This window comes from Somniosus microcephalus, unplaced genomic scaffold (assembly GCF_052327205.1).
Source record: "Somniosus microcephalus isolate GS21.2 unplaced genomic scaffold, FLI_Smic_1.0 unresolved_chr1, whole genome shotgun sequence".
NCBI lineage: Eukaryota > Metazoa > Chordata > Chondrichthyes > Squaliformes > Somniosidae > Somniosus > Somniosus microcephalus.
Window position 1 is genome coordinate 41563050 of NW_028225179.1, and position 72089 is coordinate 41635138.

General features: G+C 45.2%; 7 non-coding genes across 7 annotated transcripts; 5 read left to right on the forward strand and 2 right to left on the reverse strand.

Moving 5' to 3' along the window:
• The first annotated feature begins 19490 nt into the window (after positions 1-19490).
• trnas-uga (transfer RNA serine (anticodon UGA)) lies at positions 19491-19573 on the forward strand. Its single transcript has one exon. It is a non-coding gene; the product is annotated as a tRNA-Ser (tRNA).
• Positions 19574-20780: 1207 nt separating this feature from the next.
• Positions 20781-20854, reverse strand: trnat-agu (transfer RNA threonine (anticodon AGU)). The gene has a single exon. It is a non-coding gene; the product is annotated as a tRNA-Thr (tRNA).
• A 1934-nt stretch (positions 20855-22788) lies between these two features.
• Positions 22789-22870, forward strand: trnas-uga (transfer RNA serine (anticodon UGA)). Its single transcript has one exon. It is a non-coding gene; the product is annotated as a tRNA-Ser (tRNA).
• Positions 22871-25263: 2393 nt separating this feature from the next.
• trnas-uga (transfer RNA serine (anticodon UGA)) lies at positions 25264-25345 on the forward strand. Its single transcript has one exon. It is a non-coding gene; the product is annotated as a tRNA-Ser (tRNA).
• A 1208-nt stretch (positions 25346-26553) lies between these two features.
• On the reverse strand, positions 26554-26627 carry trnat-agu (transfer RNA threonine (anticodon AGU)). The gene has a single exon. It is a non-coding gene; the product is annotated as a tRNA-Thr (tRNA).
• Positions 26628-27739: 1112 nt separating this feature from the next.
• On the forward strand, positions 27740-27822 carry trnas-uga (transfer RNA serine (anticodon UGA)). Its single transcript has one exon. It is a non-coding gene; the product is annotated as a tRNA-Ser (tRNA).
• A 30920-nt stretch (positions 27823-58742) lies between these two features.
• On the forward strand, positions 58743-58838 carry trnai-uau (transfer RNA isoleucine (anticodon UAU)). The gene is made up of 2 exons: positions 58743-58780; positions 58803-58838. It is a non-coding gene; the product is annotated as a tRNA-Ile (tRNA).
• The last annotated feature ends 13251 nt before the right edge of the window (positions 58839-72089 follow it).

Consider the following 72089-nt stretch of genomic DNA (forward strand, 5'->3'; position numbering starts at 1 on the left):
TATATTAGCATAAATATGACCATAATAAAGTGCCTCGGCAGATGTGCAGGCTTTAGTGTTTATTTGTGGAGTTCAGTAGGATGACAGCCCTGGGAAAGAAGCTGTTCCTAAATCTGGTCGTACGGGTGCGAATGCATCTGTAGCGTCTTCCAGATGGTAGGAGGGCGAACAGACTGTGGCTGGAGTCCTTACAGGAAGCGGGGTGGGAGGAAGTGTAGTCCAGGTAGCTGTGGGAGTCAGTGAGCTTGTAGTGAATGTTTGTCAATAACCTATCCCCAGAGATGGAGACGGAGAAGTCGAGGAAGGGAAGGGAAGAGTCGGAGATGGACCATGTGAAGGTGAGGGAAGGGTGGAAATTGGAAGCAAAGTGAATAACATTTTCTAGTTCAGGGCGAGGTCAGGAAACAGCACCAATACAGTCATCAATGTACTGGAAAAAGAGGTGAGGGAGGGTACCTGAGTAGGATTGGAACAGGAAGTTAGAATGGCCGAGCTGTTTCAGACGTTTAACATAGAAACGTAGAAACATAGAAGATAGGAGCAGGAGTAGGCCATTCGGCCCTTCGAGCCTGCTCCGCCATTCAATGAGATCATGGCTGATCATCCAAATTCCGTTCCCTGTCCCTGCCTTCTCCCCATATCCCTTGATCCCTTTAGCCTTAAGAAATATATCCAACTCTCTCTTGAATATATTTAATTAACTGGCCTCCACCGCCCTCTGTGGCAGAGAATTCCATAGGTTCACCACTCTCTGGGTGAAGGAATTCCTCCTCATTTCAGTCCTAAATGGCTTACCCCTTATCCTTAGACTACGACCACTGTTTCTGGACTCCCCAGCCACCATAAACATCCTTCCTGCATCTCGTCTGTCCAGGCCTGACAGAATTGTATAGGGTTCCATGAGATCCCCTCTCAATCTTCTAAGCTCCAGTGAGTATAAGCCCAATCGACACAATCTCTCCTCATACGTCATTCCTGCCATCCCAGGTATCAGCCTGGTGAATCTTCGCTGCACTCCTTCCATGGCAAGAACGTCCTTCCTCAGGTAAGGCGACCAAAACTGCACACAATACTCAAGGTGCGGTTTCACCAAGGCCCTGTACAACTGTAGCAAGACATCCTTGTTCCTGTACTCGAACCCTCTTGCTACGAAGGCCAACACATCATTTGCCTTCTTAACTGCCTGCGGACAACCGTTGCAGTCCGTGTGGTGAAGGCACTCCCACAGTGTTGTTAGGGAGGATGTTCCAGGATTTTGACCCAGCGACAATGAAGGATTGGTGCTACATTTCCAACTGAGGATGGTGTGTGTCTTGGAGGGGAACTTGAAAGTGATGGTGTTCCCATGCTGTTGCTGTCCTTGTCCTTCTAGGTGGGAGAGTTCACGGGTTTGAGGGGTGCTGCCGAAAAAGCCTTGGTGAGTTGCTGCAGTGAATCTTGCAGATGGTACACACTGCAGCCACGGTACACCGGTGGTGGAGGGAGTGAATGTATAAGGTGGTAAATGGGGTGCCAATCAACCGGGCTGCTTTGTACTGTTGTCGAGCTTCTTCATTGTTGTTGGAGCTGCACTCATCCAGGCAAGTGGAGAGTATACCCTCACACACATGACTTGTGCCTTGTAGATGGTGGAAAGGCTTTAGGGAGTGAGGATGTGCGACACTCGCCACAGAATACCCAGACTCTGACCTGCTCTTGTAGCCACAATGTTCAGCGGTTCCCAGACACGGCTCAGGCCGTGGACAGCAGCGGCTGGATTAGAGAGCGGGGATCCTGCGCTGTTGTTGAGGTGGTCCGGCTGCTGCTGCCTCCGCCTCTCGCACTCCGAGAGGCCGAGCGGCGGTCCACACCGATCTCCCTTCTCTGGACCCGGTGTCTCTTGCAAACTGTGGACCTAGTGGCGGAACGACCGCGTATCTGCATTTGCAGTAAAATGCTGTTTGTTTGAATCACTGCGGGATCACTGAGCTTTCACAATGTTTGGTCCTCAGTTTATATCAGAGAAGCGTTTGAATTATTTAATGTCCAGTTTTGGGGCAATCATTATTTTCAGAATTAAATGCGCTTTTTCTGTTACTTTTGATTAAACTCTCAGTTTTTCTGTTCGGGAGTATTTTTTAAATGTTATATCGGAACAATGTTTAAAGGATGTGATGCGCTCACTTATTGTATAATAACACTCTTTCCCACTTGATGGAGTTTACTGATGCGGTAACAGAGAGGGTTGATGAGGGCAATGCGGTTGACGTGGTGTACATGAACTTCCAAAAGGCGTTTGACTATGTGTCACATAATAGGCTTGCCAACAAAGTTAAAGCCCATGGAATAATGGGACAGTGGCAGCTTGAATACGAAATTGGCTAAGTGCAGGAAACAGAGAGTTGAGGTGAACTGTTGTTTATCGGACTTGAGGAAGGTATACAGTGGTGTTCCCCTGGGGTCGGTTCTAGGACCACTGCTTTTCTTGATATATATTAATGACTTGGGCGTGGGTGTTCAGGTCACAATTTCAAAGGTTGCAGCTGATGCAAAACATGGAAGTATAGTGAACAGTGAGGAGGGTAGTGATAGAGTTCAAGAGGTCATAGACAGGCTGAGGGAATAGGCGGACACGTGGCAGGTGAAATTTAACATTGAAAATTGCGATTGATACATTTTGGTAGAAATAATGAGGAGAGGAAATGTAAACTAAAGGGTACAATCCTAAAGGGAGTGCATGAACAGAGAGACCAGTGGGTGTATGTGCACAAATCGTTGAAGGTGGCAGGGCAGGTGGAGAAAGCAGTTGAAAAAAACTTACAGGATCCCGGGCTTCCTAAATAGAGGTATAGTGTACAAAAGCGTGGAAATTATGAGGCTTGATGGATAAAACACTGGTTCTGCGCCAACTGGAGTATTGTGTCCAATTGTGGGCACCACAATTTAGGAAGGATGTGAAGGCCTTAGTAATGGTACAGAAAAAGATTTACAAGAATGATTCCAGGGATGGAGGGACATCAGTTACGTGGATAGTCTGGCGAAGCAAAGGTTGCTCTCTTTGGAGCAGAGAAGATTGAGTGGAGATTTGATAAAGGTGTTCAACATCATGAAGATCTGGGCAGAGTAGATAGAGAGAAACTGTTCCCATTGCCAGAAATGTCGAGAACCAGAGGGCACATAAGATTGGCAAAAGAACCAAGGGCGACATAAGAACAAACTTTTTTTAGGCAGCGAGTAGTTAGGATGTGGAATGCACTGCCTGAAAAGGTGGTGGAGGCAGATTCCATCACAGCTTTCAAAAGGGATTGGATAAGTAACTGAAGGAAAAAAATGCAGGGCTACCAGGAAAGGGCGGGAGCGTGGGAGTAGCTGAAGTGCTCCTGCTGAGAGCCGGCACGGGCTCGATGTGCCGAATGGCCTTCTTCCACGCTGTAACCATTCCAGTCTATGATTCTGTGAAAGGCGCTATACATATTCAAGTTGTTGTTGTATTACGGTTTGTTATAATATTCGTAACATGCAAAATCCAAACTTTACAAAATTAAATCCACACAAAATGCCACGGGGAATTTATTTTGAATAACATCCATTGCACCTTGCAACACATCTTTACATTTATGTGTCTTTCCTCCGTTTGCTGATAAACGTTTATCTTGCGGCCTGTTCTCGTTAATGGTCACAAACAGGAACAGATAGACACAGCGTGTCTGACCGCCCCGAGATGTGCCAAAGGCATCACAGAGTCATAACGGCACAGCAGGAGGCCAATCGGCTCATAGATTTGGTGCCGGCTCTCTGTAGAGCAATCCAGTCCATCCCATTCTCCCACTCTATCCCCGTAGCCTGCAAGTTAATTTCCCTCAAGTGCCTATCCAGTCTCCCCTTGAAAACATTGAGCATCTCTGCTTCCACCACTTGTGCCGGCAGCGAATTCCAGGTCATCACCACTCGCTGCATAAAAAAGTTTTCCGCTTCTACTGATATTTTGTCAGCTTCCACCTGCTTAGTAAACACCAATACAAAGTACTCATTGAGTATTCCAGCCTTGCCCTGCGCCTCTAAGCATACATCACCTTCTATTTCCCTAACAGGCCCCACCCCTCCTCTTACTACCGGCATACTGTGTACATGCCGGTAGAAGATTTTTGAGTTCCCTTTTATGTTAACCGCCATTCTACTCTCATGTTCTCTTTGCCAATCTTATTTCCATCTTCAGTTCCCCTCTCAACTTATTGTATTTGTTCTGGCTCTCCGTTGCAGAATTCACCTGTCATACATCATAAACCCTCTTTTCTGTTTCATCATCTTCTCTATCTCCCTCTTCATCCAAGGGGCCCTTGCTTCGGTTCCCTTACCCTTCCCTCTTGTTGGAATGTATCTAGCTTGTACTTGGAAAATTTCCTCCTTAAAGATCACCCATTGTTCCATTACAGATTTTCCTGTCTGTCTTTGGTTCCATTTTATCCTGGCTGGATCCTTTCGCATCCCATTGAAGTTAACCCAATTCCACTTTAGAAAATCCACTCTAGATTGTTCCTTGCTCCTCTCCATTGCTAATCTAGATCTTATGATCCGATGATCACTCATACCCAAGTGTTCTCCCACAGACACTTGGTCGACCTGCTCCATTTCATTCCCCAGCACCAGATCCAGAAATACTTCCCTCCTAATTGAGCCAAGAATATATTGGTCAAGGAAATTCTCCTGAACACGTTTCAAAAATTCCTCCCCCTCCTTTCCCTTTACCCTAGCATTATCCCAATCGGTATTTGGGTAATTAAAGCCCCCCAATATCACCACTTTATAGCTCTATAGCATCAGTTTAGGACAAATGCATCAAATCAAATGTTCACCCGTCACAGAGACAAATAAAAACAGAGGAAAGGGTAGAAGGAGATAGGGAAACAAATCTAAATACAGAAAATATAAATATTTCCTATCCTTGATTTCTCTCTATTACAAACCAATACTCCAGTGGCGGATAAATAACTTCAGTGTACATTGCTCAGTTCGAGAATCGGAACAAAGAAAAAGACACAAAATAACTAAAAGTGGCCGAAACCAGGGACCTTAGGGTCTTCAGTCGAACGCTCTCCCAATTGAGCTATTCTGGCCCCTCGTTAATAAAGCTTTGTGTCAATCTTTCAGAAGAAAATCTAACCCCGGGTGGACGCCGCTCATTCCTCACTCCGGGGGAATGGGACCCGGCCAGATCTCGGAGCTCAGGTAATGTTAATGATCTGCTGAAGCATTTATAAACACAGAAAGCTGACACACCAGGGGAGACCTCACCGTGTTGGACACGGAGTGGAATACACTGAAGATTCTTTTGTAACATTTACAGAGCACACTAACCCCGAGCTGCCGGGGAAATTATATGAAGTTCAATGTTCAGCAGCGAGATGCTGGAGAGATAAGAGTCCCGAATCGGGGAGAAATTTTCTGATACCGCTGCTGAATTTCATTTATGTCAAACACTCCCTGAAATCACTGCAGGAATTCAGAGCTGGGGACCGCCTGTGAAACCAGCCTAATAAATAAAATAATACACTCGCCCAACGTGGGGCTCGGACCCACGACCCTGAGATTAAGACTCTCATGCACTACCGACTGAGCAAGCCGGGCCCACACACTATTTCACACTCTCTGCCTGTTATTGCAGAGCGGCAGCTGTTGGCTCCGCCCCAGGGGCCCGTCTTGATCTACCAACCATGAACCAGCTTCCTCTCAATTCCCAGGTTTATCAGTAAACTGACCCACACAAGCCCGAGAGAGCGATGGATTCCTCTCACTGATCGACAATAAAACTCAGATTTTCTGCTCTTTTCACCTTCCAAACATTCACATCCATTTTGCTCAGTGTTTATTTCGCTTTCCTTTTTATTCTGTTTCTGCTTTTCTTTGTAAACATTTACATTGTAATTATTTATGAGATGGAAGAAATGAACAGAAGAGATTTACTGGAATGGTTCCAGGAATGAGGGACTTCAGTTATGTGGAGAGACTGGAGAAGCTGGGGTTGTTTCGAGCAGAGACGGCTACGAGGAGATTTGACAGAGGTGTTCAAAATCATGAACGATTTTGAAATCGTAAATAAGGAGAAACTGTTTCCAGTGGCAGAAGGGTCGGTAACCAGAAACCACAAATTGAATCTAATTGGTAATAGAACCAGAGGCGACATAACGGACCATTGCTTCATACGGCGAGTTGTTGTGGTCTGGAATGCACTGCCTGAAAGGATGGTGGAAGCAGGTTCAATAATAACTTTCAAAAGGAAATTGGATTAATACTGGAAGGGAAATATTTACATGGCAATAGAAAAATATCAGGGTATTGGAACTAATGGAGAGTTCCAACAAAGTGGCAGCACAGGCGCGATGGAAAGTCCCAGGCTTCATTTCTGCCTGCACTGAAATCGATTATCTCACCCAGTGTGCTGCCGAGCTCCACAGAATGTAGAAAGGGCCGATGTTCCTACACTGGCCTGTGCTTCATCAGCTGATCTCACCCGGCATCATATTGAGCCGCACAAAGCAGGGTGGGCCCAGGATTCATCACCGGCCTGTGGTGTGTTAGATCATCTCATGATGTGTGCTACTGAGCCATCCAATTCAGTAAACTCTCTGTATACATCCCCGGTTTGTGCTGAGTTAGCATATATCACCCGCTGTGGTACCGAGCCCCATACAGACCAGGATAGGCCCAGGATCATTCCACGGCTTGTGGTGTGTTCGCTGATCTTATTTGGTGAGTTACTGAGCCTAAAGAACAGGAAAGATCCAGGCTTCATCTCTGGTCTAAGCTGAATTATCTGACCTCATCTGCTGTCTGGGCCTGTGTTGGGCATATCTGGGTCCTTGTAGCAACTGTCCGAGTAGTAGGTCATGGTCTGCGCAGGAGTTGTTCAGGTCTTTGTAGAAGCTACCTGGGCCTGTGTAAGATATTACTGGGTTTGTGCTGGAGCTACCTGGGTCTGTGTAACAGCTGTATGTGTCAGGGTAGGAGCTGTCTGGGCCTGTATGTTATATTTGAGTCTGTGTAAGAGCGGTTTGTTTCAGGGTGGGAGCTGTCTGGGTCTCTACGTTATATCTGGGTCAGTGTAAGTGCTGTCTGTGCCGGAGTAGGAGCTGTCAGGTTCTGTATATTATATCTGGGTCTGTGTAAGAGCTGTCTGTGTCAGGGCAGGAGCTGTCTGGTCTGTATGTTATATCTGGGCCTCTGTAAGTGATGTCTGTGTCAGGGTAGGAGCTGTCTGGGTCTGTATGTTATATCTGGGTCTATGTAAGAGCTGTCTGTGTCAGGGAAGGAGCTGTCTGGTCTGTATGTTATATCTAGGTCTGTGTAAGCGCTGTCTGTGTCAGGGTAGGAGCTGTCTGTGACTGTGCGTTATATCTGAGTCTGTGTACGAGCTGTCTCTGTCAGGGGAGGAGCTGTCTGGCTCTGTATCTTTTATCTGAATCAGTGTAATTTCGTCCTAGGTTTGTGTAGAAACAACCAGGGCATATGAAGAAGCTGGTGAAAGGCAGTCAACCAGCAACATTAACTGTTTCTCTCTCCACAGATGCTGCAAGACCTGCTCAGTATATCCAGCATTTACTGCTTTTATTTCAGATTTCCAGCATCAGCAGCATTTTGCTTTGGTTTCTATGAAGAAGATGTCTGGGTCTGTGTAGGAATGTCTGGGTCTGTGCAGGAGCTGTCTGGATTTTTGTATGAATGTCTGGGTCTGTGTAGAAGCTGTCTGCGTCTGTGTAGGAATATCTGGGCCCGTGTAGGAACATTCTGTGCCTTTCTTGGAACTGTCCGTTCCCTGTAGGAAATGTCCATGGCTGTATATGGGGCTCATGTATAGATGCTGGCTGTGTTATTGTAGGAATTGTCTGGGTCTATGTAGGAGCGAATGGATCAGTGCAGGATTTCTTGGATCTGTACAGATGCTCCCTGGATCGGGGTAGGAGCTATCTGTGTCTGCGTAGGAACGTCTGTGCCATTGATGGTGCGCCCTCACGGGCACAGGCTTTCCTAGACGGACCCAGACAGCTCCTACCCTGACACAGGGAGCACCAGCAAAGGCACAGACTTTCCTAGACGGACACAGGCAGCTCCTACCCTGACACATGAAGCACCACCACAGGCACAGACTTTCCTACACGGACCCAGGCAGCGACTACCCTGACACATGAAGCACCACCACAGGCACAGACTTTCCTACACGGACCCAGGCAGCTCCTACCCTGACACATGAAGCACCACCACAGGCACAGACTTTCCTAAATGGAAAGATAGGAGCTGACTGGGTCTACATAGGAAAGTCTGTGCTTGTGATGGTGCTCTCTGTGTCAGGGTAGGAGCTGCCTGGGTCCGTCTAGGAAGAGGGTTAGTACAAATATTCCGGATCAAAGGCAATCTCTACCGCCTACACTTTCTATCAACGAGTTTTTTTCTGGAAGTTGAATGCGATATTCAACCAGTTCTGGATTTTCATCTCACTGAAGCAGATAAATGAACGAAAGACTTGAATTTATTGGGCGCCTTTTCCCACCACCGGACGTCCCAAGAAGTTTACAGCCAATGAAGTACTGTTGTACATCACTATTGTAATTTAGGAAACATGGTAGCCCATTTGCGCACAGCGAGCTCCCACAAACAGCAATGTGATAATGACCAGATCATCTGCTATTTTTTGTTATGTTGATTGAGGTTTAAAAATGGCCAGAATGATTGATGTCCCAGGTTTATTCAGTATACAGACAGTCATTAAGATAAATAATGATTGAGCCTGGGAAGGACACCGTTTTCACACCTACCCACAATGATCACAAGCTCCTTGAGGAAGGGCATTCAGCCCATTCTAATACAGCCCTCCAGAGCAACTGTAGTCTTCACCTCATTGCTTAATCCAGTTTCCTCCTAAATCATTCAGTGGTTTTCACCACCACCGCTCTGCCTGGAGTCCATTCTAAGTGTTGATCATTCTCCTGATATCAGCCCTAAAAAAGTTCCCTTTCACTTTTGAGGCTGTTTCTTCTTGTTATTTCTCCCACAATGTAATCTGGTATTCCACACGAGTTACTTTCTTGTAGATCTCTGCAATACCAAATCGCAGATGGCTCCGTTCTAGGCTGAAAATTTCGATTATAACTCCCAGCGAGTAGGGTTAAAATCTTTCCACCCGTGTATGTTTGTTCTACAGTATCCAGGTGTGTCTGGTACTGCTGCTGCCTCCTCTGGCCGCTGTGCAGTATTTTACAACCTTGTACTGCTGCTCCCTCCACGGGCCGGTGTGCAGCATTGCACCATCTGCTCCCTCTGCTGGCTGCTGCGCAGTATTGCTGTGTACGGTTGAACCTGGTACAACTTCGACCTCCTCTGCTTCTAGCTGTGCCAGAACTGGGCGAGGAGAATGGAGGGTGGAGTTGCTTCCTGAGAAGCGACCCTACAGAATAGGAGTGAAAGACGATTTCTTGATCCAGTCTGCTGACAGCTAATGTAGGGTAATGTTATCTGAGAAGGAAGAGAACAGAATTCACGACCTTAGAGCGCGAGTAGTCCTTTCAACCTTCTACCTGCTCCGACATTACATTAGATCATGGCTGATCTGCACCACACCTACATATAACTAAATCCCCTTTCCTAACAACAACGCGTCGATCTCAGTCTTGGTAGCAACAATTGACCCTCAGCATCCACGGACTTATCGGGGAGAGAGTTCCCGATTCCTACAAACCTTTATGTGAAAAGGTGCTATCGGATTTGACTTTTGAATGGACTGGCTGTAGTTTTAAGTTTTTCCCCCTTGTACTTTTTTCCTCGTCAGAGGAAGTTGTTTAACTCTATCCACACTATTAAACCTTTTAATACTTAAAACACCATGATCTGATCACACATCAGTCTTCTAAATTCAAGAGGACAGAAGCCAAATTAATCATCATAATGGAATCCTGTACGCCTCGGTATTAATCTGGTAAATCTGCGCTGCACCATTCCAAGGCCAATATATCCTTCCTGCGTACGGTACCCAGAAGAGAACACAACCGACTTGACGGTTCCAATGGACGCCTGGCCGGCCTTCTACGTTCTTTCCTTCGGAAAACTCAAGTAATTCTGCCTGCCCGTGTCCTTACTCACACCAAATCCCGTCCAGCCATCACCCCTGTGCTTACTGACCTGGATTGGCAGGGCAACAATTTCTGTGTGAATAACTGGGAGAATCGGACATTATAGGCTCGTGGGAGGCTATTGAAACCCGGAGCGAACCAGGACTTCTTCATTTTGAGTCTAACTTTAGAAAAAAAACAGAATCGCTGAATGGCAGCTTATGATCAATTATGATTATGGAGCCTGACATTGCTGGGAAATAATGATGCATTAAAGGCGTGCGTCATTATTAATACATAAATGTGCCAGCAAGCACGAGGCGAGATGTGTTGCGCTGCACTATAAACTGATGGTTTTTCACTACAAATGGGAACATATTGCACGTGTCCGTGATTTGTACATCAGACCTCTCACATATCAATCAGTGAAACCCCATAGCGAGAATCACACCACCAGAACAACGAGCCGCTGGCACCGTAGTCGTTCAGCCATTATCGAATTTCTCTGCCACCAACACCCCATCAGCCGGCCTTTCAGACAGCTTGTGTCCATTTCATCTCGGTTTCTGTTCGGGTAAATTCCTCTCTGACCCATCTAGGTGAGCGGAATTAGCCCAGGAAATCACCCTGTCCCTGTATTCCTCGCAGTACCGAGCTGTTGTACGAGGTGAATCTGCCCCAGTCAGAAACAGGTCCAGCTCTCGCTTGAAGAAATTCAGCGAATCGGTGTCCACTGCCCGAGCCGGCAGATTGTTCCAGAGTTCCACTATTCCCTGGGAAAGGAGCCACCTCCAGACATCTGATCAAGATCTGGCCTTATACAACTTAAAATTGTCACCCCTGGTCTTCCCTCAAATATTTAATTGGAACGAATTGTGAACTGGAACTAAAGCTACTCTTCATCATCTTATAAACATCGATCAGATCAACCCTCAGTCTAGGCTTCTGTAAAGTGTCGACACGCAACTCGTTCAGCCGATCTTGACAACTAAACTGCTTTATACTGGGAATTAGTCTAGTGGTTTTCCTCTGCACACTTTCCAAAAGAGGTTGGCCTTTACCTCAAGAGGAATGAAATACTAAAGAGGAGGATGATATTCACCAGTTTACAAAGTTCTAGGTGGCCCACATCTGGAGTATTGTGTTCTGTTCTGGGCACGGCATGCAGGAAGGATACATTGGCCTTGGAGTTGTGCAGCGCAGATTTCCCAGATTAACACCGAGACTTACAGCGTTAAATTATGAGGATTGATTGTATAAAGCTGCCTTTTGTTCACGTGAGTTTAAAAGATTGAGGGGTGATCGGATTGTGGTGTTTAACATGTTAAATGGATTAATAGGGTACATGGAGATCAACTATTTCCTCTGGTTGTGGAATCAAAGACAAGGGTCATAACCTCAAATATAGAGCCGGGCCATTTAGACATTAAATCCGAAAGCAACTTCTCTCTCAAAGGTTTTAGAAATCCAGAACTCCCTATCCGAAAAGGCTTTGGATGCTGGGGGTCAATTGTTGCTTCCAAGACTGAGATCTACACGGTGTTGCTGGGAAGGGTATCAAGTTATATGGAGGAAAAGAAGAAAAATGGAAGAGAACTGCAGATAGCCAATTTCTTATCCAAGCTGTCACCGACCCACCTATTCCACGGGCCTCAATTTTGTCAACTAGCCTTCTATATGGTACTTTGTCAATTGCCTTCTGTAAATCAATGTAGACAACATCCATTGCATTCCCTTCACCAATCCTCCCTGTTACCTCATCAAAAAATTCAATTAGATTACGCAAACACGATCTGCCCTTTACAAATCAGTGTTGGCTCTCCTTAATTAGCTTAAACCTCTCCATGTGCCCGTTAATTTTAGACTGGATTATTGTTTCTAAAGCTTTACCCGCCACTGATGTTAGAGTGACCGGCCTGTAGTTGTTAAGCTTGTCCTTAGACTTTTTCTTGAACAATGCTGCCACATTTGCCAATATCCAATCCTCTGGCACCTCCACCGCATCTAGGGAAGATTGTAAAATTATGGCAAGCACTTCCGCTATCTCCTCCCCCAATTCCCTTAGCAACCTGGCATGCAGGCCATCTGGACCAGGCGACTTATCCACTGTAAGAAGACCCAGCCTATCTAGTACATCCTGTTTATCAATTTTCACCCCTTCCATTGCTTGTACCTTTTCCACTTCTACTGATATTTTGTCAGCATCCACCTCCTTAGCAAACACAGATACAAATGACTCATTGAGTATTCTAGCCTTGCCCTGCGCCTCTAAGCATATATCACCTTCATTGTCCCTAATAGGCCCCACCCTGCCTCTTACTACCCGCTTACTATTCACATTCTGGTAGAAGAATTTTGGGTTTCGCTTTTATGTTAACCGCCATTCTACTCTCATACTCTCTCTTTGCCAACCTTATTTTCATCTTCATTTCCCCTCTCAACTTATTGTATTTGGTCTGGTTCACCGTTGAAGAATTCACCTGACATTCATCATACACACTCTTTTTTTGTTTCATCATCTTCTCTATCTCTTTCGTCATCCAAGGAGCCCTTGCTTTGGTTCCCTTACCCTTCCCTCTTGTTGGAATGTATCTAGCCTGTATTTGGAACATCTCCTCCTTAAAGTTCACCCATTGTTCCGTTACAGCTTTACTGTTATCCTTTGGTTCAATTTTAATCTGGCTGGATCCTTTCGCTTGCCATTGAAGTTAGCCCTATTCCAATTTAGAAGTTCCACTCTAGATTGTTCCTTGCTCCTCTCCATTGCTAATCTTAATCTTATGATACAATGATCATTCCTACACAATTGTTCTCCCACAGACACTTGGTCGACCTGGCATACCTCATTCTCCAGCATCAGATCCAACAAAGCCTCCTTCCTACTTGGGCCAAGAACATATTGGTCAAGGAAATTCTCCTGAACGCATTTCAGAACTTCCTCCTCCTCCTTTCCCTTTCCTCTGGCATTATTCCAATCGATATTTGGGTAATTAAAGTCCCCCAATATCACCACTCTATAGCTCTTGCATATCTCTGCGACTTCCCTGCAGATTTGCTCCTCTGCCTCCCTCTCACTATTTGGGGGCCTGTAGAATACCACCAATACCGTGATCACAACTATTTTGCTTTTCAACTCTAACCAAATGGATTCTGTCCCTGGTCCCTCAAGAACATCTTCCCTTTCCAACACTACAATGTCTTCCTTAATCAGCACTGTCACCCCATCTCCCATTTTTCCTTCCATATTATTTCTGAACACCTTGTCTCCTTGAATATTAAATGCCAAGTCCTTACCGTTTTTAAGCCACGTTTCGGTTGTTGCCGCAACATCATATTGCCACATGGCTAATTGTGCTTGTATTCACCAACCTTATTCACCACACTTTGTGCTTTTATGTACATGCATTCTAAACCAATTTTTAACTTTTTCGTAGTCTTGCTTAGTCTGCTCCTATCTAAAATTGTACTTCTTCCTCCTCTCGTACTACTTTCATCTCTAGGACTATCCAACACACTCAATTTTTATGCACCTTATTCCTCTTTCGTACTCCTATATTCTGGTGCCCATCCCCCTGCCAAGCTAGATTAAACACTCCCCAACAGCACTAGCAAACCACCCCACGTGAATATTGGTTCTGGCTCTCGAGGTGTAACCCGTTCAGCTTGTACAGATCCCACCTTCTCCAGAAATGGTCCCAATGCCTCAGGAATCTAATCCCCCTCCCTCCTGCACCATCTCTCCAGCCAGGCATATAGGACAAGAAATGGTGAAACTTCGTGGCCAATGTCTCTACTCAAATGCTTCTTCGCTGCCACAGTGAAATAACGCAACATTTTCAGTACAGTCGACTATTCTAGAGTGTATTATATCAGGATGCTGAGACAGACGACAATGCTGAGCTATTAATTCTGCAATATCTTATTTGATAACATAAGTCGTAGATTCAAAACTAGTTTTGTAAAGAGAGTCTAATATTGTTGACTTGAACTAGTCAGCAATGTCCGCACGGCAGTTGGATGCCTGTGTCCAGTTGGAAAGCTGTCTGAAAGAACATGCAGTCTGGCAGAGCTGGACGTCCAGCAGATTGACTTTTCTGCTGAGCAGACGATGAGCTTCCTTCTTGAAATATTTCTTCAGTCCATCTCAGAGGGGATTAAGCATCATTAATGTGGAATGTGACTGGGGCCGATTGTGTGACAGGAAGTGTAGGGGCAGTTTCCCATCCTTCAAGAACATTAATGATTCAGTTGCAGAATTTGATTGCACCACTCGCCACTCAGTCCAAGGATGAACCAAACTGATCCCGTCGAGTTAAAGCGATTCTGCCAGTCAGTTAATTCAGGGGAATTTCAAGATCAATAAGAAATCAGATAATAATAATCGCATCACATAATGGATAAGGTGTTTAACTTTGATGTGTATTATAATGTTATCAGAAATTTGTAGTTTCCAGTCTTCCACGGTCGGTTTGCACATTGGGTTCCAACCTGGATCGGACCTGTTTTACATCTGACCATTTCTAACAATCACTGACATCATGTAACGGAAATATCTAAATTTATTTTGTGCACAGAAGCTGGCTGTACTTTTTCAACGTTGTGGATCCGGGTGTAATGGGCAGGACTTGCAGTGAAGAGGACTTACGTGCACATTGTTTCTGTTTGGATGTCATCTTTTTTTATCTCCGTTATTTCACTCCAGTCGAACGAACTGACGGAAGAAGGAAAAAGTGCTCTCTCTGATTCACGATCTCTGTCTTACCTTCATTCGAGAAGGTGAAGAATTCCAATGGTCCCTGTTAATTTAAACAAGATATGAACAATGAAGGGGCCAAGACCAGTGGTTTGGACGAGATTAGAATTGAAAGCTAATTTTATGTAAGATTCAGTCAAATGCTGGGAAGGTTTATCAGCATCAAACATTCAACACAATAAATAAGCACAATGGATTAGCATTCCATCGTCTTAACCTCTCGTCTCCCGTCTACATCAACTCAGCCATTCCATTTCCTGCTTTTTGCATCCAAACAGAAATACGCCACAGGGACGTCCCCTTTACTGCTTGTCCTGCCCGTGCACCTAGATCGACAATGCTGAAAATGTAGAATCATCTTCTGCATTCAAAATGCATTCCGATCTTCAGGAAGGCAGTAATGTCCCTGATCGAAAGATGAGGTGTGCACCCCTTTTAGTCAGACCAGGAAGGCTGGTCATGCCGGTTTGATTCCCGGCCAGTACAGAACCCTGTACGGTTTGAATTCAGCACCCATAGGACCAATTCACCAGCCAGCTTCTCACATCCTTTCAGCGCTAGAGAAAGCAGGACTGACTAATATTCAGGGAAGAGGGTGTTTCAAGAAGATTGACGCTGAATGTAAGTTTATCCCAATTCAGGCGAGCTCATGGGTGCAGAAAGCAAAATGTAAAGTTTCTGCATTGGCCGGAATCGAACACGGGTCCATGACGTCCAATGATACACCGAGCAGACTTTAACTTTTCTCAGTTGGTTGGTTTTCAGTTGCTTCTGTGAAGCTCTATGATTTCGAAAGATATGGGCAAAATGACAAGAAATCTCATGTTTTTAATGGAAAGTAATTTTGTTTTCTGCAATGTCGATTGGCTGTAAGAAGCTGAGTTTTGACTAAAATTTAGCGGGGCTCGTCCGGGATTTGAACCCGGGATTTCTCGCAACATCAAAGCAAGAATCTGAGCAAACCCGATTTAAACAGACATAGAATGATCCATGACTGGCAGCAATCCTGATTACGATTAGCAACAACGTCAGACGCCTTATCCATCAGGCCAAGAAAATGTCTCGTGCAATCAGGTTATTTTGCTTCCAAAGGCCAGCCCTGCTTTCGAAATACTTGTCTGTCGAGCGGTCCCGCAGGTCTAAATGTATCGACTGGTTTCAAAGCATCAATTCAGATTGCTGCGAATGGGACCTGTGCCGCCAGGGACAGCGGTGGTAGCAGAGCAACTTAACAGTGTAAATAGGTGAAAGTGAATGTTAGATTAAGGTAATGCCGCAGGAAAGTGACAAAGAAACGGAAGGAGGAAACTAAAGAAGGTCTATAGATTGTGGACGGAAGAAAAAGCTGGGAGAAGAGGCGGGTTTGAATTATGGAGCATCAAGCTCAGTCGTGTGAGAGCGCGGGGTTTGAAGGAGTAAATAGGTTCTCACCATCAATAAAAAAATGCAGTTTGATGTAGTGAAGATTGATTTTTCGCTGCGTTCTATCAGCAGGCGCCACAGAGAACAGTATATAAAAAGCGAGCTACACCCTGATTTGGATTATGAACCGAGTTTGCTATGACCACATTGCGGAGTACTAGACCATTATACGATCCTGGCGTCACACATCAACTGCTTCAGCGCTGCCCCAATCACAGCCAATTTACGAATGGTGCTGCTTAGAAAAGATAGATTTTTGGTGAAGATGCCAAAATCAGTACTGACAGAAATTTTGACAGCGGTGAAATTCGACCCACGTTCCACAGCGACTGGAGCCGTAATCCAGAATGGGAACTAGTGCAACCGCAGTTACATTTAAAAGGATTGTAGCCCTATCACAAGAGAAGAAACGACCCCCTGGAGATTCATTAGGACAAAAAAGCCTCATGGGAGTCAAACCCAGAATTTACTAGGTACCCAGCTAAGCCACGGAACCAAATCAAACCTCAACTAATCCACCTCCTCTCACTGATATCTATCAGCTACCTGTCACTGCCTCTTGGAGCCTGAGGCTGTTTTGTATTGATTAATCTCTCCTGTCTATTCCGCCAGGTATTCCGATGTTGTCTGTATCTCACTGTGTTTATCTCAGTTTCAATCTGCGGGTTGATTCTAAATGAATAGCTGTGTTTGTGTCTTACATGAAATAAATGAGTGGTCAGACAATTCTTCCTCTGACACTGGGGAACTAATGAGCCAACATTTATAACAAGATATTGTTTATTGTGATGCACCAATTACATTGTTCCATTTTGCATTATATAGGTTCAATTCTGAGCAAAAAAATTGTGATCCCAACGTCGCAGCTTTTTAATTTGACGTCACAGGCGCCACCATTTCACTCAAGGTGATTCATAACTAATAAACAGAGAAGTCAAGCACTGAAAGGGTATTTGTAGAAAGCGTTGTGAGACTGTGGAATGCACTGGCCCAGCAAGCAGCAGATTTAAAACAAGGTTTAATAACCGGCAGCCTGTGGGAGGAAGGGGGCAGAGAGGCAAGAGAGACACAGGAAAGATCAACTTGGAAACTATTGGCCCCGAATCTACTTTAAATCCCCCAATGTATTTAAACCCATTTAATGTCAGATTCACACATTGATGCATGTGAGCAACATAGGACATTTATCGCTGTCTCTGGTCTAAATAACTGCTTTATTATTTGATCCCACCCGCTGTGATTAGGCTCTACCCTGAATATTTATCTCCGCCCTAGAATCAGTTTGTAATCTGGAGACAAGGTTTCTGCAGCAGGCGGTCAGGGAGCAGAGGCTGAGGCTGATCTGTGTCATGTGGGAGCACAACACAATGTTTCTGCTGTTTATTTTCATTACCCTGCAGGATATTCCATACTGTTCTCAACATCTTACATACCGTTAAATATCGGAAGTTTTCTTTCATTGTAACGATCGCTGCGACTCTTCTTGACGTGCAGAATTTGCAGCAAATTTAATATCACGAAACCGTCATCCCCAACAATAAACAGGGTCAGCGATTTGAGAATTTAATTTCGTGCAGCCGTCATGTTTGAGGCTGCGATGGCCGAGTGGATAAGGCGTGTGACTTGAAATCCAGTGGAATTTCCCCCGCGCAGGTTCGAGCCCTGCTCGCAGCGGGTTTTTTCATTATTGTCATTAATACTTCAAATAATTTATTTTCTTCAATCTGTAAAGGAGGATTGTGGAAGCAAGAAAAGTCTGCGTTATGTTTCGGTTTGGAGCCGAAGTTGCTGCGGCCAGAACGCAGAGTATTAATCACTATACGAGCACGGCACCACACATCAACAACTGGAGATCTGCAAAGTATCGCATGCCACTGCTTAGGAAACATGGATTTTTGGTGAAGAGTCCAAAATCAGCACCGCCAGAAATACAGAAGCGGTGAAATTCGACGCAGGCCTCGCAGCGACTGGAGCCTTCAGGCACAGTTACATTTAAAAGAATTGTAGCCTTTTCACACGAGAAGAAGCTCACCCCTGGAGATTCTTTAAAAATAGGCCGCGCTGGAAATTGAACCCAGGAATTCCTGTTTACTAGACAGAAGTTTTGACCAGCTAAGCCACGGGACCGAACGCGAGCGCAACTCCTCGCCCCCACTCACTGATGTCTATCAGCTTCCGGTCACTGTCTTCTGGACTCTCAGGCCGTTTCTTATTTCTCCAGCTCTCTTGTCCATTCCGCCATATGTCCCATTGCTCTCTGAACCTCCCGCTTAATTTATCTCAGTGTCAATCTGTGAGGTGATTCTGAATGATTACCCTATGTTTGTGTCTTATATGAAATAAATGGGAGGATCAGACAAATCTTCCTCTGACAGTGGGGAACAACTAAGCCAACAGTTATAACACGATATTGTTTACTGTGATGCAGCAAATACAATATTCCATCTTAAAAGTTTCAGTTTCAATTCTGGGCAAAAGAAACTGTGACTCCAACGTGTTTCCAATAGCCTGCCTTTTAATCTGACGTCACAAACGCCACCATTGCACCTCAAGGTGATTCATAACTAATAAACAGAGAAGTCAAGCACTGAAAGGGTATTTATAGAAAGGGTTGTGAGACTGTGGAATGCACTGGCCCAGCAAGCAGCAGATTTAAAACAAGGTTTATAAACCGGCAGCCTGTGGGAGGAAGGGGGCAGAGAGGCAAGAGAGACACAGGAAAGATCAACTTGGAAACTATTGACCCCGAATCTACTTTAAATCCCCCCACTGCATTTCAACCCATTTAATGTCAGATTCACAAATTGATGCATGTGAGCAATATAGGACATTTATCGCTGTCTCTGGTCTAAAATAACTGCTTTATTATTTGCTCCCACCCGCTGTGTTTAGGCTCTACCCTGAATATTTATCTCCGACCTAGAATCAGTTTGTAATCTGGAGACAAGGTTTCTGCAGGCGGCGGGCAGGGAGCACAGGCTGTGACTGACCTGAGTCATGTGGGAGCAGAACACAATGTTTCTGCTGTTTATTTTCATTACCCTGCAGAATATTCCATACTGTTCTCAACATCTTACATACCGTTAAATATCGGAAGTTTTCTTTTATTGTAATGATCGCTGCGATTCTTCTGGACTTGCTGAATTTGCAGCAAATTAAATATCACGAAACCGTCATCGCCAACAATAAACAGGGTCAGCGATTTGAGAATTTAGTATCTTGGAGCCGATATTTTCGCGGTTGCGATGGCCGAGTGGTTAAGGCGTTGGATTTGAAATCCAATGGGTGTTTCCCCGCGCAGATTCGAGCCCTGCTCGCAGCGGGTTTTCTCATTATGATAATTAATTACTTCAAATAAATTATTTTCTTCAATCTGCTCCCTCTTGGAGGATTTTGGAATTTTCAATGCCGGTTTTAAGGAAACTAAAGGATTGCCGAGACAACTGGATCACTTACTTCAAGAAGGTTTGCTGACCGAATTCCAAAAGTTATCTGCAGATTGTCTGGAAGCTCCAGATAAGGAGGCCTCGACAGTCTCTGAGGTACCTTCCCATACACTCGCTGCTGTCCGGTAGCATCAGTCTGTGTAACCATGGGAGAGAGAGAATGGAAAGTCACTGCAAGGCATGATTCTGTCAGCAGCAATGTTACAAGAGCAGCCATTCTAAAGTGAAAAGCAGAACACATTCCAGGAGACAGGCCAGGAGACAGACAAACGGAGTGGAGATCTGGAAGATTGACCAGAAAAAAAACAAGGAGGACACCAACTCATAATTCATCTCTCCCTCTCCCGAAGCAGAAGAATTGAACATTCTGAGTTTTGAGTTGCACCACTGAGGTTGTACAAGTCTCTCTCTGTATAAACTTGTATTATTATGTCAATAAAACGATTTGTTTGAAAAGTTTGAAGCTTCATTTCCCAAGGAATTTTCTGAATCAGGCTGCATTGGTTCCGAAGGCCGGCTCTGCTTTCGCAGAGCTTGACTGTCGGGAGGTCCCGCAGGTCGAAATGTATCGACTGGTTTCAAAGCACCAACTCAGATTGGGGCGTATGGGACATGTGGCCCAGGAAGAGTGGTGGTAGCAGAGCACACTTAGCAGTTTAAGTGGCTGAAAGTGAATGTTAGATTAAGGAAATACCGCAGGAAAATTATAATGAAATTGAAGGGGGAAAGTAAAGGAGAGCTATTGATTGTGGAAGGAAGAAAAGTCTGCGTTATGGTTCGGTTTGGAGCCGAAGTTGCTGCGGCCAGAATGCAGATTATTAATCACGATACGAGCACGGCACCACACATCAACAACTGGAGCTCTGCAAAGTATCGCATGGCTCTCCTTAGGAAACATGGATTTTTGGTGAAGATTCCAAAATCAGCACCGCCAGAAATACAGAAGCGGTGAAATTCAACGCAGGCCTCGCAGCCACTGGAGCCTTCATCCAGAATGGGAACTGGTGCAGGCACAGTTACTTTTAAAAGAATTGTAGCCTTTTCACACGAGAAGAAACTCACCCCTGGAGATTCTATAAAAATAGGCCCCGCTGTGAATCGAACCCAGGATCACCTGTTTACTAGACAGACGCTTTGACCAGCTAAGCCACGGGACCGAATGCTGGCACAATTTCTCGCCCGCACTCACTGATGTCTATCAGCTTGCGGTCACTGTCTTCTGGACTCTCAGGCCGTTTCTTATTTCTCCAGCTCTCTTGTCCATTCCGCCATATGTCCCATTGCTCTCTGTATCTCCCGCTTAATTTATCTCAGTGTCAATCTGTGAGGTGATTCTGAATGATTACCCTATGTTTGTGTCTTATCTATATATATAAATCGGTACTTCTGCCTGTCATTCTGTCTGTCATTCTGTCTGTCATTCTGTCATCGCCTGTGCGTCTGTCGGGCTATGCGCTCGCAAGTGACAGGGCATACCTACGCGCGCGTTACCTGCAAAGAAAGCTTACGCTTCAGAGATGGTTTTAAGCGTATTTACTTTTCAGTCGGACGAAAAGTGTTCGCGCCTTATGCAAAAAACCTTCAGCAAAAAACCTTCAAAATTAAACTCATTATCTGCTAGCATTGATTGACTGACATCAAGGTTCCACCAATCCTGTTCCATCACGATTGACCAATCCTACAGTACGGTCCCCTGATGGTTGGCCGGTGTGTGTGTGGACGGGACTATTCGTTTTCATCTCGGGGATGTGGCAGCCATTCTTTCACTAAGCTTCCTGCTCAAATGACTTCAGCTTCCAGCTATAACGACTTTCAAAGTTAGTATCTCTTTTAAAAATAACATAAGATTTACCAAAAACGTTTTATAAGTACTTTCACTTTCATTTTTCAACCTTTTAAAAGGTAGACATACAGGGACACAGACAGGGCCCTAAGCCTGCCACTCGATTTAAAATGTTGCCCAGCACCAGATTCACAAAGGGACACAGACAGGGCCCCAAAGCCAGAAGTAGTTTCACTTTCATTTTGCAAGCTTTTAAAAGGTAGACAGACAGGGACACACACAGGGCCCTAAAGCCTGCCACTCGATTTAAAATGTTGCCCAGCACCAGATTCACAAAGGGACACAGACAGGGCCCCAAAGCCTGGCACTCGATTTAAACCGCCTGCCCCAAAACAGCCCCGGCAATGCCGGGCTCCCCAGCTAGTATGAAATAAATGGGGGGATCAGACAACTCTTCCTCTGACACTGGGGAACAAATAAGCCAACAGTTATACCACGATATTGTTTACTGTGATGCAGCAAATACAATATTCCAGCTTAAAAGTTTCAGTTTCAATTCTGTGCAAAAGAAACTGTGACTCCAACGTGTTTCCAATAGCCTGCCTTTTAATCTGACGTCACAATCGCCACCATTGCACCTCAAGGTGATTCATAACTAATAAGCAGAGAAGTCAAACACTGAAAGGGTATTTGTAGAAAGGGTTGTGAGACTGTGGAATGCACTGGTCCAGCAAGCAGCAGATTTAAAACAAGGTTTTAAAACCGGCAGCCTGTGGGAGGAAGGGGGCAGAGAGGCAAGAGAGACACAGGAAAGATCAACTTGGAAACTATTGACCCCGAATCTACTTTAAATCCCCCCACTGTATTCACAAATTGATGCATGTGAGCAATATAGGACATTTATCGCTGTCTCTGGTCTAAAATAACTGCTTTATTATTTGATCCCACCCGCTGCGTTTAGGCTCTACCCTGAATATTCATCTCCGACCTAGAATCAGTTTGTAATCTGGAGACAAGGTTTCTGCAGCCGGCGGGCAGGGAGCAGAGGCTGTGGCTGATCTGTGTCATGTGGGAGCAGAACACAATGTTTCTGCTGTTTATATTCATTACCCTGCAGAATATTCCATACTGTTCCCAACATCTTACATACCGTTAAATATCGGAAGTTTTCTTTTATTGTAATGATCGCTGCGATTCTTCTGGACTTGCTGAATTTGCAGCAAATTAAATATCACGAAACCGTCATCGCCAACAATAAACAGGGTCAGCGATTTGAGAATTTAGTATCTTGGAGCCGACATTTTTGCGGCTGCGATGGCCGAGTGGTTAAGGCGTTGGACTTGAAATTCAATGGGGTTTCCCCGCGCAGGTTCGAGCCCTGCTCGCAGCGGGCTCTCTCATTAAGATAATTAACTACTTCAAATAATTTATTTTCTTCAATCTGCTCCCTCTTGGAGGATTTTGGAATTTTCAATGCCGGTTTTAAGGAAACTAAAGGATTGCCGAGACAACTGGATCACTTACTTCAAGAAGGTTTGCTGACCGAATTCCAAAAGTTATCTGCAGATTGTCTGGAAGCTCCAGATAAGGAGGCCTCGACAGTCTCTGAGGTACCTTCCCATACACTCGCTGCTGTCCGGTAGCATCAGTCTGTGTAACCATGGGAGAGAGAGAATGGAAAGTCACTGCAAGGCATGTTTCTGTCAGCAGCAATGTTACAAGAGCAGCCATTCTAAAGTGAAAAGCAGAACACATTCCAGGAGACAGGCCAGGAGACAGACAAACGGAGTGGAGATCTGGAAGACTGACCAGAAAAAAACAAGGAGGACACCAACTCATAATTCATCTCTCCCTCTCCCGAAGCAGAAGAATTGAACATTCTGAGTTTTGAGTTGCACCACTGAGGTTGTACAAGTCTCTCTCTGTAGAATTTGTATTATTATGTCAATAAAACGATTTGTTTGAAAAGTTTGAAGCTTCATTTCCCAAGGAATTTTCTGAATCGGGCTGCATTGGTTCCGAAGGCCGGCTCTGCTTTCGCAGAGCTTGACTGTCGGGAGGTCCCGCAGGTCGAAATGTATCGACTGGTTTCAAAGCACCAACTCAGATTGGGGCGTATGGGACATGTGGCCCAGGAAGAGTGGTGGTAGCAGAGCACACTTAGCCGTTTAAGTGGCTGAAAGTGAATGTTAGATTAAGGAAATACCGCAGGAAAATTATAATGAAATTGAAGGGGGAAAGTAAAGGAGAGCTATTGATTGTGGAAGGAAGAAAAGTCTGCGTTATGGTTCGGTTTGGAGCCGAAGTTGCTGCGGCCAGAATGCAGATTATTAATCACGATACGAGCACGGCACCACACATCAACAACTGGAGCTCTGCAAAGTATCGCATGGCTCTCCTTAGGAAACATGGATTTTTGGTGAAGATTCCAAAATCAGCACCGCCAGAAATACAGAAGCGGTGAAATTCAACGCAGGCCTCGCAGCCACTGGAGCCTTCATCCAGAATGGGAACTGGTGCAGGCACAGTTACTTTTAAAAGAATTGTAGCCTTTTCACACGAGAAGAAACTCACCCCTGGAGATTCTATAAAAATAGGCCCCGCTGGGAATCGAACCCAGGATCTCCTGTTTACTAGACAGACGCTTATGACCAGCTAAGGCCACGGGACCCAATGCTGGCGTAATTGCTCGCCCCCACTCACTGATGTCTATCAGCTTCCGGTCGCAGTCTTCTGGACTCTGAGGCCGTTTCTTATTTCTCCAGCTCTCTTGTCTATTCCGCCATATGTCCCATTGCTCTCTGTATCTCCCGCTTAATTTATCTCAGTGTCAATCTGTGAGGTGATTCTGAATGATTACCCTATGTTTGTGTCTTATACGAAATAAATGGGGGGATCAGACAACTCTTCCTCTGACACTGGGGAACAAATAAGCCAACAGTTATAACACGATATTGTTTACTGTGATGCAGCAAATACAATATTCCATCTTAAAAGTTTCAGTTTCAATTCTGGGCAAAAGAAACTGTGACTCCAACGTGTTTCCAATAGCCTGCCTTTTAATCTGACGTCACAAACGCCACCATTGCACCTCAAGGTGATTCATAACTAATAAACAGAGAAGTCAAGCACTGAAAGGGTATTTATAGAAAGGGTTGTGAGACTGTGGAATGCACTGGCCCAGCAAGCAGCAGATTTAAAACAAGGTTTATAAACCGGCAGCCTGTGGGAGGAAGGGGGCAGAGAGGCAAGAGAGACACAGGAAAGATCAACTTGGAAACTATTGACCCCGAATCTACTTTAAATCCCCCCACTGCATTTCAACCCATTTAATGTCAGATTCACAAATTGATGCATGTGAGCAATATAGGACATTTATCGCTGTCTCTGGTCTAAAATAACTGCTTTATTATTTGCTCCCACCCGCTGTGTTTAGGCTCTACCCTGAATATTTATCTCCGACCTAGAATCAGTTTGTAATCTGGAGACAAGGTTTCTGCAGGCGGCGGGCAGGGAGCAGAGGCTGTGACTGATCTGAGTCATGTGGGAGCAGAACACAATGTTTCTGCTGTTTATTTTCATTACCCTGCAGAATATTCCATACTGTTCTCAACATCTTACATACCGTTAAATATCGGAAGTTTTCTTTTATTGTAATGATCGCTGCGATTCTTCTGGACTTGCTGAATTTGCAGCAAATTAAATATCACGAAACCGTCATCGCCAACAATAAACAGGGTCAGCGATTTGAGAATTTAGTATCTTGGAGCCGATATTTTCGCGGCTGCGATGGCCGAGTGGTTAAGGCGTTGGATTTGAAATCCAATGGGGTATCCCCGCGCAGGTTCGAGCCCTGCTCGCAGCGGGTTTTCTCATTATGATAATTAATTACTTCAAATAAATTATTTTCTTCAATCTGCTCCCTCTTGGAGGATTTTGGAATTTTCAATGCCGGTTTTAAGGAAATTAAAGGATTGCCGAGACAACTGGATCACTTACTTCAAGAAGGTTTGCTGACCGAATTCCAAAAGTTATCTGCAGATTGTCTGGAAGCTCCAGATAAGAAGGCCTCGACAGTCTCTGAGGTACCTTCCCATACACTCGCTGCTGTCCGGTAGCATCAGTCTGTGTAACCATGGGAGAGAGAGAATGGAAAGTCACTGCAAGGCATGTTTCTGTCAGCAGCAATGTTACAAGAGCAGCCATTCTAAAGTGAAAAGCAGAACACATTCCAGGAGACAGGCCAGGAGACAGACAAACGGAGTGGAGATCTGGAAGACTGACCAGAAAAAAAAACAAGGAGGACACCAACTCATAATTCATCTCTCCCTCTCCCGAAGCAGAAGAATTGAACATTCTGAGTTTTGAGTTGCACCACTGAGGTTGTACAAGTCTCTCTCTGTTTAAACTTGTATTATTATGTCAATAAAACGATTTGTTTGAAAAGTTTGAAGCTTCATTTCCCAAGGAATTTTCTGAATCGGGCTGCATTGGTTCCGAAGGCCGGCTCTGATTTCGCAGAGCTTGACTGTCGGGAGGTCCCGCAGGTCGAAATGTATCGACTGGTTTCAAAGCACCAACTCAGATTGGGGCGTATGGGACATGTGGCCCAGGAAGAGTGGTGGTAGCAGAGCACACTTAGCAGTTTAAGTGGCTGAAAGTGAATGTTAGATTAAGGAAATACCGCAGAAAAATTATAATGAAATTGAAGCGGGAAAGTAAAGGAGAGCTATTGATTGTGGAAAGAAGAAAAGTCTGCGTTATGGTTCGGTTTGGAGCCGAAGTTGCTGCGGCCAGAATGCAGATTATTAATCACGATACGAGCACGGCACCACACATCAACAACTGGAGCTCTGCAAAGTATCGCATGGCTCTCCTTAGGAAACATGGAGTTTTGGTGAAGATTCCAAAATCAGCACCGCCAGAAATACAGAAGCGGTGAAATTCAACGCAGGCCTCGCAGCCACTGGAGCCTTCATCCAGAATGGGAACTGGTGCAGGCACAGTTACTTTTAAAAGAATTGTAGCCTTTTCACACGAGAAGAAACTCACCCCTGGAGATTCTATAAAAATAGGCCCCGCTGGGAATCGAACCCAGGATCTCCTGTTTACTAGACAGACGCTTTGACCAGCTAAGCCACGGGACCCAATGCTGGCGCAATTGCTCGCCCCCACTCACTGATGTCTATCAGCTTCCGGTCGCAGTCTTCTGGACTCTCAGGCCGTTTCTTATTTCTCCAGCTCTCTTGTCTATTCCGCCATATGTCCCATTGCTCTCTGTATCTCCCGCTTAATTTATCTCAGTATCAATCTGTGAGGTTATTCTGAATGATTACCCTATGTTTGTGTCTTATACGAAATAAATGGGGGGATCAGACAACTCTTCCTCTGACACTGGGGAACAAATAAGCCAACAGTTATAACACGATATTGTTTACTGTGATGCAGCAAATACAATATTCCATCTTAAAAGTTTCAGTTTCAATTCTGGGCAAAAGAAACTGTGACTCCAACGTGTTTCCAATAGCCTGCCTTTTAATCTGACGTCACAAACGCCAGCATTGCACCTCAAGGTGATTCATAACTAATAAACAGAGAAGTCAAGCACTGAAAGGGTATTTATAGAAAGGGTTGTGAGACTGTGGAATGCACTGGCCCAGCAAGCAGCAGATTTAAAACAAGGTTTATAAACCGGCAGCCTGTGGGAGGAAGGGGGCAGGGAGGCAAGAGAGACACAGGAAAGATCAACTTGGAAACTATTGACCCCGAATCTACTTTAAATCCCCCCACTGCATTTCAACCCATTTAATGTCAGATTCACAAATTGATGCATGTGAGCAATATAGGACATTTATCGCTGTCTCTGGTCTAAAATAACTGCTTTATTATTTGCTCCCACCCGCTGTGTTTAGGCTCTACCCTGAATATTTATCTCCGACCTAGAATCAGTTTGTAATCTGGAGACAAGTTTTCTGCAGGCGGCGGGCAGGGAGCAGAGGCTGTGACTGATCTGAGTCATGTGGGAGCAGAACACAATGTTTCTGCTGTTTATTTTCATTACCCTGCAGAATATTCCATACTGTTCTCAACATCTTACATACCGTTAAATATCGGAAGTTTTCTTTTATTGTAATGATCGCTGCGATTCTTCTGGACTTGCTGAATTTGCAGCAAATTAAATATCACGAAACCGTCATCGCCAACAATAAACAGGGTCAGCGATTTGAGAATTTAGTATCTTGGAGCCGATATTTTCGCGGCTGCGATGGCCGAGTGGTTAAGGCGTTGGATTTGAAATCCAATGGGTGTTTCCCCACGCAGGTTCGAGCCCTGCTCGCAGCGGGTTTTCTCATTATGATAATTAATTACTTCAAATAAATTATTTTCTTCAATCTGCTCCCTCTGGGAGGATTTTGGAATTTTCAATGCCGGTTTTAAGGAAACTAAAGGATTGCCGAGACAACTGGATCACTTACTTCAAGAAGGTTTGCTGACCGAATTCCAAAAGTTATCTGCAGATTGTCTGGAAGCACCAGATAAGGAGGCCTCGACAGTCTCTGAGGTACCTTCCCATACACTCGCTGCTGTCCGGTAGCATCAGTCTGTGTAACCATGGGAGAGAGAGAATGGAAAGTCACTGGAAGGCATGTATCTGTCAGCAGCAATGTTACAAGAGCAGCCATTCTAAAGTGAAAAGCAGAACACATTCCAGGAGACAGTCCAGGAGACAGACAAACGGAGTGGAGATCTGGAAGACTGACCAGAAAAAAAACAAGGAGGACACCAACTCATAATTCATCGCTCCCTCTCCCGAAGCAGAAGAATTGAACATTCTGAGTTTTGAGTTGCACCACTGAGGTTCAACAAGTCTCTCTCTGTAAAATTTGTATTATTATGTCAATAAAAAGATTTGTTTGAAAAGTTTGAAGCTTCATTTCCCAAGCAATTTTCTGAATCGGGCTGCATTGGTTCCGAAGGCCGGCTCTGCTTTCGCAGAGCTTGACTGAGGGGAGGTCTCGCAGGTCTAAATGTATCGACTGGTTTCAAAGCACCAATTCAGATTGGGGCGTATGGGACATGTGGCCCAGGAAGAGTGGTGGTAGCAGAGCACACTTAGCAGTTTAAGTGGCTGAAAGTGAATGTTAGATTGAGGAAATACCGCAGGAAAATTATAATGAAATTGAAGGGGGAAAGTAAAGGAGAGCTATTGATTGTGGAAGGAAGAAAAGCCTGCGTTATGTTTCGGTTTTGAGCCGATGTTGCTGCGGCCAGAATGCAGATTATTAATCACTATACGTGCACGGCACCACACATCAACAACTGGAGCTCTGCAAAGTATCGCATGGCACTGCTAAAGAAACATGGATTTTTGGTGAAGAGTCCAAAATCAGCACCGCCAGAAATACAGAAGCGGTGAAATTCAACGCAGGCCTCGCAGCCACTGGAGCTTTCATCCAGAATGGGAACTGATGCAGGCACAGTTACATTTAAAGGAATTGTCGGTTTTTCACACGAGAAGAAACTCACCCGTGGAGATTCTTTAAATTTTGGCCTAGCTGGGAATCGAACCCAGAATCTCCTCGTTTACTAGACAGACGCTTTAGACCAGCTAAGCCACGGGACCGAATGCTGGCGCAATTTCTCGCCCCCACTCACTGATGTCTATCAGCTTCCGGTCACTGTCTTCTGGACTCTCAGGCCGTTTCTTATTTCTCCAGCTCTCTTGTCCATTTCGCCATATGTCCCATTGCTGTCTGTATCTCCCGCTTAATTTATCTCAGTGTCAATCTGTGAGGTGATTCTGAATGTTTGTGTCTTATATGAAATAAATGGGGGGATCAGACAACTCTTCCTCTGACACTGGGGAACAAATAAGCCAACAGTTAAAACACGATTTTGTTTATTGTGCTGCAGCAAATACAATATTCCATCTTAAAAGTTTCAGTTTCAATTCTGTGCTAAAGAAACTGTGACTCCAACGTGTTTCCAATAGGCTGCCTTTTAATCTGACGTCACAAATGCCACCATTGCACCTCAAGGTGATTCATAACTAATAAAGAGAGAAGTCAAGCACTGAAAGGGTATTTGTAGAAAGGGTTGTGAGACTGTGGAATGCATTGGCCGAGCAAGCAGCAGATTTGAAACAAGATTTAAAAACCGGCAGCCTGTGGGAGGAAGGCGGCAGAGAGGCAAGCGAGACACAGGAAAGATCAACTTGGAAACTATTGGCCTCGAATCTACTGTAAATACCCCCACTGTATTTAAACCCATTTAATGTCAGATTCACACATTGATGCATGTGAGCAATATAGGACATTTATCGCTGCCTCTGGTCTAAAATAAATGCTTTATTATTTGATCCCGCCCGCTGTGTTTAGGCTCTACGCTGAATATTGATCTCCGACCTAGAATCAGTTTGTAATCTGGAGACAATGTTTCTGCAGCCGGCGGGCAGGGAGCAGAGGCTGTGCCTGATCTGTGTCATGTGGGAGCAGAAGTACGACGCCAACGTTAAAAAGGGACTCACGAGGGACCTTTCGCAAATTTCAATCTACAATCCCTCAAGCGAGATTCATACCCATTCACTGAAGTGTCACTCTGTCTGGAATACAGACCGAATCAACTGATTATCAAATGTATATTCAAATAGATTTGTCATGTATTGTCCATTGCATTTTGACTGATTCAGGTAAGCAGAGTATTGGAGACAGCAGTTTTGCATTCCCTATACCAATGCTCTGTCACGCGTGCCCGCAGTTCCATTTCCATTCCAAACCGTCTTTTTACTGTCAATGATTTGCACGGAATGTGCTTGGAGAAGTGTTAGAATCGCAGTACAGCCCTTCTCAATGTCGCTTCCTCTAAATTTCCGCTGATGATTTTCACCAGTTTAAGATTCATCAGCTTGAGCTACTGTTTAATTTGTTCTCGGCATTAACTGTGCTGATCCTTTAACTTGTCCCACTGCACGTCATCTCCAAATTTGTCGATTGTACCTCGAGGGCACTTTTCATACGTAAATCTGCAACATCTGCCAGAGAACGATTCAGGTTCAGCTGTTCCAAAACAATGAGTCGGTCATATTACCTACACGCTGCAGGTGTAAACCTCTGCGCTCCTCTGCTTCAATGATATCTTGTTACGCAGCGATGGGCAGTTTACGCTCTCTGAGGTTGCAATTGCTGCTTTCCACCAGCAGAGGGCGCTTGGAGAGAGCGGGGCCGGACAGGCGGCCTGAATGTTGCTGCTGCCGCGGCCACACTCACTCTGGGAGCTGGGGAACAGCAAACAAACTCATGGGTTTGTTACCGCATCTGAAATGCAGCTCCTAACTGTTGCTATTGACCGAGGCATCGTTGCAGGATCCTGTAATGATCTCTCACACTGTCGGTATCTCTGTAGAGTTTAATTGTGTACAGAACTCTTGTCCATTTCGCCATGTGTCTCATTGCTATCTGTATCTACCGCTTTGTTTATATCTGTGTCAATCTGTGAGGTGATTCTGAATGATTACCCTGTGTTTGTGTCTTACATGAAATAAATGAGGAGATCAGACCATCCTTCCTCTGACACTGGGGAGCTAATGAGCCAGCCTTTATAACAAGATATGTTTTATTGTGATGCAGCAAATACAATAGTCCATCTTGAAAGATTCCGGTTCAATTCTGTGCAAAAGAAACTGTGACCCCAACGTGTTTCCAAATCGCCGCCTTTTAATTTGACGTCAGAAACGCCACCATTGCACCTTAAGGTGCTTCATAACTAATAAACAGAGAAGTCAAGCAGTGAAAGGGTATTTGTAAAAAGGCTTGTGGGACTGTGGAATGCTCTGGCCCAGAGAAGCAGAAATAAAACAAGGTTTAAAAACCGTCAGCGTGTGGGAGGAAGGGGAGAGTGAAATAACGAGCCACAGGTAAGATCACCTTAGAAACCATTGGCTCAGAATCTGCTTTAAATCCCCCTACTGTATTGAAACACATTTAATGTCATATTCACACATTGATGCATTTAGATTTAACGCTGTCTCTGATCTAAAATATCTGCTTTATGTATGTGAAATTCTCATTGCCGAGATTAAACAATCATTGCAAGGTTAGTGGTTCTTTGGTCTAGGGGTGTGGTTGTCATTTTGGGAATTCACATCAATTAAAATGCAAGAGGTACCGGGTCCAAATTCTGGACGCGCCCCAACATATTAATAGAACCACTTTCCTCGGCCTGGAGACATTCCACAAATCTTCAAATAATAACTGCCAGAAAAACAGCTTGTGTTAAGTACATCGCAATAAAACAGCAATTTTATTCTTTAAAGCAGGAATTCCGTCCCAGAAGTGCTGAAACTGTGAGGTCAATGTGTAAGTCCGTTTGTTTCCAGAAGCCTGCTCCATATTTTCCACATTGTCAATCTGGGAGCTCGGCAGGACATGCGGTAAAGGGGACTTTATTAAAGGTTGTTTCTACCATTTGGAAACAGAAATACTGAACTAACGAGCCACAGGTAAGATCACCTTAGAAACCATTGGCTCCGAATCTGCTTTAAATCCCCCTACTGTATTTTGTATCAGTCTTTACAGTAGAGGACACTAAAAATATCCCAACACTGGACAAACAGGGGGCAATGGGGGGGGGGAGGAGCTAAACACGATTAAAATCACTAAGGAGATGGTACTCAGTAAAATAATGGGACTTAAGGCGGATAAATCCCCCGGACCTGATGGCCTACATCCTAGGGTCTTGAGAGAAGTGGCGGTAGGGATTGTGGATGTATCGGTGATTATTTTCCAGATCTCCCTGGACTCAGGAAAGCTCCCAGCAGATTAGAAAACTGCTAAAGTAACACCCTTATTTAAGAAGGGAAGTAGACAAAAAGCTGGAAACTATAGACCAGTTAGCCTAACATCTGTGGTTGGCAAAATGTTGGAGTCCATTATTAAGGAAACAGTAACAGAGCATTTGCATAAACATAATTTAATAGGACAGAGTCAGCATGGTTTTACGAAGCGGAAGTCATGTTTGAGCAATTTGCTCGAATTCTTTGAGGATGTAACATACAGGGTGGATAAAGGGGAACCAGTGGATGTAGTGTATTTGGACTTCCAAAAGGCACTTGACAAGGTTCCACACAAAAGATTACTGATCAAGATAAAAAAAATCACGGGGTTGGGGGTAATATACTGGCATGGGTGGAAGATTTGCTATCTAACAGAAAACAAAGAGTTGGTATAAATGGTTCGTTCTCGGGCTCGCAATCAGTAACTAGTGGTGTTCCGCAGGGGTCAGTGCTGGGACCCCAACTCTTTACAATCTATATTAACGATTTGGAGGAAGGGACCGAGTGCAACATATCCAAGTTTGCCGACGATACAAAGATGGGAGGGAAAGCATTGAGTGAGGAGGGCATAAAAAACCTGCAAAAGGACGTAGACAGGCTAAGTGAGTTGGCAGAGATTTGGCAGATGCAACATAATGTTGGAAACTGTGAGGTTATGCACTCTGGCCGAAAAAATCAAAGAGCAAGTTATTATCTAAATGGAGAGAAACTGCAAAGTGCTACAGTACAAAGGGATCTGGGGGTCCTGGTGCATGAAACACAAAAAGTTAGTATGCAGGTGCAGCAGGTGATCAGGAAGGCCAATGAAATCTTGGCTTTTATTGCAAGGGGGATGGAGTATAAAAACAGGGAAGTCTTGCTGCAGTTACACAGGGTATTGGTGAGGCCACACCTGGAATACTGCGTGCAGTTTTGGTTTCCATATTTAAGAAAAGATATACTTGCTCTCGAGGCGGTTCAGAGAAGGTTCACTCGGTTGATTCCAGAGATGAGGAGGTTGATGTATGAGGGAAGGTTGAGTAGGTTGGGACTCTACTCATTGGAGTTCAGAAGAATGAGAGGCGATCTTATCGAAACATATAAGATTGTGAGGGGACTTGATCGGGTGGATGCGGTGAGGATGTTTCCACTGATGGGTGCGACTAGAACTAGGGGGCATAATCTTAGAATAAGTTGCTGCCCTTTCAAAACTGAGATGAGGAGAAACTTCTTCACTCAGAGGGTAGTAAATCTATGGAATTTGCTATCCCAGAGAGTTGTGGAAGCTGCAACATTAAATAAATTTAAAATGGAGATAGACATTTTCCTAGCAGATAAGGGAATTAGGGGTTACGGGGAGAGGGCAGGGAAGTGGACGTGAATCTACATTCAGATCAGCCATGACCCTATTGAATGGCAGAGCAGGCCCGAGGGGCCGTATGGCCTACTCCTGCTCCTATTTCTTATGTATTGAAACACATTTAATGTCATATTCACACACTGATCCATTAGAGCAATGAGATTTAACGCTGTATCTGATCTAAAATATCTGCTTTATGTATGTGAAATTCTCATTGCCGAGATTAAACAATCAGTGCCAGGCCTGCTTTTAACATGGTAAGTGGTGAATTAAATAAAATTAAAACTTTTTTCCACAGGTTTATTATTTTTAAATACTTAAATGAAAGGTAAGTTTATTTTAAGCCGCGTTAAAAACAGTAATTATTTTTATCAAAATTTAATTTTTTTTTTAAATAGTTATTTTATGTAATTTATAGTTATTTTAAAATTGTGATGTTTTCTAAAAAAATGTTGAAGTTTTAGTTAGGTTTTCGGGCAGATCTCTATTCATTGATTTGACAGGTCTTCCTGTCAAATCTGATAATAAAGATTCCGTGCTACGATTGGCTCTCCATTGCCCACGTGATCCCAGGGGACTCTTTGAACTAATGGCGCCACTGGGACATGCAAGCACTGCGCGCCAGCAGCTGGAGCAGGCCCAGGATCAGAATCCCACGCGGGCCCACAGCACAACGGCAGGCGCGCTAGGTAACTGCAGGTCGGGGGCTTCCACGCACGGGAAGCCTCCGACCCGAATTTCTGGCCCATAGTAGGCCCAGAGATTCGGGTCCCAACGCGTGAGTATGCACGGGGTACTCACGCGTAGATCCGATGGAAGGGCCGATATCTTGCATGCAGCGCGCATGCGCGGGAAACCGGCACTTCCGATCCTCTGAACGAAGTGGTTCAGAGGTGGAACGCGCGGGCAGGGGAGGCGGCGCGTGCGCTTTGAACATAGTTTTTTTTTACAGGTTTTCACGCAAGGGTAAGCCTGTAGGATTTACACATTTGAAAAGCAGGCGGAAGGCCTGCTTTTTAAAGGTAAGTGGTCAATTAATTGAAATGAAAACATTTTTTCCAGAGGTTTATTATTTTTAAATACTTTAAAGTAAGGTAAGTTTATTTTTAGCCCCGTTTTTTTATAAAATTATTTTTTTCAAAAATTTAAATTATTTTTAAAATAGTTATTTAATGTAATTTAAAGTTTATTTAAAAAGTGTGATGATTTGTTAAAATTTATTTGAAGGTTAACTACTGTTTTGGGGACCGGAGTATTCATAAGTTTGACAGGTCTTTCTGTCAATCTTATGAATGGGCTTTTCCCTCCTCGGATTGGCTGCCCATGGCTCACGTTATCCAAGGGGACGCATCGCACTAACTGTGCCGCTGGAACACGCAAGCACAGCGCGCCGGGAGCTGGACCGGGCCACAGAGAGGAAATCCACGGAGCCCTAAAGCTCAACTGCCGGCGCGCAAGGTAAGTGTAGGTCGGGGGCTTGCACCCACGGGAAGCCCCCGGCCCGAATTTCTGGGACACATAAAGACAAACAATTACAGTACTTTTAGCAATCAATCACCTGTGATGGATGTAAGTATATTTGTGTATGTCCATGTTAGATACAAATGTATTTGTGAGTTGCTATTGTGTTAGATGTAAATGCCTTTGCACCTCTGTTCATTACAAATATATTTAGACATATCTGTATTATTTATTAATGTATTGGGTGGGGGAATCAGTGTAAGTTATAAATCTATTTCTCAGCGCTACAATTGTCCAGGCCGGCCCCTTTCTACGGTCTTATTGCCCCCACGTGGGAGACGGCAGACCACCTGTTACATTCGGATTCAACTTTTGCTTTTATTGATAATTAGAAAATGTGAGGTTTAGAAAGTAATAACTCTGCATCCATCAGCCCCTCTGATACCTCTTTACCGTCCCTTATTCTGTCTGATAGGTCCTGAGTGCACCCTAACTGCTCTAGAACCCCCTGAGCATCTCTCACCCTGTCTGGTAATTCCGCAATGTCCTTTAGAATGTCTGGTACATCCGGAGCGTCCCTTGCCCTGTCTGGTACATCAAGAGCGTCCCTTGCCCTCTCTGGTACATCGGGAGCGTCCCTTAATCTGTATGATACATCCGGAGCGTCCTTTACCCTGGCTGGTACATCCGGAACGTCCCTTACCCTATCTGATACATCCGGAGCGTCCCTTACACTGTCTGTTACATCAGGAGCATGCCTTACACTGTCTGATCTATCCGGAGCGTCCTTACTCTGTGTGATACATTCGCAGAGTCCTTTACCCTGTTTGGTACATCCGGAGCGTCCCTTACACTGTCTGGTAAATCTGGAGAGTCCCTTAAACTGTCTGGCACATTTGGAGCGTCCCTTACCCTGTCTGTTACATCCGTAGCGTCCCTTACCCTGCCTGTTACATCTGGAGCGTCCCTTCCTCTCTTTGTTCCCTACTGAGCGTGCATTATGCATTTTGATAACCAGTTTGCAAAAATTGCATATTTCACATTTCACGCTTCATCCGCAGCCATGTACTGCTTCCCATCGCTCACGCTCCTCAACTGTCTAGGGAAAAGCGCCAACTACCAGCTAAAAAAAAAAACAGTTCTTCAGTTAATCTCCCCAGTTCACTTCATTCCCCAAGGAGTTTACTTGTAAAATCGGGCTGCTTTGGTTCCAAAGGCCGAACCTGCATTCCTACAGCTTGTCTGTCGAGCGGTCCCTCAGGTCTAAAGGTATCGACTTGAGTTCGGGGCGAATGGGGCATGTGCCCCAGGAATAGCGGTGGGTGCAAAGCACACTTAGCGGTACGAGTAGGTGAAAGTGAATGTTAGATTAAGGTAATACCACAGGAAAGTTACAACGAAATTGAAGGAGGAAAGTAAAGGAGGGCTATTGATTGTGGAAGGAAGAAAAACCTGTATTATGACTCGGATTCGAAGCGAAGTTGCTGCGGCCACAACGCAGAGAACGAACAACTATACGATCACGGTGCCACATATCAGCAACTGTTTGCGGTTTCCTGCCCCATTGCAAAATGAGCCTGAATTTGATGTTAACTCTGTGTATCGTCATCATACCAGTTCCAGTCCTAACCTCATCTTTCTGCAGATTTATTAAAATCTATTTGATGGAAACTCTCTAACATATAATAAAATCGCCCATTTAAACGCTGTGAGTTAAAACAGGCGTTTTAATGTTGAGGGAAATATTTACAGGAACAGAACAACTCCTGCAGCAATAGAAATCGAGTCAGTGCCCAGCTCTGCTGTTCGGGGCAATCCTCGCCACCTCGTGTTTCATTTTCACATCGATGGGAAAACTGAGAGCGAACTCCAATCTACACGGGCTTTACACTGGTTAAGAGACAGACAACAAAGAGTAGGGATAAACGGGTCTTTTTCAGGATGGCAGGCTGTAACTAGTGTGGTCACTCAATGATCGTGCTTGGGCCCCAGCTATTCACAATCTATATCAATGATTTAGATGAGGGGACTAAATGTAACATTTCCAAATTTGCTCAAGATACAATGCTAGGTGGCAGTGTCAGTTGTGAAGAGGATGTGAAGAGGCTTCAAGGGAATCTGGACAGGCTCAGTGACTGGGCGAGAACATGGCAGATGGAATATGATGTGGATAAATGTGAAGTTATCCACTTTGGTAGAAAAAACAGGAAGGCAGAGTATTTCCTGAATGGAGAAAAATTGGGGAATGCAGATGCTCAAAGGAACATGGGTGTCCTTGTATATGAGTCACTGAAAGTGAATGCGTAGGTGCAGCAAGCCATTCGGTTGGCAAATGGTATGCTGGCCTTCATTACAAGAGGATTTGTGTATAGGAGTAAAGAAGTCTTACTCCAAGTATATAGGGCATTGGTGAGGCCACACCTGGAGTACTGTGTACAATTTTGGTCTCCTTTCCGAAGGAAGGATATACTTGCCATAGAGGGGGTGCAACGAAGGTTCACGAGATTGATTACTGGGATAGCGGGACTGTCCTATGAGAAGAGATTGAGTAAACTAGACCTCTATTCTCTTGAATTCAGAAGAATGAGAGGGGATCTCATTGAAGCATACAGAATTATTTCAGAGCTTGATAAAGTGGATGCTGGGTGGATGATTCCCTAGGCTGGGGAGTCTAGAACCAGTGGCCACCGTCTCAGGATAAAGGATAGGCCATTCAGGACTGAGATGAGAAGACACTTCTTCACACAGAGGGTGGTGAATATTTGGAATTCTCTACCCCAGAGGGCTGTGGAGGCTCAGTCATTGGGTATATTCAAAATAGAAGTCGATAGATTTCTGACGAGTAAGGGCATCAAGGGATATGGCGATAGGGCCGGAGAATGGAGTTGAGGCAGAACATCAGCCCTGATCTCATTGAATGGCTGAGCAGGCTCGAAGGGCCGAATGGCCTACTCCTGCTCCAATTTCTTATGTTCTTATGTTCTTACACCGTTTGAAATATTAACTGAAAAAGCAAATGACGAGGGAGCTGGCAGAAAGGGTTAACTTTATCCTTTGGAAATGAATTTAATTTCAAACTTTTATCTATCTTAGACCAGCGCAGTTTACTCATTCGCACCAAGTCTGTACATTTTATTTCTGTAAAACTTTATTCCTGCTGCCGCTCTTCATAAAGAACACAGGGCCTTGCGCCACGGGCATTCAAAGACATTTCAACTCTTTCCATGTATCCTATATTTGTTTCAATCACACATTTCAACAGAACTCTTAAGATTAAGACGGAACACTTCCGATCTAACTGCACCATAACAGCGGGCCAATAGTTCACAGTTAAACCCCCATTGGCAGCTTGGTAGCGCTGCCCGTCGCTCACGCACTGCAAGAGTTTTCGGAAAAGTGCCAACCAGCATCAAAACAAAACCCAGTTCTTCAGTTAACAAGATATCACAAGATTCTCCAATGAAATTTCGTGAACAATTCGGCCGCTGTTCTTCTAAAGTCCAGTCATGCTTTTGCAGCGCTTATCTGTCAAGCGGGCAAACAGATCTAAATGTATCGACTGGTTGTACACTGGTGCAAATGGAGCATGTGCCCCAATGAACAGCGGTGGTAGCAGAGAGAACTTAACCACGTAAGCACATGAAGTGAATGTTAGATTAAGGTAATACGGCAGGCAAGTGACAATGAAATGGAAGGAGTGAAGTAAAGAATTGCTACTGATTGTGGAAGAAGAAAAAGCTGGGAGAAGAGGCGGGTTTGAATTATGGAGTATCAGGCTCAGGCATGTGAGAGTGCGGGGTTTTAAATGAGTAAATAGGTTTTCACCTCCAAAAAAACATCTTTTTTTATGTGGTAAGATTTGATTTATCAGTCTGTTCCATTAGCAGGTGCCGCAGAGGACAGCAGATATAAAGCGAGCTGTGAGGTGATTTAAATTTGAACCGAGGTTACTGCGGCCACAATGCAGGGCACTAACCATGATATGATCACAGCACCACACGTCAGCTTCGCGTATTTTTTCTGACCACAGCATAGTTGCACACGGCACGGATATTTTTGCTGTTAAATATGAATAAAATGTGCCGTATGTTTGCAGCGGTTGAGGTTTCTGTCCTGTTACTGTCATAGGAGCAGAGAAATAGGAGGAGGCCATTTAGGACCTCGAGCCTGCTCCGCTATTCAATTAGATCGTGGCAGATCTGTATCTGAACTCCATCTACCTGCGATGATTCCATAATCCTTCACATCCTCGCCGAACATAAGTTTATCGAACTCATTTTGAAATTGTCAATTGACCCCAGCCTGACCAGTTGTTTTGGGAATAGAATTCCAGATTTCCACTGCCCTCTGTGTGAAGAAGAGATTCCTTACATCATCCCTGAACGGGGGAGCTCTAACTTTACTGCTTCACCCCATTGTGCTGGACCCTCCTACCAGAGGAAATAGATTCCCTCTCTCTTGCACCTATGTGTTTGCAGTTCTGACCGAAGTCCACACTCCAGAACATTAACTGTCCTTCTGATGCTGTCCCTCTAATTTGGATTTTGAACCCATGCCTCTTTCCCTGATAATTTTTGCGCCCTGCCCCTGCAATTTGATTTGTTGTAGATCACTGGCAGCAGGCGGCAGAAGCGACAGGAGCTGGTGGGGGGTTGAAAATCTTCATGTGTCACAAAGTCAGAATGTGTGAAGCGGTGTTTCAGAATATGACTATATATAGAATAAAATCTAAATGTTTAAGACACAACTGGATTTCAGGAACCCGTCTCACTCCAGATCATAAGGCCTCCTGTTGCTACTTTTACATCACATGTATGTCTCAATAAATGGAATCCCCTCACAATAAACACTCTCACCTTTCACAGTTTAGCGGACGAGATTCTCGGAGCGATGTGTGTGACCCTCTCATTTATGCGTTTGTACAAAGTTCGGGAAAAGACGGAGTTGGAAATAATTTACAGGGAAATCATTTAAACTTATCTTCAAGGCTCGCGTCACCCACAGAGAAGCACAAACTCACGGATTCAGAGCTGTAATATACAGTAGGCTCCATGGCGCATTGGATAGCGCCTTGGACGTCTCGTTAATTATTGGAATAAAACATTCAAAAGTGGTGGGTTTAAGTCCCATCAGAGTCGTTGTTTAGTCAGGTTTTTGGTGACGACATTTTGCAGCAACACCACAACTCGTTCACTGATGTCCTTCAAGAGATTCGCGTGCAAAGTTAAAGTACATGGGATTGGGGGTAATGTCCTGACTTGGATAGAGAACTGGTTGGCAGACAGTAAGCAAAGATTTGGAAAAACCGGGTCTTTTTCCGTGTGGCAGGCAATGACTAGTTGGGTACTGCAGGGATCGGTGCTAGGACCCCAGCTATTCACAATATATATTAATGATCTAGATGAGTGAACTAGATGTAATATCTTCAAGTTTGCAGACGACACAAAGCAAGGTGGGCATGTGTGTTCTGAGGAGGATGCAGAGAAACTCCAGTATGATTTGGACAGGTTGGGTGATTGGGCAGATGCATGGCAGCTGCAGTATAATGTGGATAAATGCGAGGTTATCCACTCTGGTGGAAAAAACAGAAAGACAGGTTATAATCTGAACGGCAATAGATTGGGACAAGGGGAAGTGCAGCGATATCTGGGTGCTTTGTGCAACAGTCGCTGAAGGTAAGCATGCAGGTGCAACAGGCCGTTAAGAAGGCAAATGGTATGTTGGCCTTGAGAGCGAGAGGTTTCGAGTACAGGAGCAAGGATGTCTTGCTGCAATTGTACAGGGCCTTGATGAGACCACACCTTGAGTATTGTGTGCAGTTTTGGTCACTTTATCTGAGGAAGGATCTTCTAGCCATGGAGCGAATGCAGCGAAGATTCACCAGACTGATACCTGGGAAGGCAGGAATGACGTACGAAGAGAGAGTGGGTCGACGAGGCTTATATTCGCTAGAATTTAGAAGAATGAGAGGGGATCTCATTGAAGCTTGTTAAATTCTAGCAGGACTAGACAGACTAGATGCAGGAATGATGTTCCCGATGGCGGGGGTCCAGAAACAGGGGTCATAGTCTAAGGATAAAGGGTAAGCCATTTAGGACTGAGATGAGGAGGAATTTCTTCACCCAGAGAATGGTGAACCTGTAGAATTCTGTACCACAGAAGGCAGTTGAGGACAATTCATCAAATATTTTCAAAGAGTTAGATATATTTCTTAAGGCCAAAGGGATTAAGGGATATGCGGAGAAAGCATGGACAAGGTACTGAATTTGGATGATCTGCCACGATCTCATTAAATGGCGGAACAGGCTCGAGGGGCCGAATGGCCAACTCCTGCTCCTATCTTCTATGTTTCTATATTTCAAGAACTGGGAATCGCCAATGAGGCCGCTTGAATTGTGATTAATTAACATGTCAGCTTCAATCTGCGCACCTCCTGGCAACATTTTCTTTACTCCACGTGTGTTGTGTGGACAAACCCTATGCATTCTGTCCTCTGGAGCTCAAACATTCTCTGGAGAAAAGACAATCCGACCTTCTGGAACGGTACAAAGACATCATTTGAGCCTGGGAATCTCTCCCATATCAATCACTGAAACCCCCCGAGCGTGAATCAAACCCCAAGTCCAACGAGCCGCTGGAAACGAAGCCGTAAGATTTCGCTATCACCCACTGCTGATCAGCCATCGTTTCAGAGCGCTTCTGTCCATCCAATCCGCTTTCTTACACAATGTTCAACAATATCAAGCGGTTCACTAAATATTCCAAGTCAACAATATTAGTCTCAATTCACCAGATTCGGTTGGAAAGGGCGAATTTTACTTTTCTGAATTACTTTCCTTGCCGTCTCAGTCATTATTTCTTTCTTTGCTCTTTTCTGCTGGTGTTGCAGGTTCGGGGCAATTCCATCCGGGGAAATATTTTTTTCCAATGAATGACACAAAGCGCAATTTGCTGTGAGGCCGAAATAGCTCAGTTGGGAGAGCGTTAGACTGAAAAAGATCTAAAGGTTCCTGATTCATTCTCTGGTTTTGGCAGTTTTATGGTATTTCCTGTCACTTTCTTTGGTCTGAATCTCGAACTGAATGATTTACTCTGAAATTCTTTATCCGGAACTGAAGGGTTGGGTTTGAATCAATAAAGAAAAAAAGACTTGCATTTCTATTTTGCATTTCATGACCACCGGACCAATCAAAGCACTTTACAGAAGTGGAGTCACTGTTTTAATGTCGGAAACGCGACAGCCATTGCGCACAGCAAGCTCCCACAAGCAGCAATGGGGCAATGACCAGATCATCTGTTTTTGTTATGATGGTTGAGTGACATCTAGAGTGGGACATATTTATATCCTCTGTATTTAGTTTTTATTTCTCGATCTACTTCTGCCATTTTCTCTGGTTTTTTCTCTCTCGGTACCGGGTGAACATTTGATTTGATGCATTTGTCGTAAACTGATGCCTTTTGCACATCTCGGGCGGTCCGACACGCTCTGTCTGTCTGTTAATGCTTGTGACCATTAACGGGAACAGGCCGCCAGTTAAACGTTTATCAGCAAACCGAAGAAACACAAATAAACAAACAGATGTGTTACTCCACCCCAGTGCAAAGGTGCAATGGATGTTATTGAAAATAAATTCCCCTGACATTCTGTATTTTTTTGTAAAGGCGTTATTAACACCGCCTCTAACCAACTGAGCTGACGGACAGAAAGACTCACCTCGAATGGGTGCGAGCCCCAGGCTGGGCGGTTTGTGTTTCACTTCTCACACTGGGTGACAGAGTTACTGTACCAACAATGAATACATCACATCCCCTAAACATTGTTCCGATATAAAATAAAAATTGCCAAATAAAAACTGAATGCGTAACTGGGAAGTAACAGAAAAAGAGCACAATTCTGAAAAACACTGAGTTTCCCAGCTTGCAAACTGTTCCGTTTTATCAATTTAGGAGCGGTTTCTGTAACTGCGCATGATTCTGAACACGCAGCTTTCATGAACTGGCTTCAGACTGCGATACCATTGCGCCACAGTGAACGGAGTAAAGTTGGGATCTATAGGAGTGAGATCAGTGCGGACTGTGGCTCAGGCTTTCCGAGTGCGAGAGGTGGAAGCAGCAACAGCCAGGCCGTCTCAACAACAGCGCAGGATCCCCGCCCTCTAATTCAGCGATTCACCCTGTCCCTGAACACGTCATCTGACTTGCCGATAATAAACGGAGCAGAGGTTTCCATCGTGTTGTGATTATCACGTTCACCTCTACACGCGAAATGTCTCTGGTTCGATCCCGGGTGGAAACATTATTTGGAACTTGCTCCAGAAGAACCTCCAGGAGCGAAGAATGAAGCCATTGTTTTCGGTCACCATCACGAACTCTGTTCCCTAGCCATTGACTCCATCCCTCTCCCAAATAATTTTTTGAGGCTGAACATCACTGTTCGCAACCTTGGTGTCATAATTGACCTTGAAATGAGCTTCTGACCACATATCCGCGGTATAACGATGGCCACCTACTTCCACCTCTGTAACATCGCCTGTATACACCCCTTGTTTTGCTCATGCGCTGCTGAAACCCTCATCCATGTCTTTGTTACCTCTAGACTTGACTATACCAACGCACTCCTGGCTGGCCTCCAAGATTCCACCCTACATAAACTTGAGATCATCCAAAACTCGGCTGCCCGTGTCCAAACTCGCTCCAAGTCCCGTTCGCCCATCACTCCTGTGCTCGCTGACCTACATTGGCTCCCGGTTAAGCAGTGCCTCGATTTCATAATTCTCATCCTTGTTTTCAAATCTCTCCAAGGCCTCGCCCCTCCCTATCTCTGTAATCTCCTCCAGCCCCACAACACCCGAGATATCTGCGCTCCTCTAATTCTGCCCTCTTGAGGATCCCTGATTATAATCGCTCAATCTTTGCTGGCTGAGCCTCCTGTTGCCGCCCTAAGCTCTGGAATTCCTTGCCTAAACCTTTCCGCCTCGCTACCCCAACTTCCTCCTTTAAGACGGTTCTTGAAACATATCTCTTTGACCAACTGCCCTAATTTATCCTTGTGTGGATCGGTTTCAAATTTTTTGACTTAAAACACTCCTGTGCAACGCCTTGGGACGTTTTCCTACGTTAAAGGCGCTATGTAAATACAAGTTGTTGTTTTTATTGTTGTTGAGCGCCACCGAGAGCCCGATGTACTCTCCAGATAACGAAACCCCTCGGTCCTACTCTGAAATTGAGCTCAGATTTTGTCGGATGTTTGACGCCAATTATGTGTGTGATACTGTCCATCAGGGCAATGGTAATTGAACATCCTGTATGGACGATCTCGCTCCATCAATGTTGAAGTTCGGCAGTTAAATGAATCTATAATTGTGGATATGGGGTTTGGGCGATTCTCTGTACGCAACTTGCGTCGTTATAATCCTGAACAACGTGTTCAGGTGAATCGTTGTTTGTGTTCAAAATGATGTAGGAAACATGTACAGATAACCCGTGAGTTTACACATCTTCTCCTTTGTGTCAATGGCTTACTCACTGCGTTGAAATCGAATCTAATTCCTGTATATTTTTCTTTGTCTGATAGTTGCTGCTTTAACAGTTAAAACTGACCGCACCTTCCCTCCTGTCAATAAGCAATACTGAAGGGCTCCTTTAAAAGTCTCATGCTTTATTGCACCACCATGTTGTTTAATTGAGGTGCATTGGCTGGGGTTATATGCTAGAATGCAGCAGGAGTTACTCTCATGTATTCACGAGCTGGTGAATTTACCAAAGGCTGCACCAGATTCCTGGTGTCCTAAGCACTGAACATTTTTACCCAACTCCTAATATATAGTCTGCAAAAATGAGAACGGATGAAAATACATCACGTGCAGAACACAATATCTTTTTAAAGTTTTGCCTATGACTCGTTAACCTTGTGAGTATTTCGCTGAGTCGGAAACAGAAAGTTAGCGGTTGATTAATGGCGATTAAAACAAACTTTTCACACAGTTTATTGAGTTTTGTGTAATTAATAAAATAAACAGTTTTCTGAAAGTTAATTCCTCGACGTGGAATGGAACCATCGTCGCCTGGATAAGAGATTTATAGATGAACAGTTGCTGTTCTGGGCTGTTCCTCTCATTATTTAGAGAGCAGCGGTTTCTGAAGTGTAACTTTCGTCTCAAGTACAACAGGTCCCCGGTTCAATCATCACTTGTAGGCAGAGAGCAATAAAATATATGAACAGCCGCGCAGTATTCTCCTTTTCTCTATACAGTTCTGTACACACTCAAACTCTACAGAGACACCGACAGTGTGGGAGATCATTACATGATCCTGCAGCGCTGCCTCGGTCAATAGCAACAGTTCGGAGCCGCATTTGAGGCCCGGCAACAAACCCATTGTGTTGGTTTACTGTTCCCCAGCTCCTGGAGTGAGTGAGGCCGCGACAGCAGCAACGTTCAGGCCGCCTGTCCGTCCGGTTCCCTCCAAGCGCCCGCTTCAGTGATAGCTTGTTTCGCAGCGATGGGCAGTTTACGCTCTCTGAGGCTGCAATCGCTGCAATTTGGAAACCGCTGCTCTCTAAATAATTGTAGGCACAACTCAGAAGAGAACTGTCATCTATAAATGCTCTTATTCGTGCGACATGGGTTCCATTAACTTTTCGAAAACTGCTAATTTATTAATTAAGCAAAACTCATTAAACTGTGCAAAACGTTTCTGGTAATCGCCAGTAATCAACCGATAACTTTCTGTTTCGGACTGATCGAAATACACGCATGGTTAACGACTCATAGGCAAAACTTTAAAAAAAAGTGTTGTGTTATGCATGTGATAAATTTACATCCGTTCTCATTTTATAGACTGCACTTTTAGGAGTTGAGTAAAAATGTTCTATGTTTATGACGCCAGGAATCTGGTGCAGCCTTTGGTAAATTCATCAGGTCGCGAACACATCAGAGTAACTCCTGCTGCACTCTGTCATATAACCCCAGCCAATGCTCCTCAATTAAACAACAGTAACCAGTGCCGCAGCCCCGCACACTATTAAGCAATCTGAAAAATTAAGTAAATGAGCATGGATAACTCCAACCCACGGTGCACGTCTCTAGTGGTGCAATCGTTTAGCGTGCCATATTTCTATGAGAGTAGAGGTTCTGGAAATGCCGGCGTTGTGATTTCGAGCCTCACTTGCAGCAGCCAATGCTTTTCCGGTGTGACATTTCTACCGGAGCTGAAGGTACAATTGGTGTTTGCGGAAGCTTTCTCCTTATTAGTTGTTTCACGTAGGCACTTAGTTTCCTCAGGCCCACCGTGTTGCAATAACGGATGCGAGTTTTAAAGGAGCCCTTCAGTGTTACTTATTGACAGGACGAAAGTGGAGTCAGTGTTAACTCTTAAAGCAGCAACTATCAGGCAAAGTATAATGTGCAGGAAATAGATTTGATTTCAACGCAGTGACTAAGAATTTGGCACAATCGAGAAGATGTGTAAACTCACGGGTTATCTGTACGAACATACTAATTAGGAGCAGGAGAAGGCCACTCGGCCCCTCGAGCCAGCTCCGCCATTCAATAAGATCATGGCTGATCATCGACATATACTCCACTTTCCTGCGTGATCTCCATATCCATTGATTCCCCTAGTGTCCAAAAACCTATCTATCTCAGCCTTGAATATACTCAAAGACTCAGCATTCACAGCCCTCTGGGGCAGAGAATTCCAAACATTCACAACCCTGTGAGTGAAGCAATTCTTAAGGAAGCTCGGAGCTCTTTGCCTGAGATTTGTCCCACGGATGTGAGAGGATGGATTTACCTTCTTTAACTGAAGAATGACGGAAAGTTTGATACATATTTTAAAAATTGTATTCTTTGTAGTGCGTTTCATGAATCTTCTTTAATTTAAAAGGATTACCGAAATACTTCAGTCAGAATTTAAACTTTGCATTGGCCGGAAATGGAACCCGCATGGCAGGCGAGAATTCTACCTCTGGACCAACAGAGCCTAGTATTCAATTCTGTTGTTACGCTCCTGATTCTTTTAATGAAAGAATAAAACACAAAGCAAAATGTTGCAGAGTCTGGAAATGAAATTATTCAGAAAATGCTGTAAACACTCCGCAGGTCCGGGATCATCTGTGGAGATGGAAACACAGGGTTAACGTTTCAGGTCGATGAGCTCTCCTCCGATCTAATTTTTCGCACCAATCATTGAAAAAATTGCAGGTCATTTTATTAAAATTGATATTTCCACGCTCTGGTCTGTGTGGTTTTCAGATACAGAGTTATTTTGTTGCTTAATTTCACTAATTATAAAACAAAGCTGGGAGTGCAAGCCAGAAACACGTGTTTACTGAACAGGCACTTTAACCAACTGAGCCACGGAATTTTAAGAGAGGTAACTTTTCAGGTCGACGAAGGGTCATTGACCTGAAACGTTAACTCCCTTTCTCTCTCCACAGATGCTGCCTGACCTGCTGAGTATTTCCAGCATTTCCTGTTTTTATTTCAGATTTCCAGCATCCGCAGTCTTTTGCTTTTGTGCCAAAGTATTTTTCCTGAGCTAAAGGTATTGCAGTTTTCTCTTGTTGTGTTTATCTTTCATTCTCCATCTATGAGTTGTTTCTGAATCCATGAGTTTGTGCTGCTTTGTGGGTGAGCGGCAGACTTGTAGATATGTCCGGCTCGCGCTCCCAGATTGACAGTGTGGAAAATGTGGAGCAGGCTTCTGTAAACAAGCGGGTTAACATTATACAGTTTCTGTACACCTGAGACTGAATTCCTGCTTTTAATAACAAAATCGCGGGTTTCTTGCGTGTACTGGACACAAGCTCGGTGCAGAATTTTTGCCAGTTATTATTTTAAATCTTCTGCAATGTCACCAAACTGAGGGATTTGGGGATTTTCGTCTAAAGAACGGGGCTCATCCGCGATTTGGGTCCTCGTCTCTCGCATTTAAGTCAGTGGATTTTTCTGTGCGAGAATCATACCGGTAGACACCATCTCTCAATGTTTCCGTCTCTCTATCTTGCCTCTCTGTGTTTTCCACAGATAGACGTCTCAGGCTTCCTTGAACTGCCAAGGCTGATCTAACCTGCCACACCAGCAGGAAACGGTTAAGAAAGAAATAGTGACTGAGACGGCAGGGTAAGTAATTAAGTAAAGTGAAATTCGAACTTTCAAACAGAACCTGGTGAAGTGAGGATGATATTTTGACTTGAAATGTTTAGTGTACCGCAGATATTGCTGTACATTTTATAGGAAAGCCATATTGGACGGACAGAAGCGGTCTGAATGAAATGCTATGGCTTCATTGCCAGCGACTCGTTGGTCCTCGGGTTTGAATTCTCGCTTGGGGGGTTTCCATTGATTGATATGGGATTGGTTCTCAGGTTCAAATGATGTCTTTTTACAGTTGCAGAAAGTGCGCAGATTGCTGACATGTTAATTGTTCACAATTCGAAACGACCTCATTGGCTATTCTCAGTCCTTGAAGGACATCAAAGTGGTTTTGCTTCAGAAGTTCATCATCGAAACTTGACTGAACAGCGACTCTGGCGGCACTCGAATCCACAGCCTTTGAATAACTTTTACCAACTCTTGACACGAGAAGTTCAACGCGCTATTCATTGCGCAACAGAGCCGATTACATCGGAGGGTGCTGAATCCGTGAGTTTGAGCTTCTTTGTGGGTGACTGGGAGACTTGAAGATATGTTTACGTGATTTCCCTGTAAATCATTTCCACTTCCGTCTGTTCCCAAAGTTTGGAGAAACGAATTAATGAGAGGATCAAATTGATCGCTCGGAGAAACTCGTCCGCTAAATATTGAAAGTTCACAGTGTTTATTGTGAGCGGTTTAGATTTATTCAGACGCACATCTGGTATAAAAGTAGCCGTGATCTGGGCGTCATTCGAACAGGCGGTCTTATAATCTGGAGTTAGACAGGTTCCCGAAATCCTGTGTGCGTCTCAAATATCCCCATATACAGGCTCTTCCATTATAGGGTCGCACTTTGAGACACCACGTCATCAATTCTAACTGTGTTGCACGTGAAGGCTTTCAAACCCCCGCCAGCTCCCGCGGGGTGTGAGACAGCCATGAGAAGCAACATTCCCTATCAGCACCCATATCCCGCTTGCTTCTGCTGCCTGCTGCCAGTAATCTGCAACAAACCCAATTGCAGAGACAGGGCGCAAATAACAATCGGGGAAAGAGGCATGAACTCAAAATCCAAATTAGCAGGACAGGATCTGAGTGACAATTAATGTTCTGGGGTGTGAACTTCCGTTAGAGCTGCAAACAAATAGGTGTAAGAGAGAGAGAATCTATTTGCTCTGTTGGGAGGGTCCAGCACAACGGGGCCTAACGGTAAAATTAGAGCTACCACGTTCAGGGATGATATAAGGAAGCTGTTCTTCACACAAGGGTAGTGGGAATCTGGAACTCCCTTCCTGAAACAGCTGTTCAGGCTGGGGTTCAATTGACAATTTCCAAATGAGATCGATAGATTTGTGTTCGGCGAGGATGTGAAGGTTTATGGAATCATTGCAAGTAGATGGAGTTCAGATACAGATCTGCCATGATCTAATTGAATTGCGGAGCAGGCTCGAGGGCCTGAATGGCCTTGTGATGTTTCTATGTTCTTATGACAGTAACAGGACAGAAACATCAACAGCTGCACACATACGTCGCATTTTATTCATAGTTAACAGCAAAAATATCCGTGCCGTGCGCAACTATGCTGTAGCCAGAAAAAATACGCGAAGCTGACGTGTGGCGCTGTGATCATTGACCATATCATCGTTAGTGCTCTGCATTGTGGCCGCAGCAACCTCGGTTCAAACTTAAATCATGTCACAGCTCGCTTTTTATCTTCTGTCCTCTGCGGCACCTGCCAATGGAATTGACTGAAAAATCAATCTTTATGACATGAAAAATTGTGTTTTTTTGGCGGTGAAAACCTTTTTACTCCTTTAAAACCCCGCGCTCTCACAAGCCTGAGCTTGATGCCCCATAATTCAAACCCACCTCTTCTCCCAGGTTTTAACTCTTCCACAATCAGTAGCCATTCTTTACTTCCCTCCTTCCATTTCATTGTCACTTGCCTGCGGTATTACCTTAATCTAGCATTCACTTTCATGTGCTTACGTGGTTAAATTCTCTCTGCTACCACCGCGGTTCATGGGGGCACATGTCCCATTCGCACCAATGTACAACCAGTCGATACATTTAGATCTGTGTGACACATCGACAGATAATCACTGTGAAAGCAGGACTGAACTTCAGATGGACAGCGGCCGGATTGTTCACGAAATTTCCTTGGAGAATCTTGTTAACTGAAGGACTGGGATTTATTTTAATGCTGGTTCGTGCTTTTCCCAAAACTGTTGTAGTGCGTGAGTGACAGGGAGCGCTACCTAGCTGCCAATGAGGGTTTAAGTGTGGACAAGTGGCCCGCTGTTACAGTGCAGTTGGATCGGAAGTGCTTCGTCTTAATCTTAACAGTTCCTTTGAAGTGTGCGATTGAAACAAATAGAGGTTAAATGGAAAGAGCACTAGTGGGTGAAACCAGCAATTACAGGAGGTTGGCCATAATTGAAATGTTTTTGAATGCCCATGGCGCGGGACCCTCTGTTCTTTATGAAGAGCGGGGGCAGGAATACAGTTTAACAGAAATAAATTGTACAGACGTGTTACAAATCAGAAAACTGCACTGGTCTAAGATCGATAACAGTTTGAAATTAAATTCATTTGCAAAGGATAAAGTTAACCCTTTCTGCCAGCTCCCACTTCATTTGCTTTTTCTGTTTATCGTTCAAGCGGTGTAAGAACATAAGAACATAAGAAATTGGAGGAGGAGTAGGCCATTCAGCCCTTCGAGGATTGCCCCGAACAGCAGATTTGAGCACTGAATCGATTTCTATTGTTGCAGGAGTTGTTCTGTTCCTCTAATAGTTCCCTCACCAGGAAAACGCCTGTTTTAACTCACAGGCATTAAATGGGCGGTTTTATTATAGGTTGGAGAGTTTCCATCAAAAAGATTTTAATAAATCTGCAAAAAGACGAGGTTAGGACTGGAACTGATAAGATGTCGATCACAGAGTTAACATCAAATTCAGGCTCATTGTCCAATGAAGCAGGAAACCGTGAACAAGAAGGATGTGAATGAAGCAATGAGGGAAGCAAGGGAGGAAGGAGGAAGGAGCTCTCGATTCGATCTTCTTTCCATTAGAGCTGGGTGAAATATTAGGCTGAAAAATTGGGAGAATTTTACCAAACAGGGAGAGAAAATATTGTCTAACTTGGGGAATGTAACATTTTCAGGCCACGTATCTTCCAACTGGATTAACAGTCCTGAGACGTTAATGTCTCACCAACATCGAACTAACATTATTGTACAAAAGGAGTCATCCAAAAATCCCTTTTATTTCAGTATTTCTGTTTCAAACGGTAGAAACAACCTTTAATAAAGTCTCTTTACCACATGTCCTGCCTGTGTTCCCAGATTGACAATGTGGAAAATGTGGAGCAGGCTTCTGGATACAAACGGACTTCGGCACTTCTGGGACTGAACTCCTGCTTTAAAGAATAAAATTGCCGTTTTCTTGCGATGTACTGAACAAAGGCTGATTTTCTGCCAGTTATTATTTGAAGACTTGTGGAATTTCTCCAGGCCGAGGAAAGTGGTTCTATTAAAATTTTGGAGCGCGTCCGGGATTTGGACCTGGTGCCTCTTGCATTTTAATTGTTGTGAATTCCCAAAACAAGAATCACACCCCTCGAGCAAGGAGCCACTAACCCTGCAATGCGTGTTTAATCTCGGCCATGATAATTTCACATACATAAAGCAGATATTTTAGATCAGAGACAGCGTTAAATCTCATATATTGCTCAAATGCATCAATGTGTGAATATGACATTAAATGTGTTTCAGTACAGTGGGGGGATTTAAAGCAGATTCGGGGCCAGTGCATTCCAAGGTAATCTTACCTGTGGTTGTCTTGCCTCCCTCCCACATGCTGCCGGTTTTTAGACCTTGTTTTATATCTGCTGCTTTGCTGGGCCAGTGCATTCGACAGTCTCACAACCCTTTCTACAAATACCCTTTCACTGCTTGACTTCTCTGTTCATTAGTTATGAATCACCTTGAGCTGCAATGGTGGTGTTTTTGACGTCAAATTAAAAGGCAGTCTATTGGAAACACGTTGGTTTCACAGTTTCTTTTGCACAGGAATGAACCTGTATCTTTCAAGATGGAATATTGTGTTTGCTGCACCAAAATAAACAATATCTTGTTATAAATGTTGCCTCATTAGTTCCCCGGTGTCAGAGAAAGAATTGTCTGATCCCCACATTTATTTCATACTAGCAGGGGAGCCTGGTGTTGCCAGGGCAATTTTGGGGTGTGCGGTGTCCGTGCCCCTGTGTGTCCCCCCTCTCTGTCCCTCTCCCCCTCTCCTTGTGCTGTCCTCTCCCTGCATCCCTCCCTCCGCTCCCCCTGCCCCCCCTCACCTCCCCCTCCCCCGACACCTCCCTCTCCCTCCCTCACATCCCCCTCCCTCCCCTCTCCCTGTCTAGCGCCTGAGGCCCAGTGCCATTCTGATAGCGGCCGTCCGGGGCCTAGCGCTTGAGGCGCGGCCGGGCTGTCGGGCCGAGACGGACCAGAGCTGAGTTCCCTCATGGATTGCGTGGCTGATGGGCGGCCGCTGCAGCGGGATTGGGAGCCACAATGTGGGGGTTCCTGTGGGGATGGAGCTCCCCTGCGGGTGGCGCGGTTGACGGTCGGCCGCTGCCGATGAACCGCCCGTTACGTGAAAACTCACCTGCCGCTGCCGGAGTCAGAATGTGGGGGTTTATTTGGCTGGTAGTGTCCCTGTGGGGATGAAAAAAATGGCGGCAAAGTTTAAGGAGATTGGAGCATTAGGTCCCGCCTGTGACGCACCGATTTGTCAAGCATCAGGTGAGTGAACTGCAGGATTGGTCAAGTAGCACGTCACGCAACGCTAATGAGAGGTAGGATTGGTCAAGCGCTAATGAGTGGATTTTTGAGTAATTTTTAATGTTTTTTGTAGACTGTCCAAGCAATATTTGTGTGACTAAAAAGTAAATACAACCACAAGAGTCCACTAGCGATAAGCTTTCTTTTGATATAACATTTGTGTAGGTACGCTCTATTACTTTTGATTGTATAGCTGGACAGACAGAGAGACAGAGAGACAGAGAGAAAGACAGAGAGACATACTCTTAGATATATATATACTAGCTGGAGTGCCCGGCGGTGCCGAGGCTTTTTTGAGGGCATGTTGTTGTTGGAAGAGAGAGAGTGAGAGCGACTGGGGGGGTGGAAGAGAGAGCGCGACTGGGGGGTGGAAGAGAGAGACTGACTGGGGGGGAAGAGAGAGAGCGACTGGGGGGAAGAGAGAGCGATGGGGGGAAGAGAGAGAGCGACTGGGGGGAAGAGAGAGCAACTGGGGGGAAGAGAGAGAGAGCGACTGGGGGGAAGAGAGAGAGCGACTGGGGGGAAGAGAGAGAGCGACTGGGGGGAAGGGGAGGGGGAGGGGAGGGGGTAGGGGAGGGGAGGGGGAGGGGAGGGGCCAGGGGGAGGGGGAGGGGAGGGGAGGGGGGAGGTGGGAGGGGCAGGGGAGGGGAGGGGGAGGGAGGGGGAGGGGAGGGGGGTGTGGGGGGGGAGGGGAGGGGGTGTGTGGGGAGGAAGGAGGGGGAGGGGAGAAAGGGAGGGGGGAGAAAGGGAGGGGGGGAGCTAGCAGACCCTTTCCCCTCTGCCGGCGATGGCTCCGCGGAGCTCCATTCCACCCCACGTACTGACATGGCTCAGCCCAATCCCCGCCCTCCCGAGCCCCGGCCTCCGGAGCCACGCGGTCCCGCGCACCGGCCTCCCGAGGCCTGCGATCCCGCTCTTCCGAGCCCCACGCTCGGCCTCTCCCGAGCCCCCGCCCCCCCCCAGCTCCGCGCTCGCGCTTTCCCGAGCTCCACCCACCCGAGTCCCGCGCTCACTCTCTCCCGAGCCCCGCCCCCCCGAGTCTCACGCACGAGCTCTCCCAAGCCCTGCCCTCCTGAGCTCCGCCCTCCCAAACCCCTCCCCATGCCCGAGCCGGCTTCAAGACCAGAGAGAGAGATGCCGCCGCACAACCTATCGCGTGAGGCCCGGCCGGACTCAAGTCACGCTCCGGGCAGAAGTTGATGCATGCGCTGACTCCTGCCCCGTCCGCCTTTACTAAGATGGTGGCAGTGGCAGTGGCGACGCTTGGCTCAGGCCCGCCCCCTCCAGCCTTCACAAAGATTGCGGCGATCGCGGGCCTTTTGTTGATCGCGACGGGTGGTGACTAGCTCAGGCGTGGCTGGGCAACAGAGGCCCAGGCTTCGCGGCCTGGAAAAATGGTGAAAGGTAGGAAAATTATAGAGGTTAGAGAAAAGATTTACAAATTAATTAACTTTTAAAAAAAATAATTTGTGTTTTTAAAGCAACTTTTTTTTTGCTGGAAATGTAGATGTGAAAAGAAACACGCAGAAAGTGGGAAAAAGAAATGAACAGTTTGGAATCAAGATGGCGGCCACTCACCTCATCTCAGAACGATAAGGTCAGCCCACACATGCACCGATTGGCCGACCGTCATGTCACCGAACCGTAGGATTGGTCAATCGTCCTGCCACTCGGCTCTGGCAGGGCCCGTCCGCACGCGCAACGAACCTGCCCCCGCCATGCAGCGATTGGTTGACCGTCGGGTCGCTCGACCGTACGATTGGTCGACCTTAATGTCACTCTATGCTAATGAGCGGATAATGAGCAGAATTTTGAACGTTTTTTGGATACCGCGGGCGCAATTTTTGTCTCGCCGAAAAGTAAATACACTTCTGACCGCTCTGGAATCATAAGCTTTCTTTTGATGTAATGCACGTGTAGGTAGGCTCTATAACTTTAGAGTGCATAGCCGGACAGACAGGCAGACGGAAGGACAGACAGATAGACAGACAGACAGATCGATCCTTTTATATATGTAGATAATAAGACACAAACTCAGGTAATCATTCAGAATCACCCCACAGATTGACACTGAGATAAATTAAGTGGGAGATACAGACAACAATGGGACACATGGCGGAATAGACAAGAGAGCTGGAGAAATACAAAATGGACTGAGACTCCAGAAGACAGTGACCGGTAGCTGATAGAGGTCAGTGAGTGGAGGTGATTTTTTTTTTCGGGATTTGGTCCCGTGGCTTAGCTGATCAAAGCGTCTGTCTAGTAAACAGGAGATCCTGGGTTCGACTTGCAGCGGGGCATTTGTTTTATTGAATCTCTAGGGGTAAGTTTCTTCTCGTGTGAAAAGTCTAAAATTCTTTTTAATGTAACTGCAGCTGCACTGGTTCCCATTCTGGTTGAACGCTCCAATACCTGCGGGGCCTGGGTCGAATTCCACCACTGTCCTAATTTCTGGCGGTGCTGATTTTGGCCTCTTCACCAAAAATCCATCTTTTCTATGCAGTGCCGTGCGTTACTTTGTTGTAGTCAGAGCAGAGCTTCAGTAGTTGATGTGTGGCGCCGTGATCGTATAGTGGTTAGTACTCTGCGTTGTGGCCGCAGCAATCTCGGTCAGAATCCCAGTCACGGCACAGATTTTTCATCCTTCCACAATCAATAGCCTTCCTTTACATTCCTCCTTCAATTTCATTGTAAATTTCCTGCAGTATTACCTTAATCTTACATTCACTTTCACCTACTTAAAACGCTAAGTGTGCTCTGCTACCACCGCTGTTCCTGGGGCACATGTCCCATTCACCCTAATCTGAGTTGGTGCTTTCAAACCAGTCGATATACTTAAACCTGCGGGACCTCTCGACAGACAAGCTCTGCGAAAGCACGGCCGGCATTTGGAACCAAAGCAGCCTGATTGTACAAGAAAATTCCTCGGGAAATGAAGTGCACTGGGGAGGCTAACTGAAAAATTGGGTTTGTTCACCTGGTAGTTGCCGCTTTTCCCTAAACAGTTGAGGGGCGTGAGCGATGGGAAGCGCTACATAGCTGCGGATGAAGGGTGAAATATGCAATTTTGACAAACTGGCTACCAAAAATGAAAACGGACGCTCAGTAGTTATCAAGGAGAGTGAGGGACGCTCCGGATGTAAAAGACAGGGTAAGGGACGCTCCGGATGTACCAGACAGTTGAAGGGACGCTCCGGATTTACCAGACAGAGTAAGGGACGCTCCGGATGTACCAGACGGTTTAAGGGACGAGCCGGATTTACCAAACAGGGTAAGGGACGGTCCTGTTGTACCAGACAGGGTAAGTGACACTCCGGATATATCAAACAGGGTAAGGGACGCTCCGGATGCATCAGACAGGGTAAGGGACGCTTCGGATGCATCGGATAAGGTAAGAGACACTCCGGATGTAACAGACAGGGTAATGTACGCTCCCGATGTACCAGACATTGTAAGGGAAGCTCCGGTTGTATCAGATAGGGAAAGGGATGCACCGGATGTACCAGACAGGGTAAGGGATACTCCGGATGTACTAAACAGGGTAAGGGATGCTCAAGAGGTTCTGGAGCGCGTAAGGGATGCTCAGGGCCAATCAGACAGAGTAAGGGACGCTCAAGAGGTATCAGAGAGTCTGATGGATGCAGATTTATTACTTTCTACAGCTCACATTTTCTAATTATCAATAAAAGCAAAAGTTGAATCCTAATGCAACAGATGGTCTGCCGTGTCCCACGTGGGGGCAATGAGAAGGTAGAATGGGGCCGGAGTGAACATTTACAGTGCTCAGAAATACATTTATAACTGGCATAAATTCCCCCACTCAATACATTTATAAATAATACAGATACATCTAAACATATTTGTAGCGATCAGAGGTGCAAAAGCATTTACAACTAATACAATAGCAACTCACCAATACATTTGTATCTAATATGGACACACACAAATATACTTACAACCATCACTACTGATTGTTTGCTAAAAAAAAATACTTTAATTGTTTGTCTTTAAAGCCACAATATTTACATGGTAGTTTGCACTGACCTTCCTCCAAAGCCGCTGGAGACTGATGGAGAATGATTTGGGTTCTAAACGATCATTTCTTAGGCGGATTCGAGCAACTTTTGAGCGCAAGTCCAATATTAGAAGTCGACATTAAAAATAGCCTCACGCGGAACCATTCGCAAATGTCAATCTACAATCCCCAAAGCGAGATTCATACCCCGAGACTAAAGAGTCACTCTGTCTGGAATACAGGCCCAGTCAACTGGTTATCAAACGGAAAATCAAATGGATTTGTCATGTATTGTCCATTGCATTTTGTCTGAAAAGTGGGCCCGCAGTTCCATTCTGGTTCCAAGCCCTCTTTTTGCTGTCGATTACTTGCCCGGAATGTGCTTGGAGAAGTGTTGGAATCGAGGCACAGCCCTTCCCACTGTCGCTTCCTCTAAATCTCCGTCCAGGATTTTCACCAGTGCAAGGTCCATCAGCTTGAGCTACTGTTTAATTTGTTCTCGGCATTAACTGTGCTGATCCTTTAACTTGTTCCACTACACGGCATCTCCAAATTTGTCGATTGCTCCTCGAGGGCACTTTTCATAGGTAAACCTGCAACATCTGCCAGAGAAAGATTCAATTTCAGCGTTTCCAACAACGAGTCGACCGATATCAACCTCGACATCCTCACCTACACGCTGCAGATGCAAATCTCTGCGCTCCTCTGCTTCAGTGACATTTTGTTTCGCAGCGATGGCCAGTTTACACTCTCTGAGGCTGCAATCGCTGTTTTCCGCCGGCAGTAGGCGCTTGGAGAGAGCGGGGCCGGACAGGCAGCCTGAAGTTCGCTGCTGTCGCGGCCTCTCTCACTCCGGGAGCTGGGTAACAGCAAACAAACTCATGGGTTTGTTGCCGGGTCTGAAATGCAGCTCCGAACTGTTGCTATTGACCGAGGCAGCGCTGCAGGATCCTGTAATGTTATCTCACACTGTCGGTATTTCTGTACAGTTTGAGTGTGTACAGAACTGTATAGAGAAAAGGAGAATACCGCACGGCTGTTAATGCATTTTATTGATCTCTACCTACAAGAGATGATTGAATTAGGGACCTGTTGTACTTTAGACGGAAGTGATAACCGCTACACTTCAGAAACTGCTGTTCCTTAAATAATTAGAGAAGCAGCTCAGAACAGCAATTGTCGTCTGCAAATATTCTTACCCTGCGATACGGGTTCCATTGCATGTCAAGGAGTGAACTTTAAGAAAACTGTTTATACTATTAAGTAAAACTCATTAGACTGTGTCAAAAGTTTGTTGTAATCGTCGTTAATCACCGGGTAACTCACATGGTTACCGAATCATGGACAAAAGTTTAAAACGTTTCTTGCGTTTTGCATGTGATGAATTTTCATCGGTTCTCATTTTGCAGACCGCATTACAGGAGTTGGGTAAAAATGTTCAGTGTTTATGGCACCAGGATCTGGTGCAGCCGTTCGTAAATTCACCAGCTCGCTAACACATGAGAGATCACCTGCTTCACTCTTTCATATAAACCCAGCCAATGCACCTCAATTAAACAACATTGCGCCCCCGCACGATTAGACAACCTGAAATGTGCAAGTAAATGAGCCCGGATAACTAATGCACATCAAGCGCAGCTCTAGTGGCGCAATTGGTTAGCGCGTGGTATTTATATAACAGTATAGTCTTCGGGGAAATGCCGAGGTTGTGAGTTCGAACCTCACCTAGAGCAGCCAATGTTTTTGCTCTTAGTTTCCTGAGGCCCACCGTGTTGCAATAACGGATGGGAGTTTCCAAGGAGCCCTTCAGTGTTACTTATTGACAGGAGGGAAGGTGGGGCCAGCGCAGGGAAACCCAATGCAACTTCGAGCCCAAGATCGGCGGCTGGTTGTTCCAGAGATCTGATTCTCGCTCAAGGGATTTCGCTACTTAAAAAGGCGAGAGGTCCAGGGATCTCTACCTAAAAGAGATGATTGAATTCGGGGCCTGTTGTACTTTAGACGGAAGTGATAACCGCTACACTTCGGAAACTGCTGCTCTTTAAATAATTAGAGGAGCAGCTCAGAACAGCAATTGTCAGCTACAAATACTCTTACCCTGCGATAGGATTCCATTGCATATCAAGGAGTGAACTTTAAGAAAACTGTTTATTCTATTAAGTAAAACTCATTAGACTGTGTGAAAAGATTGTTGTAATCGTCATTAATCACCGGGTAATTCACATGGTTACCGAATCATGGGCAAATGTTTAAAACGTTTCTTCCGTTTTGCATGTGATGAATTTTCATCGGTTCTTATTTTGCAGACCGTATTGTAGGAGTTGGGTAAAAATGTTCAGTGTTTATGGCGCCATGATCTGGTGCAGCTGTTGGTAAATTCACCAGCTCACTAACACATGAGAAAACACCTGCTTCACTCTTTCATATAAACCCAGCCAATGCACCTCCATTAAACAACATTGCGCCCCCGCACGATTAGACAACCTGAAACGTGCAAGTAAATGAGCACGGATAACTGGCACACATGAAGCGCAGCTGTAGTGGCGCAATCGGTTCGCGTGTGGTACTTATATAGAAACATAGTAGATAGGAGCAGGAGTAGGCCATTCGGCCCTTCGAGCCTACTGCGCCATTCAATGAGGTCATGGCTGATCATCCAAATTGAGTACCCTGTCCTGCCTTCTCCCCATATCCCTTGATCCCTTTAGCCTCAAGAAATATATCCAACTCTTTCTTGAATATATTTAATGAACTGGCCTCCACCGCCCTCTGTGGCAGAGAATTCCATAGGTTCAGCACTCTCTGGGTGAAGAAATTCCTCCTCATTTCAGTCCTAAATGGCTTACCCCTTATCCTTAGACTATGACCCCTGATTCTGGACTCCCCGGCCATCAGAAACATCCTTTCTGCATCTAGTCTGTACAGACCTGACAGAATTTTATAGGTTTCGATGAGATCCCCTCTCAATCTTCTAAACTCCAGTGAGTATAAGCCCAATTGACACAATCTCTCCTCGTACGTCATTCCTGCCATCCCAGGTATCAGCCTGGTGAATCTTCGCTGCACTCCCTCCATGGCAAGAACGTCCTTCCTCAGGTAAGGTGACCAAAACTGCACACAATACTCAAGGTGCGGTTTCACCAAGGCCCTGTGCAACTGCAGCAAGACATCCTTGTTCTTCTACTCGAACCCTCTTGCTACGAAGGCCAACATACCATTTGTCTTCTAAACCGCCTGCTGCACCTGCATGCTTACCTTCAGCGACTGGTGCACAAGAACACCCAGGTCTCTTTGCACTTCCCCTTCTCCCAATCTATTGCCATTCAAATAATAATCTGCCTTCCTGCCTTTGCCACGAAAGAGAATAACCTCACATTTATCCACATTATAGTGCATTTGCCATGTTTCTGCCCAATCACCCAACCTGTCCAAATCGTACTGGAGTTTCATGACATCCTCCTCACAGCATACCCTCCCACCCAGCTTTGTGTCGTCTGCAAATTTGAAGATATTACATTCAATTCCCTCGTCCAGATCATTAATATATATTGTGAACAGCTGGGGTCATAGGAACGATCCTTGAGGTACCCCACTAGTCACTGCCTGCCACTTGGAAAACGACCCGTTTATTCCAACTCTTTGCTTTCTGTCCGCCAACCAGTTCTCTATCCAACTCAATACCTTGCCCCCAATCCCACGTGCCTTAATTTTGCACGCTAACCTCTTGTGCGGGACCTTATCGAAAGCCTTCTGAAAGCCCAAATACACCACTTCCACTGGTTCTCCCTTATCTATTTCACCAGTTACATCCTCAAAAAATTCCAGTAGATTAGTCAAGCATCTTTTGTAAATCCATGTTGACTTTGTCCGATCCTGTCACTGCTTTCCAAGTGCTCTGCTATTACATCTTTTATAATGGACTCTAGCATTTTCCCCACTACCGATGTCAGGCTTACCGGTCTATAATTCCCCGCTTTTTCTCTGCAACCTTTTTTGAATAGTGGGGTAACATTAGCTACCCTCCAATCCTTGGGTACTGTTCCAGAGTCTATCGAGTTCTGGAAGATGACCAGCAATGCATGTATTATTTCTAGGGCCACTTCCTTAAGTGCCCTGGGATGTAGATTATCAGGCCCTGGGGATTTATCGGCCTTCAGACCCATCAATTTTCCTAACACCATTTCCCTACAAATACTGATTTCTTTCAGTTCCAGGAACCTATGTTCCACGGTATTTCTGGGAGGTTATTTGTGTCCTCCTTTGTGAAGACTGAACCAAAATATGTATTTAGTTGGTCTGCCATTTCTTTGCTCCCCATTATAAATGCCCCCGATTCTGACTGCAAGGTACCTACGCTTGACTTCACCAATCTTTTTCTCTTTACATATCTATAAAAGCTTTTACAGTTAGTTTTTATGTTCCCTGTAAGCTTACTCTCATATTCTATTTTCCTTTTCTTAATTAATCCATTTGTCCTCCTTTGTTGAATCCTAAACTGCTCCAAATCCTCAGGATTATTGCTTTTTCTGGCCAATTTGTATGTCGTCTCCTTGGATCTTATGCTATCCCTTATTTCCCTTGTTAGCCACGGTTGAGTCACCTTTTTCGTTTTATTTTTATGCCAAACTGGGATGAACAACTTCTGTAGTTCATCCATTCGGTCTTGGAATGTTTCCCATTGCATATCCACCGTCAACCCTTTGAGTGCCATTCCCCAATCAATCCTACCCAACTCGCACCTCAGGCCATCGTAGTTTCCTTAATTAAATTGAGGACCCTAGTTTCTGAGTCAACTGCTTCATTCTCAATCTTAATGAAGAATTCGATCATATTATGATCGCTCCGACCCAAGGGGCCTCGTACAACAAGATTGCTAATTAATCCTTTGCCGTTATATAACACCCAGTCTAAGACGGCCTGATCTCTGGTTGGTTCCTCGACATATTGGTCCAGGAAACCATCCTGTAACCACTCCAGGAATTCCTCCTCCACAATATTGTTACTAATTTGGTTAGCCCTATCTATATGTAGATTAATGTCACCCATGATGACTGATGTGCCCTTATTGCACGATTCTTTAATTTCCCTTTTAATGCCATCCCCAACCTCCACCTTACTGTTTGGAGGTCTATATACCACTCCCACTAATGTCTTTTCCCCCTTAGTATTTCTCAATTATACCCATACAGATTCCAGCTCATCAGGGCTAATATCCTTCATTACAATTGTGTTAATCCCTTCTTTAACCAGTAATGCTACCCCTCCTCCCTTTCCTTTTTGCCTATCTTCCCTGAATATCGAATACCCCTGGATGTTGAGTTCCCAGCCTTGGCCGCCCTTGAGCCACGTTTCCGTAATCCCAACCAAATCATATTCGTTTACCTCTATTTGCGCAGCCAATTCGTCCACCTTATTACAAATGCTCCTCGCATTAAGACACAAAGCTTTCAGGTTGTTTTTTAACGCTCTTAGACCTATTAGAATTGTTATTTACTGTGGCCACATTTGATTTAAACCTGTGATTTCTCTGACTGCCACTTTTGCTCTTCTCCTTCCTATCTTTTGCTTTTATCCTTGTTTCCCTTTCCTCTATCTCCCTGCTCAGGTTCCCAACCCCCTTCCATTTTATTTTAAACCCTCCCCCAAAGCACTAGCAAACACTCCCCCTCGGACATCGGTTCCAGCCCTGCCCAGGTGCAGACCGTCCGGTTTGAAATGGTCCCACCTCCCTCAGAACCGGTTCCAATGTCCCAGGAACTTGAATCCATCCCCCTGGCACCATTCTTCTAGCCACGTATTCATCTGGAGTATCCTTCTATTTCTACTCTGACTAGCACGTGGCACTGGTAGCAATCCTGAGATTACTACCTTTGAGGTCCTGTTTTTTAATTTACCTCCTAACTCCCTATATTGCACTTTTAGGACCTCATCCCGCTTTTTACCTATATCGTTGGTGCCTATATGCACCACGACAACGGGCTGTTCACCCTCCCCTTCCAAGATGTTCTGCAGGCGCTCGGAGACATCCTTGACCCTTGCACCAGGGAGGCAACACACCATCCTGGAGTCTCGTTTGCGGCCACAGAAACGCCTATCTATTCCCCTTACAATTGAATCCCCTATTGCTATAGCTCTACCACTCTTTTTCCTCCCATTCTGTGCAGCAAAGCCACCCCTGGTACCAGGAAGTTGGCTGCTGCTGCATTCCCCTGATAATACATCCCTCCCAACAGTACTCAAAGTGGTATATCTGTTGGAGAGGGGGATGGCCACAGGGGACCCCTGCACTACCTGCCTGCACCTAGTACTCTGCCTCTTGGTCACCCGTTCCCTTTCTTCCTGTCCAACCTCTACCTGCGGTGTGTCCAACTCTGTAAACGTGCTATTTCCGATGTCCCGAGCATCGTGAGCGCTCCAGTATGCATCCAATCGCAGCTCCAGTGCCGCAATGAGGTCTGTCAGTAGCTACAGCTTGGTGCACTTCCTGCACATGTAGTTGTCAGGGACAAAGGAAGTGTCCCTGAGTTCCCACATCTCGCAGGAGGAGCAGATCACGGGGCCGGGCTGTCCTGCCATGATTATCCTTTAATTAATTGAGTTTAGATTTAATCATTCAACCCTACTAATTAGACTACAGTTAAATAGTTTACCAACAGTCCCCGCTACACCAGAGAGACCTTAGAAACTATAAAACAGAGTTAAAGTTTAAAAAAGAGATAAATACTCACCAACCAATCACTTACCTGCATCCTGCTGACGTCACAATTGGATTACTTTTTACCTCTATCCCGGAACCTGGATTGGTACGCCTCTGGTGATCCCTCGCAGGTCCGCTGCCTCTCCAGTCTCGGGGCTCTGGGTCTCGCTGCTTTGGGCTGCTGTTTAAGTAGCTCTGCCGCCTCTGGTGCTCCTTCGCAGGTCCGCTGCGTCTCCGGTCTCAGGGCTCTGGGCGTCGCTGCCTCGAGCTGCTCTTTAATTTGCTCCGCCACCTCTGGTGATCCCTTGCAGGTCCGCTGCCTCTCCGGTCTCGGGGCTCTGGGCCTCGCTGCCTCGGGCTGCTGTTTAAGTAGCTCCGCCGCCTCTGGTGCTCCTTCGCAGTTCCGCTGCCTCTCCGGTCTCGGGGCTCTGGGCCTCGCTGCCTCGGGCTGCTATTTAAGTAGCTCCGCCGCCTCTGGTGCTCCCTTGCAGGTCCGCTGCCTCTCCGGTCTCTGGGCTCTGGGCCTCGCTGCCTCTGGCTGCTCTTTAAGTAGCTCCGCCACCTCTGGTGCTCCCTCGCAGGTCCGCTGCCTCTCCGTATACCAGTATTGCTTCGGGGAAATGTTTAAGTTGTGAGTTCGAGCCTCATCTATAGCAGCCAATGTTTTTGCTCTTAGTTTCCTCAGGGCCACCGTGTTGCAATAACGGATGGGAGTTTAAAAGGATCCCTTCAGTGTTACTTATTGACAGGAAGGAAGGTGGGGCCAATTTCAACTGTTAAACCAGCAAATATCAGGCAAAGAATAATGTGCAGGAAATAGATTCGATTTCAAATCAGTGACAAAGCCTTTGGAACAAACGAGAAGCTGTGTAAACTCACCGGTAATCTGTACATGTTTCCGACATCATGTTGAACACAAACAACGATTCACCTGACCATAATGTTGAGGATTCCAAGGACGGAAGTCACGTACAGACAATCGCCCAAAAACCATATCCACAGTTAGGTGGTCGCCGACCTTCTTGTTATGGGGAGAATTGTGAGCAGATTCAGGGAAACGGCTCATATAAAGAAGTGGATTTTGGAAAATATAAACATATTTCAAATGCGAATTGGGTTCGCACCAGCGCAGGGAAACCCAATACAACTTCGAGCCCAAAATCGGCGGCTCGTTGGTCTAGAGATCTGATTCTCGCTCAAGGAATTTTGCTACATAAGAATGCGAGAGGTCCCGGGATCTCTACCTACAAGAGATGATTGAACCAGGGCCCTGTTGTACTTTAGACAGAAGTGATAACCGCTACACTTCGGAAACTGCTGCTCTTTAAATAATTAGAGAAGCAGCTCAGAACAGCAATTATCAGCTACAAATACTCTTACTCTGCGATACGGGTTCCATTGCATGTCAAGGAGTGAACTTTAAGAAAACTCTTTATTTTAATGAGTAAAACTCATTAGACTGTGTGAAAAGTTAGCTGTAATCGTCATTAATCACCGGATAACTCACATGGTTACCGAATCATGGGCAAAAGTTTAAAACGTTTCTTGCGTTTTGCATGTGATGAATTTTTATCGGTTCTCATTTTGCAGCCCGTATTTTAGGAGTTGGGTAAAAATGTTCAGTGTTTATGGCACAAGGATCTGGTGCAGCCGTTGGTAAATTCACCAGCTCGCTAACACATGAGAAAACACCTGCTTCACTCTTTCGTATAAACCCAGCCAATGCACCTCAATTAAACAACATTGCACCCCCGCACGATTAGACAACCTGAAATGTGCTAGTAAATGAGCACGGATAAGTAACTCTCATCAAGCGCAGTTCTAGTGGCGCATTCGGTTCGTGCATAGTACTTGTATAACAGCTTATAGCTTCGGGGAAATGTCGAGGTTGTGTGCTCGAGCCTCACCTGCAACAGCCAGCGTTTTTGCTCTTAGTTTCCTCAGGCCCACCGTGTTGCAATAATGGATGGGAATTTTAAAGGAGCCCTTCAGTGTTACTTATTGAGAGGAGGGAAGGTGGGGCCAGTTTTAACTGTTAAACCAGCAACTATCAGGCAAAGACTAATGTGCAGGAAATAGATTCGATTTCAAATCAATGACTAAGCCTTTGGCACAAACGAGAAGTTGTGTAAACTCACGGGTACTCTGCACATGTTTCCGACATCATGTTGAACACAAACAACGATTCACCTGAACATGATGTTGAGAATTACAAGGACGGAAGTCACGCACAGACAGTCGCCCAAACACCATATCCACAATTAGGTTGTCGCCGACCTTCTTGTTATGGGGAGAATTGAGAGCAGATTCAGGGAAACGGCTCATATGAAGAAGTGGATTTAGGAAAATATAAACTTATTTCAAAAGAATGAACAGGTCCTCTGCGAACTGGGTTCGCAACAGCGCAGGGAAACCCAATGCAACTTCGAGCCCAAAATCGGCGGCTCGTTGGTCTAGAGATCTGATTCTCGCTCAAGCAATTTCGCTGCTTAAAAATGCGAGAGGTCCCGGGTTTAAAACCCGGATGAAACCCAGCCAACCTTAACAACTGGGTCATCACAGCTAAAATCGCACTCCTGTTAAAAAGACTTATAAAATTGATGATCCGTGACTTTGCGCTCCCTTGGTTTAATCATAGAGGCATAATGCCACAGGCGGAGGCACTTCTGCCCATCGAGCCAGTGCCGGCTCTCTGTAGGCTGATCAATTCAGTACCATTCCTTCGCACTATCGATGTATTCCTGCAAGTTTATTTCCCTAAAGAGCCTATCCAGTCTCCCCTTGAAAACATTGAGTGTCTCCGATTCCACCACTTCCGGCGGCATATGCGTAATTTTTTTTTCCTCATATCCCCCCTGTTCCTCTTGCCTAAAGTCTTAAATCCCCTAGTCCTTGTGCCATCAACCAGTGGGAACAGCCGTTCCCCGTCTCGCCTATCGAAACCCGTCATAATCTTGTACACTTCTATCAAATCACTCCTGCACCTCCTTTACTCTAATGAAAACAAATCGAGCTTCTCCAACCTGTCTTTGTAGCTAAGATCCCTCATCCCCGGAACCATTCTGGTAAATCTCCTCTGCACCCTCTCAAGGGCCTTCACATCCTTCCTAAAGTGTGGTGACCAGATATGACGCAATACTACAGTTGTGGCCTAACCAGTGCTCTATAAAGACACAGCATACCTTCTCCAGTTATGTACTCAATACCTCTATTTATGAAGCCCAAGATCACAAATGCTTTGTTTCCACTCTCTCAATATGTCCTGCCACCTCCAGGGACCTATGGACATTAACTCCAAGGTCCCTCTGTCCCTGCACACTATTTTAAACTGTGCCTTTAAGTGTAAATTGCCTTTCCCTGTTTCTTCTGCCAAAATGCATCACCTCACACTTCTCCGTATTAGATCCCATCTGTAACTTGTCTGCCCATTCTGCTAGCCCTATTATGTCCTTTTTATGTCCTGTAGTCGATTGGCATCATTATCACTGTTTGCCACACCCCCAGGTTTGATGTCATCGGCTAATGTACAAACTCTACTCTGTATTCCAATATACAGGTCATTTATATATATCAAAAAATGCAGTGGGCACAGCACTGAACCTTGGGGAAAAGCAATAACTACCATCCTCCAATCTGAAATACAGCCATTTACCACAACTCGCTGTTTTCTGTCCTTATGCCAATTCCTTATCCAAGCTGCCACATACTCACCTATTCCATCAGTATCAATTTTTTTAACCAGCCTTTTATGTGGTACTTTGTAAAACCCCATCGGAGAATCCATGTCGCCAACATCCACTGCATCCACTTCATCAAAGCTCTCTGTTACTGCATCAACAATTCAATTAGATTCGTCAAGCAAGTTCGGCATTTTACACATCCGTGTTGGCTATACTTAATTAGCTGAAACTTCTCCAAAAGCCCGTTAATTTTCTCCTTGATTATTGTTTCTAAAACTTTAGCCACCACTGATGTTAAACTGACCGGCCTGTAGTTACTAGGAGCATCCTTCCATCCTTTCTTGAACAATTCTGTCACATTTGCCACTTTCAACTCCTCAGGGACCTCCCCCGCATCTAGGGAAGATTGGAAAATTATGGCAAGCCTTCCACTGTCTTCTCACATAACTCTCTTAGCAACCTGGGATGGAAACCATCTGGACCAGGTGACTTGTCCACTCTAAGCAGACACAGCCTTTCCAGGACATCCTGTCGATCAATTTTCACCCCTTCCATTGCTTCTATATTTTCCACTTTGACCGATAATTTGTCGGCATCCAACTTTTTGGTAAACACCGATACAAAGTATTCATTATGTATTCTAGCCTTGCCCCGCGCTTCTAGTTATATATCACCTTCTTTGTCTCTAATAGGCCGCACCCCGCCTCTTACTACCCACTTAATGTTTACATGCCGGTAGTAGATTTTTGGGTTCACTTTTATGTTTCACGCCATTGTACTCTCATATTCTCTCTTTGCTATTCTTATTTTTATCTTCACATCCCCTCTCAACTTATTATACTTGGTCTGATTCTGCCTTGAAGAATTCACCTGACACGCATCATACAACCTCGTTCTTGTTTAAACAGAAAAGAGGTTGTATGATGCATGTCAGGTAAACAAACTCTTTCAACAGATAAAGAATGATCCAGGAATGACAGCACATCCCTTTTAAACAGACACAGAATGATTCGGGACTGACAGCACATCCCTTTTAAATAGATACAGAATGATCCGTGACTGACAGCACACCCCTTTTAAACAGACACAGAATGACACGAGACTGGCAGCACATCCCTTTTAAACAGACAGAGAATGATCCGGGTCTGACAGCACATCCCTAAACAGACACTGAATGATCCGAGACTGACAGCACATCCCGTTTAAACAGCCACAGAATGATCGGGGACTGACAGGACATCCCTTATCCCTTTTACGCAGACACAGAATGACACGAGACTGGCAGCACATCCTTTTTAAACAGAGACAGAATGATCGGGGACTGACAGCACATCCCTTTTAAACAGACACAGAATGATCCGGGCCTGACAGCACATCCCTTTTAAACAGACACAGAATGATCCGGGACTGGCAGCACATTCCTTTTAAACAGACACAGTATGATCCGGGACTGACAGCACATCCCTTTTAAACAGTTTATTCGTGGGCTCCAAGTTGAAGATTTAGTCCACTGTCATTTTTTTGTCTTTGCCATTTCACTCGAGCCCAATGAACTGAGTTTAGGTGTCAGCCGTGGCTCAGCGGTAGCAAACTCAAACCAAACTCCAGAGACTTGAGCTCAAAGTCCAGGCTGACAAGCAATTGCAGTACTGATGGTGTGCTGCACTGTCGACGGTACCGTCTTCTGAAAAGACATTACACCGAAGCCTCAGGTACCATTGCACTATTTTGAAAAGAATGAGGATTTCTCCCCAGTGCACTGCCCATTATTTATCTCTCGACGAAAGACAATAAAAACAGATAACCTGGACATTGATGTGGATAAAATCTTTTGAAATTACATTTGTTCCTAAAAGTTAAAGTTATGTTTCGGCTCTCTAATCATTTGTTTTCCCGCTAGTCTTTCAGTGGGTTTCAATCTCAGAGGAAGGAAGAGAGAGGAAAAAGTGTATCTGCGATTCGCGATCTCTGTTCTACGTTTATGCAATGAGTCCATGTTTATTTTTGTAGTCGCATGAAGAGCGCAGAGGCACAGACTCAAAAGCCCCGTGTGGCCAGCAATAATGAGGATAGCGATTCACACCCATGCGGCCAGAGCACAATGGATTAGTACGAATGACCATCGGTTTTAATGGTCGGTTTTAAGCTTGATTCAGAGCAGAGAAGAAAAAGTTTCGCCCAGTGAGTTAACAGACCGTGCATCACTCTGCTGCTCTCCCCCATAGTCCGACAAGGTATTCCATTCCACCTATATATTAGTAATTTGAGCCTTGCCATGAGCTAAGTGTAGCATGCTTGGGAGGAAAATGTGATTTTGCCGGAAGGATCTGTCGGGTTTTTATTTTACCTCTCTTCACTCTTTAGGGTAATCAGAGCTAAGATCAACCAAAGCTTTAAACTTTTCAAACAAATCGTTTTATTAACCTAATAATACAAGTTTTCACAGAGAGATTTGTACAACCTTTAACTCAGTGGTGTAACTCAACACTCAGATTGGTCAATTATGCTGCTTCGGGAGATGGAGAGATGAATTATGTATTGGTGTCCTCCTTGGTGTTTTTCTGGTCGGTCTTCCACATCTCCACTCCATTTGTCAGGAACAGTGAGAGCGGAGACTCAGTGAATATTTAAACTCACTTTTGTGGGCTTTTTACAGAGGCCTTTGTCAGGAGTGGTGAAAGCGGAGCTTCAGTGGTTATATAAGCTCACTTTCCCAGGCTTTTTCAAAGAGGCTTACCAATCTCACAGGCTGGTGGCGGCGCTCCAGAGCCATGTCATGATTCTGAACGTGACGTGGGTAGGAGGAAGCAGCTGATTGCGTGAGTACTTATACTACTCTATAGCTGGACAATTGAGGTTCATAAAGTTTAGAAAGTCTTAATTTTGTGATTATATTTGCTGTGGTCTCTGTTGTGTAGCGGGGAGTGCTAGGAAACAAGGGCCCTTGAGTATATCATTTAATTGTAGTTTAATTGTTGGTATTGATTTAATTTAAATTAATTAAAAGATAAGTCATGGCAGCACAGCTCGGCCCTGTGGCATGCTCCTCCTGCACTATGTGGGAAATCAGCGACACTTCCTTTGTCCCTGATGACCATATGTGCAAGAAGTGTATCCAGCTGCAGCTACTGACAGACCACATTGCGGCGCTGGAGCTGTGAATGGATACATACTGGAGCATTCGTGATGCTGAGGGCGTCATGGATATCACGTTTAATCAGTTGGTCACACCGCAAGTAAAGGGTGCAAAGGCAGGAAGGGAGTGGGTGACCACCAGGCAGAGTAGTAGGCGCAGTCAGGTAGTGCAGTGATCCCTTGTGGCCATCCCCCTCTCAAAGAGATATACCGCTTGGGATATTGTAGGGGAGGATGGCTTATCGGGGGAAGGCAGCAGCAACCAACTTCCTGGCACCATGAGTGGTTCTGCTGCACGGGACGGGAGGAAAAAGAGTGAGATAGCTATAGTGATAGGGGATTCTATTGTAAGGGGAGTAGATAGGCGTTTCTGCGGCCGCAAACGAGACTCCAGGATGGTATGTTTCCTCCCTGGTGCAAGGGTGAAGGATGTCTTGGAGCGGCTGCAGGGCATTTTGGAGGGGAAGGGTGAACAGCCAGTTGTCGTGGTACATATAGGTGCAAACGATATAGGTACAAAACGGGACGAGGTCCTAAAAGCTTAATATAGGGAGTTAGGAGGTAAATTAAAAGCTAGGACCTCAAAGGTAGTAATCTCAGGATTGCTACCAGTGCCACGTGCTAGTCAGAGTAGAAATAGAAGGATATGTCAGATGAACATGTGGCTAGAGGAATGGTGCAAGGGGGAGCGATTCAAATTCCTGGGACATTGGAACCGGTTCTGGGGGAGGTGGGAACAGTATATACTAGATGATTTGCACCTGGGCAGGAGCAGGACCAATGTGCTAGGGGGAGTGTTGGCTAGTGCAGTTGGGGAGGTTTTAAACTAAAATGGCAGGGGGTTGGAAACCTGTGCAGGGAGACAGAGGAAACAGAAGCAAGGATGGAAGCAAAAGACAGGAAGGAGAAAAGCAAAAGTGGAAGTCAGAGAGGTCAAGGGTGTCAATCAAACATGGCTGCAGTAAACAAAAATTCTAAAAGGTCTAAGATGGTTAAAAAAACAAGCCTTAAGCCTTTGTGTCTTAATGCGAGGAACATTCCTAATAAGGTGGAAGAATTAGCTGCGCAAATAGATGTAAACAGGTATGATATAATTGGGAGTATAGCGACAAGGCTCCAGGGTGACCAAGGCTGGGAATTCAGCATCCAGGGGTATTCAATATTCAGGAAGGACAGGCAGAAAGTAAAAGGTGATGGGGTAGCATTGCTGGTTAAAGAGGAGATTATCACAATAGTCCGGAAGGGTATTTGCTCTGATGATGTGGAATCTGTATGGGTAAAGCTGAGAAATACCAAGGGGCGGAAAATGTTAGTGGGAGTTAGATACAGACCCCGAAACAGTAATGCTGAGGTTGGGGATGGCATTAAACGGGAAATTAGAGATGCGTGCAATAAGGTCACAGCAGTTATCATGGGTGACTTTAATTTACATATAGATTGGTTTAACTAACTTAGTAACAATACTGTGGAAC